The following is a 58,222-nucleotide window of genomic DNA, read 5'->3' as shown; positions in this document are numbered from 1 at the left end:
TCTATATGGTAAATATGTATATGTTATCAAGCACAATACTTATAACTTTTTTAACATTCCAACAGGTTATCAAACATAGTACGTATAACTTATTTAAACTTTTTAGAACAAAACATTCAGCTTTCTCGAAGATATTTTTCAGAAAAACAAACGAACCCTTATAGACAAGGGAAAGTATAAAATAATATTATTTATGTTTACCTTTGGTACAAGGTGAGCCATTAATCTTAACCAATTGATGTGAAGTTTGGTGGTTGAAATTATTCTTGATCAAACTCAAACTTCAAAAAAAAAATTTTCAAACTTTATGACACATCCAAGCTATCAAATTTCACATCGAATGGTTGTAAGTAATTGTGACTACTTTATATCAAATGAATATGATCTCATTGTATACAATCCCTATCTATAATACAAGAAAATCACAATTACTATTCACCAATTGAAATTGAATCCAACAACTTACTGGTGTGTCACAAAGCTCCAAAAGTTTTCCTTTGTATTTAAGCTCAGTCAATGACACATCTTTAATCACTCAATCTTACATCTAACGACTTTGGTGGTTGTAACCTCCTTGTACGAAAAATGAATGATTTCTATCGTACACTTTCCCTTATTTTAATATACAAGGTTATTTCTTAAAATGTCAAATGATGTTGATATACTATTTTGAAACTCTATAAAATATAGTTTGATACTAGAATATTTAATGCTCAAGAGGCATTTTTATGACAGTTCGAACATGTTGGGGATATACTGGAAGTTCCTCCTTGTATAAGCTAACGGCCCCAGTATGAAAGGCTTTCAGCTAAAGCAAAGAGAATTTAGTAACATTGATATAGAACATAATTGTTATCAAGATTATACTGGACTAGCAATCCGACCAGTTGGATTACCAATTGGTGGTTTGATCTAGAATAAAATTTGGCTTTAGTAAAAAACTAGTAAAAATCAGTGTTTAATTGGTCCAACTAGCATGTTTCGACCGGTTCAACCCACCAAATAAAATGGAAGACTTTTTTTCTATATGTTACATATTTTAAAACTATTATTTATATTTTTTAAAAAAAAAATCTTGAAAAAATAGTTCGATTAGTGATCAGACTAGTTTTAACTTAGACCATACTACCTTCAAAAAATGACGTTTTCTCTGTGGAACTAATACATTGCCTAAGCCTAAGCCTAATCTCGAAACCTCATGAAAAAGCCTTACGAGAAGAAAGCAAGTCTCCCATCGTATCCTCGTCCGAAAAATGCTTTGGAAATGAGAAATCTGACTCTGAAAATCAATTTCTACCCTTAAGAAATTTGTAGCTCAAAGATCTTGTGGATCCGTGAACAAAATGAACGGTCTAGTAATGTTTTACAATATACACCAATGGTTTAAAAAACGAATCGATGATCCGGATCGAGCTTCCAAAAAACCGATCCGGATCAGGAATCGGGTGAATCTGTCATAATAAAGCTTAAAAAAAATCCGAAAAAATTATTAAAATTCATTATAAATATTATTTTTTAAGAATTCAATAAGAAATGAGGGTACTCCATTAAGAATTTTCATGTTTTTGAATGAATATGCGAATATTGATATGTTCTTTCCCTGCATGAACCACCATTCAGCATTTAATTTACATCACACAAAAGGATAAACATATAATTATCATGGAATAAGTATATCAATATACATGAACTACAATAAAGCATAAAATTAGTAACATATGATCTAAAAATAAAATAATAGACGACGTTATTGTTTTTCTTGGTCACGCTGGTGGCATTGATTGAATTCGTTTAACAATTCATTGATTCGATCTAAAAACGAATCATCGATATTAACAGGCGTCTGACTATTTCCAAATCCCTGAGTGTTAGTGTTTTGTTGTGTTCCCAATCTAAAATCCCCGAAGATTGTCCATCCTTCATGCTCACCTGCACTGTCGTGCTCATCCCTACACTATTGCTGAATAATATGGCTGGGATAAAGTGGCTTCAAAATCATCATCTCTCTCATTTCCTCTTTGAATAATATGGATTTAAAAAAAAAAAAAACATATTTTCAAAAAATCGATCATGGATTAAAAATAAAAATCACAAATTTTCAAAAAATTCTATCGTGGATTACAAAAAAAAATTCGATCATGGATTAAAAAAAAAAATCACAAATTTTCAAAAAATTCTACCATGGATTACAAAAAAAATTCAATCATGGATTACAAAAAAAAAAACAAAAAAAAAAAACAAAAAATTCAATCGTGGATTGCAAAAAAAGAAAAAAACAATTCGATCATGGGTTACAAAAAATTCAATCATGGATTACAAAAAACTCTATCATGAGTTACAAAAAAAGCAAAAAACAAAAAATTCGATCATGGATTACAAAAAAAAATCAAACATTTCGATCATGGATTACAAAAAAAAAACAAACCTTTCGATCATGTATTACAAAACATTCAATCATGGATTACAAAAAATTCTATCATGGGTTACACTGTTCGGACTCGCCGATTCCGTACAGAGAATCGACGAGTCACTGTACAGAATCGTCCGATTCTCTCTAGAACCGGACGATTCCCGTTTTTTTCGCCGATTCGATCCGTCCATGGCGATTCCCGGTTCGACTCGGCGTTTTTTTAAACACTGATATTCACTATTTTTTGGGCTTAAAATTCTATTTTTCTTTTACAACCACAATGGTCAAGATGGAAATGATTGATTTGAAGGTTTTCAAACACTAGAAGTGCAATTTTCAATGAATTTTGAGGTGAAGCTTTACTTCTTTTTTATAGGGCTTTAGCCCAATCAAAACATCGGAAAAGCTGCATCTCATAACCATACTAAAAAACACAGTCCGAAACACATAAAAAATATATTCAAAAAGTAATTTAAAAATAATAAAGAACCAAACTACTATTCAAAAAGTAATTTAAAATTAATAAATAACCAAACTACCCCTAAAGCATTCCTATCTATTTTGCTAATTTTATTTATTACAAATTATCTTTAGAATATTTTTATAGATACATGATGGTAATAAATAAAGACAATTTGAGCTTCATCTAATGTATAAAAAAAAATACAATTAAAATGCACTATATGTTTTCAAAAAATAGGTCAGATATAAATTATGTAATATACATAACTACTTTGAATTTTCAAAAATAAAAAACGCATTTTATTTTTGGGGAACAATTTTGAACGACTTTAGATCTAAAAATAATATCGTTTTTAGATTGAAGAGAAACTGTTCAATTTAAATCGACGTAAGAACTTATAACCCCCTGTTACTTTTTCAAAATAGTCATCCAATGATTCTAAAATGGATTCCAAAATTATAGATTGAACAGGACCCCTAAGTAGCTCTTTTACCCAAGTATATAGTATGCTCCTATAGGGCACACAAACGATAACTCTCATTGAATTACATAAAAAAAGTGCGGGACCGGAATCTCTTTTGCTACGGCCAAAATCCAATCCCAACAAATGCGCCTAAATGCCCCACATTTTTCTAGCACCCAACATGACAAGAAATACCAAACTAGAATACAAAAAAAATAACATAAAAATGATTATGAAAAATGAAAAATGAACTTAGCAACACTTTAGGCCTTACTCTTCTTATGCGGCCTGGAACTGTGTGCCGACACCCCCCTATTCTCTCCCTTTTCTTTCTCTTTCAGTTTCGATTTCTTATCCACATTTTTTCGATTCGACTTGACGCTAAGAAGGCCACTCGAGGAGATCTTCCTTTCCCCCTTTAACAAAGCATCCTCAAAATCAGCCTCTCTATCCACAATGGCATACTGCTGCAGAAGTTCGGGTTTTAGCATGCCGCCTAGTTCAGATTCACCTTTCATTTTCTCCTGCAACCCACATGGTTGTAGCCCAACATCACATATAAATTCAGGCAATAAAGAAATGTCTGCTTTTGTTCATATATTAAAAAATACTTAAAAGAAAATAAAGAAAACAGATGGGATCATGAAATCAAATATGGAGAAAAAAAATACTCACGATGACTTCTCGGGCTGCTTCATCGATATCTTCGTCCAAGGATTTGCTGTGAGGGGTCATCACAACCTTGCGAGAAATAATGTTGGGCATGTTAGGTCCTGTATTCTTTGAGGAATGATAGAAGTAAAACATGAAGAAAAGGAACAGAATAGAAATGAAGTCTCAAGCTCAAAGATTACAATCTTTTGGGCTTCTCATATATTTTCTGTGAAAATGTGTACATAATATAAAGATTTCATTCGAAAGGTTATCATGATTACCTCTTTAAGACGAGGTAGAGTAGACTCAATCTCTTTGGCTGCAGCATTATGTAAATACTTGTGAATCTTCTTAATGACTTTATTGAACAATGACAGAATTTGCTGCTTTCCAAGCTGCTTCAGCTGACCCTGCAATTCAAAGAAGCCACAAAAAAATTTGATGGTTATAACCAAGGCAAGAGAAACTTTTGTCAATGTGCTAACAATTCGTCCACAATAATAGCTACAAATCAAATACAGTATGCTTCAAATTCATAATAATAGCTGCATATAATGCAAGTGTGAGTTAGATCCCCTAATTCATAATTAGCCCAAGAGATCCTGATTAGCCAAATCAGCCAATGTATAGTCTACCTAACTTGGTGCATTTAGCATTGGAAGAAGATGTAATCCGTGAAAAATCACCTGGAGATATGAAATATCTTGATGTTGCAAGCCCATGCAAAGTAACACTGCTGCCTGGCTGTAAGACAATGAAACTGGTATTCGCTCCTCGGAATACAAACGAGCAAGGATCGGAACAAGGTCAAGAATCTGAAATGAACAGGGAATGCCACTTTATGATGAAAAATTCCTCTCAATACAAGCTCTTAGAGTCGCATATCACACAATACTGCAGCAAATAGTACAAGTTTGTGTTTCTGCAGCAATATCTTACCAAATGATAATCTGCCAAATTGTTAGCATACGCATCTAGTCGCTCCATGTCATATGGGGTCAACATTGCCTTCATCCCCAAAATTCCACTTATTGAAGGTTCTTCTGAAGGCGCCTGCTCCCCGAAGTTGATCTTTGGGTCCAAAATGCTTATTAAGCAGAAAAAAGGTATCATAATAAGGTCATACCACAAAAACATCTAAAATCCAGGGGGAGGTGTGTGTGTGTGTGTGTGTGTGTGTGTGTGTGTGTGAGAGAGAGAGAGAGAGAGAGAGCGAGCTACTTCTTTTTCTTTTGGAAAAGGAAAGTTTTTTAGCAAGTTAGAAGGACCAACCTTAATGCAAGTGCAGAGTTGAGGGTCCGGAAGCTAGAACCCAAGAGCCGGGTGAACCTCCTCCGAAAATCTGGACAATGCAGAAATGGTATCCATCCTTTCAAAAATGAAAATAGTAAAATACCAAATAGATTGGTAGAGCAGTATCTGCACCACCAAAACTATCCCCACATGATTCCAATTCAAGCACTCATACCTTGATAGAATGGATCAAAGAAACCAGCCTTCCCAGATCCAGTCAATTCAACCTCATCATTATTTAGAGGCCTCAAAACCATGCATGTATGTTCACCAGTTATCGCACTCTGATAAATATCATGAAGATCAGTTAATGGAGTCTAACCTTTTCCAAATCATGGATGAGATGTTTTTGTGTGCGTGTGTGTATGTAATTCGAAAGCAGCACAGAACTATGATCGAGGTGGAGATCATAACTGGAATTTGGCCAATGTAGAAGGGCACAAACTTGTGTTTACTCCAGAAGTTATGAAGTTGTTGAGTGAGACCAAAAGAGACACTGATATAATGAAGTTTCTCAGAGCGACGTTCATCAAGTCGCATTAGTAGAGGTGGTAGATTGGCCCTGGGTTTTATGTTTTCTTCTAGCAAGGAAACCTGTTGAAAAACCAAGATATTAGAGGTGCATTATAGAACTTATTAACAATATTAGAGAGAGAAACAAACTAAAGATAGGAAAGCAGTTTCAATGGAGTAAATTTTAAAGCATAGCTGAGAAAGAAACCACAACTCTAGTATGGCCCATGTTTCTTTTTTCTATTTTTCTTTTATGAAGGGGCCCATGTGTCAAATATAAACAAAACCAGCAATGAAGCGCCTTACTTTTTCAGCAGCTTCTGTGATTTTAACAGGGGTCTTCTCCTCAACTTGTTCAGAGTCAATTTCAGCCATGTCAGCCATCTGTCCTTCATAGTACCTGCAATGCACATAGAGCGGAAACAACATCATCATTCCCTTTGATGTATTCAACTTAGAAGATTCAATTGAATTCAATTTTAGTGAGAGCGGAGGAAGTTTCAGAGGATTTGGGCAACTTCACAGTTCATAAAGTTGTCACATGATTAAAGAGACATACCTTATTAGAAGCTCCACTGCAGCTGATCCATATCCAGCCTTCAAAATTTATAAGACAATTGTGAATTTAGAGATAAAGGACAGATATAACTTTCAAGAGAACCCACAAATAATGCATGCCCGTAAGATATAGAGAAATACCCTTAAGACACTTGGATGCACAGCAATGCGAACAATTCTAGCACCTGAAAGACTTGGGAAAACTTTATCTTGAAACTGTTCAGAGACCTTCCATGGTATTTGGTCTCCGGAAGGTTGGTAGCCTTCGCTTAAACTTTTCATCACGGATGCTCGAGAAATCTGACCTTCAAGGCTTACCTGTAGATTGAAGGATTCAGTGTCATACAATGAGAAATGAATTACACAATACAAATGTATTGACTTCAAGCAAAGACAAAGTATAATAATATTATTATATGCATATCATGAAGGAACAGCCTAATCCAAAAGAGTACAGAACATGGTTGTTCACCATCAATATATTCGAGGCATAGTAAGAATATTCCACATCAGAGAATTTATCACATAATTATTTTCTTGAGATATACAAATGAAAGAATGATGTAGACAATCTCGACAAGAATAGTCAATGTTAACAAAAGCAAGTATCTTACCAAAGCAACTTAGTCTAAAATTCCGTCTCATATTAAACTAGATTATAGACTGCTTCCCTATACACATGGACCTGCACAAGACTCAGGAAATTTAGGTGCCACATTCGAACCCATCTTTGATCGCAGAAATCGTCTCTTTTTTTCGATATAAGATAAAGCTAAATCATCTATCCAAATCCTCACGCTATTCAGCCTCTCTTCACATTATTGCTCTTCCCCATTACCATGGCGAACCCGATGAGCACAGCAATAAAATTTGACAGATAAAATTGCACAGCTTCAGGGAGTATTTCAAAACGATAATGGGATCAGAGTCATTTCATATGCAGATCAGGGTATAGATCTCAGGTGCGGCCCTTCCCTGGGAGGGAAACTCTGTCAATGTGATATTCAGTGGTTTAAAACTAAAACCGGCTTTCCATGGAAGTTGCTTGATACTTTGTGAAATTCTAAAGTGACAAGGAAGACCTATGTCCAAGAAAGTGTCCCAGATATGGACTTGTGAACTAGGTACCTGACCAGCTAGAAAGTATCACGGTTATGCTTGACACCCCGACCAGGTGATAAGCTGGAGTTTGTTAACATCTCAAAGAGAACCCGATCAAGTCCACATGTATGTCCTCAATACAAATTTCCTTTTTCTTTTTTTCGTTTTTTTCGATTTTAGTTTAGTAGAGAGTATCATCAAATCAGAAGGCCTTCAGATCTGTAGTACTACTTGAACATAGCAGATGCAAGCTTTTGTGAAGCCAGTAAAAAATGCGGCAAATTTAGAGGTTCATGACATCAATTGGAGTTCTGAATATTAATATCCAACTAAATCTTAATAAATTTAAAATGCCATTAGTGGAACTTACTTTGATTAGCATGCAATAGCATATTAATGCAAGCAAGTAGCAAAATGAATACGTTAGTGGACTACACTTGCTACAAGTATAACTTCCAAGTTACAGATATATCACAGACAACAAAATAGAAAGATAAAGAAAAGAAAATCTAAAGCAAACCTGCTGCAAAGATCCCAACCTGAATGACACACAAGATATCAGGCAAGACATTTTTGGATTCATCAACAGGACCTGTACTTCAGCCAATTAGCCAATTATCGCAAAGTGAAGAAAATATGTCAACCAATAAAAGCTTCCCCCCCCCCCCCCCCCGTCCCCAATGCCGGGAAAAAAAAGGAAAAGAAAAAAAAAACAATCACAATTACCAAGCAACACAAAAAGGTGATGTGCTGGAGCGTCAGCCATTAGTTGTAAGTCATTTGGAGAATTCTTGTAGTGGGAAGCCACATAAAGAGCCATCATCCTCTGAAAGGAATAACTAATGTATCATCAAAATACCATATAGGGAAAGCATCCAAATTTTATAAAAGGAAGTATTCTATAATCCAATGAACTATAGAAAAACCACAGCACAAATGGTCACCACCATCCACAGAAATGTAGACAATGTTGTGTGTCACCATGAGGATCATGCAGTGCTCAGGTGGACTCAACATGCTCTCCATAACCATCCATTCCTTCTAGAGACGATGATGACGTGATGGACAATTATTTTTCTGGAGTCTACCAGTTCACAAAATCATCTCATATATAATCTCATCGTATAAATTCTACATCAATATTTTCAATTTACCTGCAAAAATGTCTCACTATCTTTGTGATAAGAAAACAGTGTGTCCCGGTTGACATAATACAACTCGCACTCATTCGGGTGTGGTAATCTAACAGAAGAAAAGTCAGAAGACAGACAGAAAAGAAACCAGATAGATGGGGAGAGAGAGAGAGAGAGAGAGAGAGAGAGAGAGAGAGAGAGAGAGAGAGAGAGAGAGGAAGAGAGGGAGAGAGTACAAGTAAAGCAGATACTATCAGTTTAGACTTCCAATCATCAGGTACAATATGCTAACCTGCCAGTGATATTGGGGATGAAATTTGTTGCGTCCAAGCAAAGCAAACCATGGAGCCAAGCCTCTATTGGATCCCCAGAAGAATACCTGATTGACTCGCTCAATTCTATCTTCCTGAAAGCTCTACCTAGAATATACAGGGAGACCGTTTGAGAAGACAATTAAAACATGAGGAACACAAACTTTGCTGAGCAAGAATGCTTACAGGAAAAACAAAAAATAATAATAACAATTTGAAGATAGAGAGGCATGAAGGAAGAGAGAGAAAACATGGAGATAGAATAATATAACGCATAGAAGAGTTAGCAGAGATACACATTGTGAAGTACAAAAATGTTCATAAAAGAAAGAGATTCCTATGGCTCTTAATTTGGTAGTTTCTAGAATCGTGTAGATTATGTTTGTGCTTGAGATTAGTCCCTGATTGCAACAAGTCATGACTTGCCGTTTTCTAAATTATTATTAGAAGTCATGATGACATTTGCAGCAGCAAGGATGATATGCACATATGTCAAGTTTTACCTATTGCCTTAATATTCAGATTTCTTCTTTTTTCAAATAAGTAAGCTTTCAGAAGTGTTTTCATTTTTCTCATAGGTAGGTGGGAGTGTTGTCATTAGTATGAGTACTTTAGAACTCAAATTTGCCAGGTGAACTGGCCACATCAGGGAAAACAGTCCAAGTAGGTACCCAACCGATTCTCCTTGGTGCAAATTGGTCAATTAAAAAAAACAAAACGAGAGAGAAAAATAACAAATAATATAAATTGCAGGAACCAGGGGAGCTGGGCGATCCAGGTTGCCTAGTTTCCACAGATTCGTCTGGTTTCCTGAGGGAACGAGATGATTTTGTTGAGAAGCTAGATGATACTGTGGGAAGCAGCCCGATTCCCAATTCAGAGAGGGAACCAGCGAGGTTCCCACCGATACCTGATCCGGATCGGCATTTTTTAGAACACTAGTTGATATACAGCTCAAAATGTGACTTCCTGTTGACTGTCTTTGCATATTGCTTATTTATTTGTTCTCTCTTGATGTGCAATAAGTTTAATTACTTACAAGAAAGAGATTCACTTCAAAATTAACCTATAAAGACAATTTGTAGATAGTAAAGCAGCTAATGATAAAAAAGACAAATGAACCCCCAAAACAGAAACAAGTCATTCCCTTCACCATAATACTCATATAGGGAAGAAAGATAGATAAGAAGGAAGCTCTCTACTAGAAATTGTCTGATCAACAAAGAGGATCTGAATATTAAAAAATATGGTACCATCTATATACCAATCAGGTGGAAAATGTGAAAGAGCACATTAGGATCACTATTTTATCATGGGTTGGATCAAGAATAGAATTTTGGGACATGCTGTGAAGGATTTTGAAACAAGCTGGAAGGAGATTAGCAGAACAGAATCGAAAAAAGATGTTTGATGATCCAACGAATGGTTTTCTACCCAAGAAGGTAGCCTGAAATTAAACTTTGATACAGGCCCATAGGGAAGCCATGGGCCTGCTGAAATTCTACACCAGTTAAAGACCACCAAAGCAATCTTAATGACCTAACCTGGAGTGCTGGCAGTTCAAATGAGGCGGATATGTGATCACTGCGCATCGGCTTATGGCTGCTAGAAACGAGAAGGGAAGAAAATACTCATAGAACTCCTTCAATGCTATTGCATGGGGCACTGGCAGGATTGGTGCAAACTGCAAAGTTAAGGGCGACCCACTCACATTCATGAGGACACAGAAATGAAGGTCTAGTCAAGTAGTGCTCAAATTTTTTAGGCTTTTGGTTAAGTGGATAGTATGTTTTAGGATGGACACTTAATTTTGATAACAATGAAAATCAGTTTAACAGTTTAAAAAAATAAAATAAAAATTCCACATATATACCATGCATCCATGAAAAGTAAGATGCTGTAAGATAACACTACAATGGCACTAAAGTACAGTAGAGGAACATACCAGAGACAGACCCACTTTCATTGTTCACTGCTGACTGGCTCTGTTCTTGCAATTGTTGGAAGAGCTTTAATGAAAGGGAACGGCCAGTACCTTCATAACTTCAGGTAGAAAATAGAGTATCAAAAGTGAAGATCCATACCAATCAAAGAGAATTTATGAAATGAGATTCAAACTGAGGCAATGCAGATAAACAATGTTTAAAGAAATGGATCAGTGACCCAGATCATCCATCAGGAAAACCAATCTGCGTCACCAAAAATTGTTATAAATGATTTTTTTGGATTTCCAAGAAAAAAATAGCTAATGCATTATGAATTTTCATTATCTTGCAAAAATACGTCGTTTCCAATTTGAATGTCTTATTGACCATTAAATATTTTAGGTTTTCAAACTCAAATCCCTATTGAAGATAACTTCCTCTTTAAACAATTGGATTTGGCAATTAAAACCGCTCTGCGCTTCTTGCCAAGGAACAATGGTGATTTATAAAAAAGGTCTCCCTGCCATTTTTCAATTTTATTGTTATTCTATTTTCAAGTAAATCAAGGAATGAGACACTTTCTTAATATTTGAATTTTAATTATACATTTTCATAATTAAAATATTTAAGCCACCGCAAAAGAAGGGGTTCGAAATTTTTTTCAATTACAAATGTATTTTATTAAATATACTTAATAGAGTGCTCATAGGGTTTCATAGAAGACCTTTTTTATTTTTTAAACAATAGAGTGCTCATAGAAAATTTTTTGAAGCCTCCCTTTTTATTTGTCCATAATGGGTTAGTTTAAAAACAATTCATACCAAAGAGAGGGTGTTGGATTTAATTTTCCTTGGAATATTTTAAAATTAAAAAAAAAGAAAAAAGAAAGATAAATCATGGGTGTTTAATATTCTTTCTTCATGGCATCCACTATCTAGGGTTCACGTAGTCCTCAATCTTCATATTTTGTAGTTATTTTTATTTTCAGTTCCTTTGGGTTTTTCTACGGCTTAGTTTTTGGGTTACTGAGTGGGTATACCAAAGAATTCTTATGAGACAAAAAAGACCAAAAAGGGAAGTCCCAAACGTGCGGCACGTTAAAGAGATTTTGGATAGCGAGAGAAACCTTAATTTTTTTCTCTTTTTTATGAGATGCTGAGAAAACTCAAGTTAATTTGAGTATATATTCTCATAATGATAACATTGATGAGATATTATATATATCTGGGTAACAATATAAGTATTCATTTGAAGAGATATTGGGATGAGAATATATTGAGAGAATGCCTCAATAATTAGAAGATACTGCATGTGTGGATGGTTAAAGAAAGAAACACAAATTACTCTTGGAGAAAATTGGGGGGTTGGTGTTGGGAACCAAGAAAAGCCCAATAATTTTCATTCATTGCTGCCATGCACAAAGAAAACCAAAGAGAGAGATGGAAATAAACAAAAAAAGAGAGATGGAACATACTAATCCCATATCAGGGATGTGGTAACAAAAGGGGGACCCCAAACCCTTTAAAAGGTGGAGTCTCGCATGAGAAAGAGGCACACAACACTTTTGCCACGTCGTGTAGTGGCGGCAAAGTAAATAACAAAAAACTACAAAAATAAAAAATTTAAAATAGCATTAAATAAAATATATATTGAAACTGCAGAACCGTTGAACTGGCCGGTTCCCTATATATTGGGGTAACCAACTAGATGCTCTAATTTCCTATCCGATTAGGTGATTCCAATACGGATCGGCATTTTTTTGAGACACAGCTAATAAATGACAAAGCTAATAAAGAAGCAACTACATACCCATTTACAGTAGAAGAAAGAAAAACCAGATAAGGACCAAGTAACGACTTCACAACCGGTAATGGGATGGCTGCAGCTTCATCAATAACCAAAAGCTCCACTTGAGAAAGCTTTTCATGATCTTGTGGCTGAATATACTGTGAAGCCATGAAATTTCAGATATAGTCACATTTTTATCCTTCTAATAATCGTGAATCTCATCGACTTTTCGTATGGTATAATACCAATCAATAGCAATTAAAAACATTAAAAGAAAAAAACAACAAAAAAAACTAATCCCACACCTGAATTGTTTGTCTATGTTGCTTGTAAATGTTTACTCGCACAATTGCTTTCTTGAAGTCAGGGTTTGTACTTTGAACCAAGTCATAATGTAAATGTTCCTGGAAATAACAGACACCAAAATGAGAAATACACAAATGTTTATTATTAAGAAAAGAGGAGAGTAAAATTTTAAACCACAGACTTTTGCCAACTATGTTGAAGAACAACTCAAACTTCTCCTATATTTTCAGAAAGAAACCAAGTCCGAGTTCACAGTCATCCAAACAACTAAGAAAGCCAGAAAGCATACACATGCAACCAATACATTAAGGCGCAAAATGAGTCGCAAAAATATATAAAACCATAGACAAAGTTCGAAACACGAAGTGTACAACTGATATAAATTAAAACAAACCTTGTAGTCTAATGCATCAAAACCATTGCACACAAATTGAAAAAGAGTCTTCAAGTTCTCTGGACTTGGTGCAGTCACAAAGATATTAGAATACCTGGCACAATAAAAAAAACGAAACATTCAGAAGATCACATAAAACATTTAAATATTATACAGCTTTTACAAAACATATGGATTAAGTATCCAACCCAGCAGCAATTGCTCCTGCAATTGCAAGACCCAAAGCAGCAGATTTCCCACGCCCACGAGCAGCTGTTAAAGCAACCGTGCTCCGAAGGGTCTTCTCTAATATTGCGTCAAGAAATGTTATCACAGCTTTTCCCTATTCAACATGAAATTGCATGAGTTATTTCTTAAGATAGTCGTATAAGATAGTCTTATAAACACAGTCACGGAGTCAACAAGCAAACGTGCATGGGTGCAAACATCTGCGTGACATTTTTTAGCACTCGGCAGCAAGCTCGAAAACTGGAAACCTTAAAGTTTAGGTTATGTAACCTTTGCTTTTTATAAGTAGTGATGATAAACAAAGAAGAGACATATTGTGCACCTGATCCAGAGTACGACACTTTCCAACTAATGGACCAACAGGAAAATCATCATGAAGCTGCTCCTTAAGGTTTTTCAGGTCCAAATCTCCTTCTGAGAGACCCTCAGAACCCTTCAAGAACAAAGAACAGACAATGTCAACGAATCTCAGAACCCACGTAAGGGGTAAAACTGAGTACCAAGAGGCACAATAGGAGGTATTTTGGAGAAAAGAGAATTCAAGCACATTCATAAAATTGATAATCGTGTTCTACTCTGATTCCATAGTTTTGGGTTTCAACCACACACTTTTTCGATACAGAAAAAGACAAAAGAAGGTAACAATGATGGCAGAACACTATAATGAAATATTGAAAGGCAAATTTCAATCTTGCATTCTATAGGCACCATTTTATTACGTTAAACATTAAAACGAAGAAGAAAGAACGTAGTGAAAGCTGATCCAATGATCTGCATCAAGTTGATCAAGCATACAATAGAATCTATGCAATTGATTGAAAGTCAATATATTGTCCTAACCGAAGTCTTCGGCTTTTTATTGATAATCACCCAGACGGAAGATGCAAGAGGCTTTTCTGTTCAGCTTTTTATGAATCACAATACATATTAATAAGTTGAGTACAAACAGATAACTTACCTCTTTTACTGACACTGGATTTATTGACCTTATGTGTGATGAGACCGGTAAAATATTCAACTCATCATCCATAACCACACATGCTTTGCATGAGGCAAGAGATAATAAGAAGCGCTCATTGAAGCGTGCCGTTGCTTCTGAATGAGATTCAGTACGAAATCTCTCATGAACATCCTGTAAATCATAATGATCATTATATATCATATCTCTCTCTCTCACTTCTTTTTTTTTGGGAAATGTAATTAAATGATCATTATCGAATACTTCTTTAGAGAGTCAATCCTAGAACAGTGAGCTTAGCAAAAAAGAAAAATAATAGAACAATGAACACCATTCCCTAATTAAAATGGTGTGGAATCAGTAAGACCACATTAGTACGAACCATAACCATGGTGTAGAGACTGCTGAGTGATTTAAGAGAACTGAGCAATAACACAATCAAGCCACCTCCTTCAACTGTTTCAATGGTTCTCGCAAGGAGATTTGGAGTCAATGCTTCAAAATCCTAAACAAACCATGCATTGCAAAAGAAAAAGAAATGAAGTTAGATCAAAGAACTGTCATATTGTTTTTGGGTGAGTAAAGAACTGTTTGAAAACCATTAAATCAAAATTCAGAGTGAGACTTAAATGGAAAACAGTTAATAAAGGCCAAATAAATTGAAAAATATAAAAAAGCAAAGACAAAATACCTGGAGAATGCACATCCCAAAGGTGTTCCCTAGTATATTTTCAGTCTCTGAGTAGTAGCAATACCGTATCTCGGTACTTGTGACAAAAAGGGAAAATGGGTCATCTTTCTCTGGATCCAATAGTCCCCTTTGCATCATCTTCTTCAATTGTTTCATCCGTTTTTTCTTATGACTAAAAAAACAATTTCCAAATGTCAGGAATTGGTTTAAATACTGAAACCTTAACTTTATTATCATATCCCAAGTAAACTTAAAAAAAAAAAAAAAAAAGGAGGACATTAGTCATGTAGAGTTGGAAACCCACAGCTGCATCAAACAATTACACGAATCAATAAAACATAAAATTCTAACAAATGAAACACCAAAATAGCATAAAAATCGAAACTTTAGAGCATTAACTATGTGCTAAATCACTAGGAACACAAAGTGATAAATGCATGTTAACTCATAAACATTAACCAAACAACAGGGGGGGGGGGGGGGGAGGAAGCAAAACCTAAATTAAACATATTATTATCAGCATGATAGTTTCTAAAGAATTCACTTCGTCCAACCAGCTTACAAGTTACAACAAAACTATCAAACACAAATGCAACTAAGTACAGAATGACGTCTAAAATTCCAAACTTTTCATAATCATCTTTTTTTATTATAATTTTGATGGCTTCTTCTCGTGAATTTTTAAAGAATTACAGAGAATAGAAAGAAACAATAAATTTTACTGGAATAGAAAATTACAGAAAATCAATACCTGCTAAGGAACAGCTCTTTCTTATAGCACCAGAGGACTTTAGGGCGAGACTTGACTACTGATTTTGCAAGAATATGATAAAGATTGACAATCTACAAAAAAATTCAAACAATGGGTAATATTAGAGAAAAAGTTAACTAAAAATTCAAATTTTCATTTCCAGCTATTCTTAAAATTCAGAATTTAGCGCCACAAAAAGCATGACAATCGAAACTAAATTGAATATAATTCAAAAAATAAACTGAAAAATGAAACAAAACAGAAAAAAGGGTTACCTGGTCTCTAGATTTATCTCCAACAATAACACACATGGATCGATGCCTGGACTTGACGCCATTCTCTATGAGAGTTCTTATCCGTTCATCAACCTTCTTCCTCATTTTCTCTCTCTTCTTCCTATCCTTCACCTAATTCCAAAGCCCTATGAAGAGAAAAGCCGATTACTTCTCAACCTCTAAAACACTGAAAACTTTCCAATTTCTTTTTCTCTCTCAACGTCAAAACCTTGGTTTCTCTCTCCTTTCTTGCTATTATTCACTAATTCCAAAACCCTAAATGGAAAAGCCGCTTTCTTCTTCTCTTTGTTTCCAAAACCCTGGAAATTTTCCAGTCATCTCCCTCCCTGCTTCTAAAACCCTAGAAAACAATTGAGCAGTTTCTCTGGCCCATGGCATTTTTGGAAAAGGCTTCACTTGCTCATTTCTTCTTGTTTAAAGACGATTTTATCCAAGTGAGTTCATATCACAAGGTTCGTGTGCAATGAGCTCAATGAAGTCTTCCACAATAATCTTACTAGATCAGAACCGTCCATTGTCGACATGGGAAGGTGAGGACTATAAGAAACTTCACTTACTGCACCCTGGTGCATTCTTATTTGGAAAAGATCTGTGGACCTGCGAGACTAAATGATAGCATTAGGTCTCTCATCTACTAGTAGGGATGGCTACATATCGGGTTGGGTCTGGATCCGGTCAGACCTCGACCCGAACCCAAACCCCATCAGATCCGAAGTCACCAAACCCAGACTCGGACCCATAAATATAATGTCGGACCTAGACCCAGACCCGAACCTAACCTAACCAAACCGATCATACCCAACTTTAGGCAATCACTGTAAATTCATATGATTAGAGCAATTAGAAACAGATCCCCAGACTTAAATGAATACTCACCCTACCCAAAACCCACATCCAAATACTATGAGCAAAAGACAGGAATAGATGGTCTATTGTTTCTTCACCAGCTTGCTTAACAGGTATACATTCACAATCACTGGAACCCATCAAAGAGAATCCAATGTCAAGTGCTTCCATATAATACTTGAAAAGGCTTGCATTTGTGGTTGATAAGTCATTTTCACATTTTTGTAACATTTGGAGGAGTTTGTCTTAACTTTATCATGATACAAATATGGGTAAAGAGAATTAATAAAAAACTCCCCATCTGATTGATTCCAGCTTCCAAACTGCATCATCATCTCTTTCTAGGCTATGACACACCATTCCCATTGCCTGTAACAATTAAGAGACCCAAGAGATGACCATCTAATCATTAAAGCTTTATTCATAGTTTTTCTTTTGACCACCTTCTCTTGTTTGGGTGCAAACCATATCCACATTAAATAAAAAAGATTCCTTCTTCTCCTCATGCCCACTCCAAAGAGATACTTTCACCGATTTCTCTAAAAATCTTAGGAAATTATTTTATATACAAAGAAAGGAATATTGTTTCATGTGGGTTGGACCGCATTTCTACATATGCGGTCCAAAAAGTGTAAAGCGTACATCTTAAAGATGGATGCAAGCTTATGTTCCATCTAAAAACAATGGAAACTGATGGTCCAATGTTTTCTTACTAGAATTAATATTTTTAATTCATTTTTATTTTTTTATATTTTTAATCTCCATGTTAGAGATTACATGTCTTTAAAAATTAAGTCTTAAAATCCATCTCAAAATATATTTATTAAGAAGCCCGCATTTCTACATATGCAGGTTTGGCCGCATAGAAACCGGATCCACAAATAAAAGACATCATAATAGGTTAGATAGATTGGACTTAAGCTAATAGATTAGATAGAATGGACGTATTCAGGGTAATCTTTCCTCCCAAGGACAAATGTTTGGCCTTCCTCGAGTCAATTTTAAAGTGAAATATTTAAATAGTGGGATCCCAAATTGATATTAGCATTTTACACTCATAAATTAAGAAGGGAAATGACCTTGTGAGACGCTCCCACATCCATGTGTGTAGGACCTCAAAGGATAACCATTAAATTTGGCACAGATATTTAGAAGAGTCAAGTCTCACACTCATGTGATAATTTTTTTAGAGATCTGTATCAAATTTAATGGTAATTCTTTAGAGTCTTACAAACATGGATGTGGAAGGGTCTCATAAAATCATTACTCAATTAAGAGTAATCAAGTACTTAAATGGAACTTTTTCGCTCCACCTAAAAAAAATTACAATAGTTGACAGCACTACGTCATGACATCCCACTCCCACCAACATAGTCTTTTCCACATGTACTTTGATACCTACGGGAAGTTCAATGCACCTCAAAAATATCCTTAAGTTTTCCATATGATTCATCTCTATGTTACAAAATATGAAAGTACCATATTGCAAATATTGCAAACATGAGATAATTGGTCCTCTTGAAAGTTTAAACAGCAAAAGAAGCCTCGTGCCTCCACCTTCTAATGGTGATCATGGATCCCCTTGCCTAACTCCCTTTGATGCTTGGAAGAATCCCTTCTTCCATTGATCAAAATAAAAAAACAAGCACTAGAATTACCTATTTTCACATTTGCTGAAAGGCTCTAACTTTCATAATCGCCACTAATCCACTTTATTATAAGCCTTTTTCAGCTCTAATTCATATTACGCCTTACCTATTTTCACATTTTTTGGAATGAACGAACACTTGAGCAATAAGTATACTATTTCTAATCAATCTCCATTGAATAAATGTTGATTACAGCCCAAAGACAACTAAAGGGAGACCTTCTCTCAATCTTCTTGCGATAATTTTGCAAAGGTTCGTTAGTAAGCTGATGGATCTGATATCATTGAGGCATGAAATAACTGACATCTCAAAAAACACTTCCACAATTAAAATAAGCGAGTTTATAAATAGGTTATTTATCTTTTGTACATGGAGGTCACAAGGTTGTAAGAGTATCATTAAATAGACACAGAGTTCCAAAACAAATATTCCCGGATTTTGTGACTCACCCCAAACCATCCAATTTGACATCTAATTTGTGTATCTCTCTTCCACTTCACAAATGTACTAGAACTTATAACCAATCTTCACCATCCAATGTGTAGGTTGGACAATATTATCTTAAAGGAGCATTGAGCATCATGTACTCAAGTATATGGGATTATATGCTATGAGATCATTTATTATTTATTTTTTATATGGAAGAGTCACAAACTTTTTTCAGCCAAATCTAACATATTATAATGTATCACAGCTTTTGAGAAATTTTATTTCGAACTTTGTGCTCAATTAGTGACACACCACTATTGATCCGTTTTCATATCCAACGGTTGACAATAACTGTGACTTTTTTGTATCAAAAGTAAATAATCTCATCATATACCTTTCTTAAACATACCTAGTTGCTTTTGTTGGATATAATGAAAATAGGTTATCAGAACGAAACGAGGGATATGCCACACTCCTGCTTAGATGGTTTCTCTGACATAATCGGAAACAATGGCTTCAGGTTCTGTAGCACTTTCCATGTCTATTAAGGGCTATACTACTTTGGAATTCACGCTTTTCAATGACTTCGAAAACAACATTAAAATATATTTAAAAGAAAAATTTTATATATTTAAAGGAAAAGGTTTATATAAAGTTGCAATCTTAAAATGTAGAATCAAATATGCACCCTAGGAAAAAATTGTTTTAGTATTGAAAACGTTCTAATTGTTCATCTTGATATCGAGATATATGAATATAAAAAAAAAAAAAAGATTTTGAGTCTTAGAAATATTGCATCTTACAATACATTATCTAGACTGTTTATTTTCAAGACTTTCATGTGTTTACATATTTATTTGATTTTAACTATTTTTAGAGTTTTAAATTTTATAATTAGATATGAAAATAGACTTTCAAATAATCCTAAGAATTTTTTATACCAAAATTAGATATCATGGTAAAATTTGAGTGTGCACGTTAATTATATTGTTTAACCACACCCATATTTAAATAGGGAAAAGCCATAGGTTCAATGGTACAATGGAAGCCGCGATTTTTGAAACTTATCGACGAGATGGCTATCGCAGAATATCATTACATTAAATAAAAATAACCAAAATGCCCATGAAAATTTCAAAATTTTAAGATATTTTTGTTATTTTAAAATTTCTTTGATATTTTTATAAATGTGAGAGAAATATCAACTTTCTAAATTTGAGCTCATTTGATGTATAAAAAAGACAATAAAATTAAAATGCAATACGCACTCTAAAACTTAGGACTCGAGTGTGAAATAAATTTTATAAAATACGTAGGACTACAAAATAAGCCCTTTTGTAAATTTCCTTGAATACTTTTCCCCTTTGTGGAACCAGTCCCCCTCCCTCAGAGCATTCTGAGTTCGTTCGTGTATAAAGAGATGTATTTACCCAAAAAGATTAAGAGATGCAGACTGACTATGATACATGCAACAAACGGTTGGTATGAAGGAAAATATAGTAGGTTCCATGACGATTAACCTTCCAACAAATGAGAATACAATGCAGACATTGGTTGTACAGTGAGACCCACTCCCTCCATCTCCATCCGACCCATTGAAGTCATGAGATTTTGTGGACCCCATGTATCACATTATACGAGTCATTCAAACAGAACTACCTTTAGGCAACATCCCGGCTTGTTTAAAAGGGGTCCAAAGAAACAAAACCATGATTGACAATTATAGATCTAAAAACAAAAACATATAATATTTTGACAGTAGCTCTACAAAGAGATCGAGCAAAAGAAAAGACAAGAACGTCTTTGGCTAGATCCCCATGATTTTTCATGGAATATTTTATCTTCAAAATTAGTCAAGAGGATATGGGTTCTTTCCCTTTTTAAGTTGTTCTCTATATTCTTGTCTAGAAAATTCAGCATCCTAGAGAAGAAAGATGATATCAGAATGTGTGCTTGCTCCCCTTGGCAAAATCTTTCTCAAGAGGTCTTATATTTGTCTATATAGACACAACATATGATATCCCCTTCAGCTAGAATCAGACAGCCCCGAATAACATGTTATAAGATAGACTAGTTTGGGGCTTAGAAATCCACTTTTTTAAGATTCATGATTGTCAAGGTCAAAATGGTCATTTCACAAATTTTACGGCGCCAAAGGAGTACATTCGATTCACAAATTTTACGGCACCCAAGTAGTACATTCGATTCACAAATTTTATGGTGCGCCGAAATGGTATATTCTCCGGCGAAATATGGCGTGCAACATTATAATGCCACTAAATTACTTACTCATTTCAACCACAAGTAGTGTACTAAGAAAGCCAACAGCCAACAACCTCATAAAAGATTAATCCCAGATCAAAATGTATAGAGAAAAATCCCTAAATCTCTGAAAGGTCATGAATATAACACTCTATATAGAAAGCCACTAGACACCATATGCAGCCTCTCCAATGCAAGGAAAGAAACTGAAAGGTCATATGAACATATCACTCTATATAGAAAGCCACTAGACACCATATGCAGCCTCTCCAATGCAAGGAAAGAAACTGAAGGGTCAGGGGATAACAACCCCAAGATATCAATGCAATAATAACCGGTGGCCCTGATCGAAAAAATTGGACCCTCGAAAAAACACCCACACACACTTAAGGGAAAAACTGTTGAATAAAGACCCAAATATCAATACCAATGTTTTGTTTTCTTCTATTTGGTTTGGTTGTCCTTTTGAATAGGGGCAGAATCCTGACTTATCATTCATTTAGTGAGAGAGAGGCAAGCTGATCCGTGTGGTCAGAAGGAGCAGCTGCTTGTGCCATCCTGAGAACTTCCAAGGCCTCACCGACCTTTGTCTTAAGGGCATCGGGCGACTCTATGAGGTGGAGGACCTCAGTTTGGTCCATTTCAAGGAGCATTCCAGTCACTTTTCCAGCATGGTCATGCTCCATGCGATCAACAAGAGGGAAGAGCTGTTCTCCAAGCATCTGTGAAAAATGTAGCAACATGTGAAAGTTAGCTAACTAGTTCTACATGTTCTAGCTTCTAGTTTTTTTTTGTGTGTGTGTGCACGTGTGTGTGTGTGTAAGAGAGAGAGATCCATTGATAGGAGTGGAGGTCAGTTGCATATGTCTTTTGGAATTCACAATAACGAATTCAGGTATGCAGCTAACAAAATAGGTGTGCACTATTGTTTGGTAACAAGGTCTCTAGAATGATAACAAATACAAGGTCTCTAGAATGATAACAAAATTCTAACAAGATGAAATGTCTAAAACCACCAATAAAAATTGAACATACAACTTACACAATGAATAAATTATGCTCAATGTTAAATAAGAGAGATGCAGGTAATCATAGGACTAGGTGAGCCTAAAGTCAGTTGGTAAAAATTAAGTTTGCACAGATGGAGTACCGCAGAATCAGCTGCAAAGAAAAGTGCAGAATTCTTTATCATCTAGTTTAAAAAACCATTAAGATGGTATTTCTACCATTTCTCTATAAGCATTGCTTGTTTCAGAAAGCGGCACAAAAAACGAGTAAATCTGTTCTTCATCATTGCAAGGTGAAACTTGATCCCATCAAAAAATTTCAAAAACATAAAAAATACACCTTCCAAAACACTATAATTACACCATAACTAAACACCTGCCCAGATAGTTCCATAGGAGATTACGAGAGAGCATCATCGCAACTTTCAACAACATTGTTAGAGAAACAATCAACCACTTCCATGAAAAGAGAAGGTGTAGAAAGGGCATACCACTCTTTGCTGCTCTGGTGTTGCAGAGGCCAAGGCAGAGGCAAGTGTTCCAATTGGAACTGGCTGAGGCCTTGGAGCTTCCATGGGTGACATAACCATGCCAGGAACGTCAAGCGGAAGAGGCAGCATAGGACTCATCAGACCCTGAGGCACCATAGTTGGGTCCAACCCGTTTCGTGCATTATTCATGTATCTGAAGCCTTGATTCGCATTACGCTGAATCATCTGAGAATCCACAATGCAAATTCATCGATCATCAAAATTCAATGAAATCGGCATTCACACAATAACCAATGATATAGAACGTTTCTTCTATTTGGATTTCTTTGGACCAGTTCACAGTGAAAATGGCATTCGGTGATATATCACTGTAGAAGGTCTCTTCTACAGTATTAGAAAGTTTCTTCTACAGAGTAGAGGGTTTCTTTTACAGTATAAGAAGTGATATAGAGTCTCCTCTACAGTATAAGGTTGGCACCTTATACTTCTATCATATAGATCGTTCCTTCTATTTGGATTTCTTTGGACCAGTTCACAGTGAAAATGGCATTTGGTGATGTCACTGTAGAAGGTCTCCTGTACAGTATTAGAAAGTTTCTTCTACAGAGTAGAGGGTTTCTTTTACAGTATAAGAAGTGATATATAATGTCACCTCTACAGTATAAGGTTGGCACCTTATACTTCTATGATATAGAAGTCCCATCTACTTGGTTTTATGGAAATTCCCTCCCCAGCCATTTGTTAATGGATGATGTAAGGCATTAGGTATTAAAGTTACGGCTAATACCCCACCTATTGAATCCAATCCAATGGCTGGGGAGGGAACTCTCATGGAACCAAATAAAATGGGCCTCCTACTCAATCACTGCCTTCAAAATTTTCAAACCAGACTCCTCTCTAGGGGAACTCTCGAATATGGAATTCATCCTGCTTTCGTAAGCCATTTCTAGGTGTTCCACAGTTTACACCTCTCCCCATCCACTGATCTAAGTTCTCAAAAGAAATGAAAAGGAAACACATCTCTAATTACTATAAATGCTTTAAAACTTTCCATGGAATGCGAAAAAAACTACCTCTCTGAACATGGTTGCAAAAATACATCTATCAATAGAACTCTAAAAAAATGGCATGCATTGATTTGCACCCAAAAGTATACACAAATGAAGAAACAAAACATAAAGAAAACAAAGAAAGGGATAAATGAACAGATCAGAACCAGTCACCAATAGAAGGGTGTCTTTCCCATACCTTCTTTGGCCAACCTATCACTTCCTCCATTGGAGCTTCAAAAACAAAAAATGACCCAAAAAGGAGCCTAAATAAGAATAAACAGCAAAGAGCTCATTCACTTACTTGCTGCTGCTGCTGCTGTTGCTGCAACTGGTGGGGAGCTCCCCCTCTCCTCACACCCATCCTTTGTCCAGGCTGCCCTTGCCTTTGAACGGGGTAAGGAACAACAAAGTTAGGCATTTGTGCAACCCCAGGTCTCATGCCTGGCAAGAGTGGTTGCTGATATCCGTAGCCAGCAGGCTGAGGCGGCATGAGACCAGGAGCCCCTTGGCCATAAAACAACTGTTGGGGGGTAAGCCTGGGGCCCGCAGGATGAAATGGGGACATATTAGCAGGCATCGCAGGTGGTACTCCCACTGCAGCTCTCATTTGAGCAAATTGTGCCTAATAAAAGCACAACCAAGATTTTCTAATTAGGAAAGTGACAAATAAATAAAGAGCACCTATGACCGCCCAACATTTTCATGGTAGGCCAGTGCCATCAAATATAAAAAGAATATTAGAAAATATATCAAACTTAAATTCATGTTGAGCACATAATATAAAAAGAATAATTCAAGAGTTTTACCTTTCCAATCCTAATAGCTAGTTTTACTTACAATATGCACATGAATCATTTTCATCAGGCAACCAATCTCAGATGTATAAAAGGTGTATCCTGGTTATTTCCAAACGAAAAAGTAAAATTTTCTCGAACTGCAGATACCTGCAATCTTGCCTTCCTCTCTTCCCTGCGCTGCGCGAGAGCGACATAGAGAGGCTTCCTTCCTATCATCTTTCCATTCATTTCCGCAACCTAACCATATTCACAAATGGGAGAATTTATCAACACACAGAACTTCAATTATGTTCCAGCAACTTTAAAGATAAACAGAGAAACTTGAATATGCAAATGGAGAAATGATCTTACTGCACGTGCAGCTTCATCAGGCGAAGAAAATGCAACAAAACCAGAACCCCTACTCTGTCCTTGTGAGTCTCTCATGATCTGTGAAAGGAAAAACACAAGGTACAATAACATATCACCCTTAGCTGAGAGGTGAAAGCAACAGTGATAGTTCAAACTTAGGCTTGTCTAGTTAAAATGTAACAGGAAAGGATGCTATAAGGGTACTATAATCCATTGATTGTTGTAACCATAGTCTATTGACCATAGTCTATTGGGGTCTCATCGCCATCCAATGAAATGATTGACGGTGAAGAGAAAGTCGGACACACCATTGGGGTAACATCCTGATCTGGTGTATCCCAATCTCCATCATCAACTATCATTTTATTGGACGTAATAGCCCCAAGAAGCAACATTTTCCTTTTAAAAAATCTACTATTATAGCATGTTTTCTAAAATAAGCTGCTTACTTTGCATGAAGTTATTACGCCAAATTCAGAAAAGAGCTCTTTGAGCTTTTCATCATCAAGTGAATCATCAAGGTTTTTCAGATATAGGTTAGCTGCTTGTAACTTCTCAAGTCTCCCATTTCTCTCTTGTTCGAATTTTGCCTTCAATTCTGCCTCCCTTTCAGATTTCTTTTGAGCCCTTCCAACGTACCATACTTTATCATCATTGTTGGTGGTTCCATTCAGTTTCTCAACTGCTGTAGCAGCATCATTGGGATTCTGGAAATTGATGAAACCAAAACCTTTGGAATTTCCACTTGCATCTCGCATAACAACAGCACTAGTGATGGGACCATAAGTACCAAAAACACTCTTAAGGTCCTCATCAGTGGTAGTCTCTGACAAATTCTTCACATATACATTAGTAAACTTTGGTGACCCAGTTGCTCGATCTCTTTCTTGGCGACGAACAAAGAGGCCAACATACACTTTCTTATCATTTACCAGCATTCCATTAAGTCTTTGAATGGCATTTTGCGCTGCTTCTTCCTGTTCGAACTGTACAAAACCATAACCTTTTGACTGACCAATATTGTCAGTGGCCACCTTGCAAGTAAGGACCTTTCCAAAGGAGGCAAAAATATCATACAATCCTTTGTTGTCAATTGATACATCCAAGTTTTTAATGAATACATTGGCAAATCCGCTTTTTCGGATACTGGGATCTCGATGAGAAAACATGATCCTTATTGGCTTTCCATTTATTTGGGTGAAGTTTAACATGTCAATGGCACGCTGAGCTGGAAAAATAGAGAGCAGAGGAAATATATTAATGCATTGACTGAAGCCAAGATTTAGACATTAAACCACGATATCTCATTTTGTATAGCCCAAAAGGAAATGTTCACAAAAGTATCAATTGCAAATGATCCAATGCAGTAATTTCTTTTCATGAAAAAAAAAATGTATGATCCAATGCACCAATACCTTGTGCCACTATAGAAAATAAAAAAGTATATTATGCCCTCTACGTAACCACAACTAAAACATTAAGGAACATGAAATCAATGCTCTGAATCCAAAATATAGCAACCACTGCATTCATACAATGGTTTAAATAAAATTCAAATTCAGTGGTTTTATAGTTGAGTGCAGTGAACTCACATGTTCATAAGAGAAATCAGTGTCATCTGGTTTAGTCATGAGAGAAGAAGATAATCATACGAGTCATGAAACAGATGAATGAATCCCACTGAGAGAAAGGAGTAATCGATCATAAATGTATGGGTCTTGTTTTGCATTGTCACCAAACAAGAGGGCACATTCATGACATGCTATATTCAGTATTCAATATCACTTAATTAGGAGGAGAGATTCCTCAAGATGAAGTAGATTTTCCTCCTGAATCCTTTCACACAATTCACTAGTCTAATACGTTAGACCTGGAGCTCAGAGTGAGGCCCTTCCAAATCAAAATGAGCCCCGCATGTGCACTGAGGAGATTGGGTTTCTAAGCTAACTAGAAATATACAGACCTGGATGGGAAATTATAAGCTCGATTATTTGTTCATTCTCTCTCTCTCTCTCTCTCTCTCTCTCTGTTTTTTAATCTCTCCTTTTATAACAATGTATAGGGTGTGCATGGAAGTTGTATTCAATAACGCAGGTTCTGGAGAGATAAAGTTCCAGCTCTTGATGTGCTGTTTCTGGAGTTTCAGAATTTAATAGAAACAGATGAGTGTTCAAGGATTTCACCATTGGAACTCCTTTGATGTTGAATGCTGATGGAAGTGAATTCTACTTCTTTTTTGCCGATTCCAAAACATAAAAAAAACCTAAGGTTAGAATGACTAAAGCCCTCTTAGTTTTTGAAAATATTTTAAACCGACAATGTAGAAGTATCAGCCAAATGGAATGAACAGGGGGATTCCGGACTTTATCCCTCCAGTGAAAATTAAAAAAGTCCACAGGTTGCCCACAAACTTTTGGACTCCAAAGCTCATAATAATGAACCACAAATAAAAATCATGATGATTGAGGTACTTACAATCTTAGTTTACTTGGTATGACACAATTCTTCTCTAGACCACATAAAAAGTTTGAAAAGCTTGCACTAGAGGAACCTACATCCCATTCTTTTTATTCTTGTGATAAAACCATTAAGTAGGTACAAAGCTGTAACAATTCATAAAAATTTATGCCCATGTGTCCCCCCGGATGGCATGTCTCCAATATCCCAATGACACTCTTATTTTGTCAATGCTCCTGTTTCTCAAGCTTTTTAGCTTTCGACTATCTTTCCAGTCCAGATGCTTCACAATTGTATAGGGCAGAAAGTAAATCTCAGCAAAAAAATAAATTACTGAGCATTTTGTGAAGAAAATCAAATAGATGAAGAGTTTAATGAAGTTGATATTTCCCTCAAAAGTCCTACATATCAAATAACTAAATGTCATTGGGAAAGGCCAGATTCGAAGATGGTAAAAATAGATAACTAAATGTACAGGCCATGCCCTTTGTGGTAGCAACTAGAATAAATCCAAGTTGGAAAATCTGCCACTTCTCACTATTATCTCTTACAAATCAGTCTCTCGTATAATGTCTCCACAATGTCAGCAATCCTTCATTGGTAGGGAGCTTCCTCATGGAACCATCTCATAATGTTCAGGGAGTTGTCCATCAACAATGGGGACTCTAAGAACTTAATGGTTACTGAAATGACAAATCAAGGTAAGCCCTAAAAATATACATCACAGAGCTACAAAAACATTGCCAATGGACTCCAAAAAGAGAGCAACAAGAACTAGCCTTTACTAAAAAACCTAGGACATGAATTTGGCAAAAGATGGTACTAAGAAAACCAAGCCTAAAACTGACCATGCACTCAAAGAAAGATCTAATCAGCAACTAATATCAACATACAAAGATTGAAAATGAAAAGTGACCATATATCCTGAAAAGGTTGTACCGATTGCTATGTAAATGGATAAACCCTAAATTTGCAAATGCTAGACAGGAAGGCCTGAAAAGTTTCATAAGGGGCATGGCTGGATATTAAATGTTCAACATGAAGCTAACTCACAATAATTCTAAATGAGTAAAAATAAAAAAAGGTCCTAAAATCTCATACAAAGGCAACATAAAATTGCAGCAAGATATTATGTATCTCAAGAAAATCCAAAACAGAAAACCTATATATTCATCCAAGAAATAATTAATAGACACTACAAGAAGCTAGACCAACACAAACCTTATTAAAATAACTCTCAGAAATAATAACCACAAAACCAGAATATGTTGAATAAGTTTCCAGGTATAAAATCAACACAAAGCCATGGTAAAAGATCAAAGGAAGCCTTCTCCCTAAAAATTCCTATAAGAATAACTAAAACCATTCACAAAATAAAACTTTAAAAAAAAAAAACAGAAACATAAACGCAAAGATCACATTCTCAAAGTAGAGAAACCAGAATATGTTGATTAACACAAAGCCATGGTAAAAGATCAAAGGAAGCCCTCTCTCTAAAAATTCCTATGAGAACAACTAAAAACCATTCACAGAATAATACTTAAAAAAAAACCGATAAAAAATAAACACAAACATTACACTCTCAAACTAGAGAAACTCCTAAGAATTTTTCACCACAAAATGGAATGGCCAAAAACTTGACCGGAAGTTGATCTCTCTCTAAACCCTAGAATTTGAGGATGCCATCATGACTCTAAAAACCATAGAAACTCATAAAACAAAATGAAATCATGTCTCTACAAAACCTTAAAGAACTCAAGCTTCATGAAAGACATTACAACAAATCCTCAAGTAGAAAACCTAGAGAATCTTGAAATAGGTCACTAATGAAGCAACATAAATTTTAACCAAAGATGCACCAAATAAAAAGACACATATATTCATCAAATATACCACTAAATATATATCGAGATTGCTTAATACAATGAAAGAAAACCATAGCAAGTCCCTGATCCAAAAAAAAAAAAAACGAAGCTATAACAAGTTGTGATAAAAAACCCAAGCCTCATTCTTATAAAAACACTATACAGAAAGCTATGATATATGATGCAAGGAAAGCAATAAGCAGTAGTGAACAAAACCCCTAGTTTCATGTAACAGGCAATAAACAGAACAGCAAAAATCATCTCTTATATCTACAACTTCATGTAATACAAAGAAAATAAAGCAATCTCTCTGTGTCCCTGTAGTAACTTAAAGCATACAAAACATTGATAAAGAAACATCTCTCTCTCCCAACAAAAAAACGTAAAGACAGTTGATAAAGAAACATCATACTCTCTCTAAAAAGCTACCTACTTCTCTCCAAGAGAAACCCCGAAGAAAAGAACACCTGATAATGATCATGATCCATTAAAGAAACAAACCAGAAAAAAAAGAAGAAGGGCCATACCTTCTTGCAGGCTTCCATAGTTTACATAGCCATAGCCAAGAGAGAAGCGCCTAACTATGTCCCTACAAACCCTAACAGAGACCACAGGAGCGATGCTGTTGAAGAGATCAAAGATCTGAGTCTCTGTAACAGAGGGATCGAGATCCCCAACATAGAGTGATGCGTTCGGGAACACAAGCACCTGTGGCTGCGGCGCTTGGGCCGCAGTCGCCATTATAGAAGAAGAGAGAGAACTTAGAGTTAGAGAGAAAATGTTAGAGAGAGAAAGAGCTCTAGAAAGAGAAGCGAGTTTTGGAGAAGTAGGTAAGATATGCGCAAACGGGAGCGGATTTATAGGAGATGATAACGGACGTGATCGCTGCGATTTTAGGATAGAGGTTTTCGGAGAGAGAGAGAGAGGAGAGAGATGGATTCAGACGGTGTCCATTATAGAGAGAGAGAGAGTAAACAAGGGGGAGGTTTTTAACTTGTAAGGAAAGGGAGGGGACTGACACGAAGGCCCGGGTGTTTCCCGTAATAAGAGGAGAGTAGAGAGAGGAGTTTTTAGAGAGAGAAAGGATGAGAGAGATTGTGGGGTAGAGAGAAAAGAGACACCGTTCTGTGACAGATCAAAGAGAGAAGAATGGCCCCCGGGGCAGAGAGAGAGAGAGAGAGAGATCGTCGTTGGGGTTTTAGAGAGAGGGGTCGGTTTTAGAGAGAGAGTGGGTGGAGAATACTAGAAATTGGGAAGGCGTTGTCTGGGCTTAGAGAGAGAAGTGGCGTGGTGGGGCAGGGGGACTAGAGATTTTAGAGAGAGAAAGAGAAGGGTTTCTGTAGAGAGAGAAAGAGAAAAAGGGTTTCTGTAGAGAGAGATGTTAGACCTAGAGAGAGAAAGGTGGCGTGGGAAGAGACAAGCCAAAAAGAGTGGCTTTCCACTTTGAGGTGGTTTACCACTCTCTCTCTACATCCGGTTTTGTAGGTCAGAAAGTGTGATTCCACTTTCTCTCTCTACAGCCGGTTCCTACGCGGGTGTTTGAGTTGCTCTAGAGAGAGAAAGTGGGGTTCGATGGAGGAGGGAAGAGTGGTTCCACTTTCTCGCTCTACCGCCCGGTCCCCGCGCGGGTGGTCAATTGAATAAAGGTTGCGAGCCAAAAAAAAAATCGAAAGGTATAATACTCCCGCGGGAGTAATACTTTCCATCTACTCTCTCTTGGCAGAATTTGTACTAGGAAATATTTTTTGAATATGGTTTGCATTAGGTTGCATGTACTCTTGAGAGTAATATGTAATTCTTTTATGGGTGGGGTCTAGACTCTAAACCATCAAACTAAAGCCTATCTTAAAATAGTGTCGACAAATGTGCTTTCAATATTATAAATATTTTTGATAGCTTAAGAATATATTTTTATCTTTATTTATAAAGTTTAAAACTTCAAAAATAGTGTAGATCGCAATTCTATGAAAATCTTAAAAATTGATGGTCCAAAAATATATTAAAAAATAAATTATTTTCAAAACATGAAATCTATTTTTTTCTCATGTCTATGCGTCTTGATGTCGAGATAATCAATTTGAAGATATTTGAACATCAAAACGACCTTTTTTAATAAAAAATTTGTGATAAGCTCCAATTTGATTGTTTAGAGCCTCGGCTCTATGTAAACTTTTTTTTTTCTTTTATTAATGCCTATTACAAAAATTAAAATAAATATTTATATATTTGTCTCTCTCTCTTACCCTTTTTCTCTCTCTAAACTTACCTTTCTCATTCATATTCCTAGACTAAAAACAAAAATGTGGTTGTTGATTTCTCTCTCTAATGAGGTGAATAGGTTTAGGCAATGCTTAGAGAGAGAAGAAAAAGGAAACTCCCCAAAAATATAAATGGGATTTGATGGTCTCTCTCTCTCTCTGGAAAAAGGGGATCTCTCTAAAAATGCAAATGGTTTTGTTGGTTTAGGGGAAAAGGGCATCTTTTTAAAAATATAACTATAGAAGCTTATTTTGACTTATGTAATAATCATTAATAAGGTCATGTTGTTATAAATTAAGTTGAAAAGTACCATAGGTCAATGAAAAAACAAAAAATTTTGAGGTAATGGGTGTGAGATTTTTCTAGTGGAAGGGGCATTATAGGATGAACGTTAAACCTTAGGGATTCATTAATTTTTCCTATCCTAAATTTTGGAGATGTAATCTCTTGAATCTAACAACCAACCTCAAAGAAATCAAAAATAAAAAAATTCTCACCAGCTAAATGTGTTAAAAGAGGCATCCAATATTGCATAAGAACCGTCCAACTCTTTAGACGGAAAGGTCTAGATGTTTAAGAACCTAAAATCCAATTTTTTAATTTTAAAAATGGTCATTTAGTGATACTTAGATGAATTCTAAAAATTTAAATAAATAAATAAAAACCTCCCAAGTAACTATTTTCCCAAGGGATTGATTCGGGGGAATGCTATATGCTCTTAAAAAACAAAAAACAGAAGCCTGTTTAGAATTATCAAAATAATCAATTGAACAGTTCTCCTATGTCTTTGGAATTAATTTCAAATTACTCGTTATTGAGTTGAAATAGTTGCAAATAATATTAGGATTATTTTAATTTTTTATTATTATTTAATTTATCTTTTCAAGAATAAGAGAGGAGGTACGCGGGGATATTAGTGGGCATTGAGTTTGTGTCTAAGTTGATATTTATGGATTTGGGTTAATTAGTTACTGATTGATTTGGGTTGGTTAGTTTGGAATACAAATATGTAAGGTTAAATTAGAGGAGGTAGTTTAGGAATATAAATAACATAAGGTTACGTTTTGAGAGAGTTTATCCTTATCAACAATAATCAAAGTTGGGGAGAATTTTGCGCAAAATGTGGGATAGAAACGAGCCTAATTTTTTGCAGGTGAATTAAAGAGAGAGAAGATAGGGAAAACTTAGCACGTAATTTTAAGAGCGAGAAAATATGGAAGAAGAGATAAAATAGGAAAAGTATAGAGAGAGTTTTTTTTGTTAATGTTTATCTTATTTTTTTAGTCTATTTAAATGGCGATTTCCCTTTATTGTAAAAAAAATGGATGAGTTAATAAAATTTGGTATCATAAAGAGATTTTTTGGGTGGATTCCCTCTCAGACCTTGATGGTATATTTTCTCAACCTTGGGGTGAATTCTCGTGTTGCAGACACTTAGAGATGGTATATTCTCTCAAACTTTTCCTTTTATTTTTATGGTGTTATTTTTTTTTAGAGAGGATATATTCTCCCAAACTTTTCCTTTTATTTTTATGGTGTTATTATTTCTTTACATAAAAACTGCATTAATTCGTATTAGAGCAAATTAGGCCCAGAGTTTACATTGCCACCAAAAGCGAATCAAGCTAATCCTGCTAATCAGATGACATTCAAGTTATGTCCAGAGTTTACAATGCCACCAAAAGCAAATCAAGCTAATCATGTTAATCCTGCTCATATGGATGATCGTTGGGGGCAAACTATAAAAATTTTGATTAAAGCCCTAGAGGACATTTTCAATTTATTTTTATGGTGTTATTATTTCTTTGCATCAAAGTTGCATTACTTATTTATTAAAAGAATTTACGCACATGCCTCTAGATATCTTATTGTTTTTTCTTATTTCTTTTTTTTCTTGTCTCTCATTTTTCCTAAAACATCCTTACTTCGACTTTAATGTTTGAAGTGACGACGATTGTGAATCAAAGTCATGAATTTTTTGTTTTTTTATTCTAACTTTTGGCCTTCAAGTTTTAAAGAGAATATCAGATTTGCCTTCAGTCATTGAAGATTTGAAATTAAAACTTTTAAAAGACTTTGGACTCTCAAGGTCAACAATTTCATTACCAGATCTAAAGTCAAGAATTTCAAGGTCATTCACAACCGAAAATAGGGGTGTTTCGGAACAAAGTGAAAAAATAGAGAAAAAATGTGTATAAATATAATATATAAAATTTTAGGGACTATAATAACGAATATCTAGGAGAGTTTCATCATAAATTTCTTTATAGATTTCGGATTTATATGGATATTTGGGAAACGGTAAAATAAAATTTCATGCGGTTCATTTTTCCTTTTTCCTTTTTGTATTTTGGAAGTGAAATATATATTTTTTGTTATGTTAACTCATTGCATTCCAATGTTTAAACAAAGGCAGTATATATTTAAATATTTTATTTTTGACATAAGAATACAAGCATCTCTATTTAAAATATAAAATCTGACAATATAGGGTGTATTATAATATCTGAAAATATTCACTCAAGACTAAAGCAAGTTACACATACTCCATTTTTTCATTGTTGAAAGCTATTGTTACGTAAAATCTCTCACCTCTATCCTACTGGAAAGAAGATTGAGGATAAAAACTTCCCTTTCTCTTTGTTCACATAAACAACCACCTCCATTGTCGCCGCCGCCGCCATTGCCACCGCGACCACCACCACCAAAATCAAACATCTTTCAAATAATCATCATCCCACGGCCAAAAACACCTCTCAAAAGTCTTTCTACCAACTCCCAACCAATCGGCAAGCTACCTCTACTATTGAAGATCTTCACCTTGCCAAAGTTTAGGAACCACATGACCCTTCTTCTATGTGGTTGGATCAAACAATTTGAGCTTCCTCCACACAAAACTACACAAATATGGAATCAAATAATGCTACATTAATTTGAAATTGATTCAAAATTGGTTCAATTAATGTTTACTTTTATTTTCTAGAGACTCTGACATATGTTGTCCTTCCCAATATTTAAAAACCTCTATTGATAAGGTGAACTGACCATCTGAGTCAGGGAATTTTCAATCTAGAACATCAATAGGGCCCAAGGAATTGGCCAAAAAATAAAAAATAGAGAAAAATTTGAAAAGTAATTTTAAAAAGTGGAGGCAGATTGGCTGGTTCTTTGATAGAACCCTGAAAAAACCGGCCTGATCCCAATATATTGAAAGAATTAGAATTGTCCCACTAAAAACTTTTCCAATTTAGGTGATTCCAATCCGAATTGGCCTTTTTTAAAACATTGATCATTCCCTACCTACTTCACCACAACGTAAAGGAAATGAACATTGAATTTGATCTCTATAAAGACCCCTAATGATGTAGATAAAAATTTCACTCCAATTATTGCATTTCAGAATGTGAATAAAAATTTATGATTTGATTTGGTAATAGAGGGAAGCCACCCACCCCTAATGAAGGTTTGGTTTAAAACCAAGATCCATAGCATTCTTACAATTAAAAAATAAAAGGACAAAAAGAAAAAATCCCTTATGAAGCTCTAGTAAGATCAACTCAATACAATACTAGTAAGATGCACCTGAGTCTCATTAAAATGTTGTACATGATATTGATTCAAATACTATAATAAATAATACAATGAGGGAATAAATTTGACTCTCTTTGTTATGCTATGGGATTAAATATTTGACATTTATTTCACAAAATGAGTACATTGTTTATGTGCTATTTTAAAATAACATATAGTTTATGTTACTTCTTAATTTTAAATTTCAATTTATAGATATATTTCTAATATCAACTATAGTTTTAAAGAATTTTAGTTTTAAAAGTATAAAATTTGCATCCATTAAAATATAAATGTTAGAAAAATAACAATCATTTGGCACTTTATTTTGGATTGGTCAATGCCAAGCAAGATGCCTTTTCCGTTACATGCTTTATTTATTTGTGATTAAGCCTCCCATGTACAATAAGAGTATTATTTTTAGTTTCATACTTTGAATGTGAACAAGCCTTCACAAGTTCCCTCACATATATACATGTTTTTGTTATTTTAAATATCATTTCAAATTCAATTTTAAAAATTTAGTGTTCAAGATCTATAATTTAACTTGGATAAGAGTTCGTTATAATATTTTTCCCTTTAAAATTACAACATTTTAAGAGAATTCTAGCTTTAGAGCTTCCCGTAATTTCAATAAAATTTATAATTTAAAACATTGGAGGAGAATAATATTAATTACTTACCTCTTTCTCTCATCAACTCCTATTCTCTAATGTAGAGGAATCTAGAATCAAGGGAAAGAAATCAAAAGTACATAAGAATATTCAAACTTTCAAGTTTATTATAGTAAGGTAAATAGGCATTTTCAAACTTTAGTCCAACCCTTTCAAGCTTCCTCTATTCTGGAAGGTCAAAAAATAAATAAGTGAATAAAAGATAGGTTAAAAAATAAATGAGTAAATAAAAGATGGGAGGGGAAAAAGAGAAACAATCGCAAATTCTAAATTTCCAAGCATCATCTTTTTTGAAACTTTGAAAAAGAAGAAAACAAGTAATCCTGAGGAAAATGAAGAAAAAAAAGGGAAAAGAGAAAGGGGATAAAAGATTAAGAGTACAAAGAAGGAAAAATAGAAACGACTAATTCAGATATGGTATTTCAAGTTTCCTCTTTACAAATATTTCTTCTAATAATGCATGAATGTGAATGTGAGTTGTAATTTACTCCTCTCTTTCAGGCTTCACAAATATATCTTTTGCTAATATGGATATGTGGGTCGTAATTTATCTTTTATATGGATCCACCCTTAAGAAAAATCGTGAACCCTTACCTTTTTTTTACCACCCTTTTCTTCTCGCATATGTTTGAACTATCAGCTTTTTTTAAAATAATATCGATGAGACTTACAACTTTCCTCTCTTTAAGCCTTAAATTGTCCCTTCTTTAATGTACGTTACTAATGCGGTTGTAATGTATATATATGAATGTAAGTTAATAGAAAATATTAACCATTATCTTTTTCTTTTTAACTTTTTGGTTTTGCACATGTTTGAACAATCTTTTTATATGACACCAATCGCCCATTACTTATATGAGTTTATCTCCCCTACTAATTATTTTTATAAATTTCTCTAGAGATAGGGTCCCTTTTATTCTATTTGAATGTCCCTTCTATTTTAATTGAAAAGTACATATCCTACAATCTCTTTAGAAATAAGGTGCCATCTTATTCTTGTGAAATACATCCGTCAACCTGGCTTAATAATGTAGTATAGATAAGAACTTCCATAAATACCAATACAAGATATAAAGCTTTCTCTCTACCTTTCCCTTGATTTCATCATGGTTATTGTTAATATTTATCTAGAAGTAGGGAGAATTGTGGCTTTTGGATGAAAGGAAAAAGGAGCGCCTTTTTTTAGGGAACATGGAAAAAGCTATATGATCTCTATGAGGAAATAAGAAATAGGTAATTCCAATCCCTTTTGGACCTTATTATGCCTTATAGGACTACAAGAAATGTGATCTCATAAGGAGAGGTGGTTTTCCCATGGGTTTTCTATTCTATCTGGTTTTAACTTCTCGTGATAAAAAGTCATGTGGTGTGCCTAGGGTTCTTTTCCTAGTGGCAGTGTATCTATAGAAAAGGGAGATTAATTGAAGGTGTTGTTTGGTTGGGAGATTGGGCCTAGAAGAAAAATTGGCAAATATTTTGTGGATGGATTTTTAGACATATATTTGTTGTAACTGAAAATTGTAATTCTCATTAATTGTAAATTTTTGCTTGAGGTGGTGGATGTAACCCCTTTTTGGTAAACCACACAAAATTGTGGATTTCTAATGGCTGAGTTTGTTAAGGCAACTGCTTTGGGGCAAATCGCGTCAATCTTTGCTTTATTTCTATTATTTTTTGTTTCACCGCCTATTTCATTACTTTTTTTATATATGTTAATGATAATAATAGAGGGCTAGATGTTATGTCGAGGTATCAACTATTTCACAATTTATTGACATGTACATGATCTTGGGTGGGATCCCGATATTTGGGTCCCGAGTTTAGCAATTGAGGGATTCTTACGAACCCAACGATTGATATGGCGCAAAATGCTTGCGTTGGTCTAGGCTCTCTGTTTTTAGTGGAGAAAAAAACATGATCGAGTAAGTTTTATACATACTTTAAGGTGAAGAAATATAGAGGCAAAATGTTAGGATTTTATTTGGTAAGAGGGAATAAATCAAAAAATTCATAAAATGGAGAGCAACAAGGCAAATATGGTAACTTTGTGATCACTATAATTAGTTTTGATGATAATCAAAATCGTCACTCATATATTTCTTTTAAAAACTATAATTATTTTGCATTCATCTAGTTTCTACTTATAGAGAAAGAAAATCTTGTGGAGTGTTTACATTATGCAAAAGAAAAGAGAGTGTGTGATGTGGAGCTTTAAAGATTCTCTTCCTGGTAATGATGTAGCGATATAAAAGAGCGAGATTCATTGGCAATGTTGTTTGTTTGGTAGATCGAATTTAGCAAGAAAACTTTTGCGGATATCTATAGAGTGTTATATCTATTATAATTGAAAACTATAACACTTATTTATATAGGATTTTGATTTGTTGGGCACATCGACTTAACCCATTTAGGGTAAATGATGTAAATATTGCCTTATTGTGGTATGCTTTTGCTTTTACTTAATTTCTAACACTCATTTTATTTTTACATTCGCTTATTTTTGCATTTAACAGACTATGTACACGATTTTAGGTGAGTTCTAGATATTTAGGGTCCCTAACTCCAGAGGGATTCCTAAATAACCTACAGTTTTTTCATTGATTATTATAGTAATCGATATATGAGAAAACATTAGTGCAAATATTTATAACGATTTACGAGGGATTAATTTGCACACTTTTGCTTTCATGTCTACACCTATGTTCTTTGCCATTCGTACCCAAAATATGGTTTAAGTATCGAATGTGACAACCTACAAGTTTCTATTCATTTGGATGGGTGATTAGAGCAAAAATAATGCTAGTTAAATGGTATTGTAAATCCTCTCATCGATTAGAGTAAAAATATGCCAAAAAAAGCATTTCCAAGTTTTTGGCTTGAGCTCGACTGGTTATAAGTTGTGCCTTTAACAGTGTTGCATCTCAAGTTCCATTCCTATTTTTAATTATTATTTACATTTAATTTTTTTAAATTTTTTATTATATATATAGGAAATAGCTTATGTGAGTCAATGGGCTCACAAGAAAAAATGAACCCAATGGCCCAGATTGAATCTGGACGATCTAACGATCACTGATGCTCGATAGTGTTTGAATTTTAATTTTTTTTTCTACAAATCAAAATCACTTGAAATTTTAGATTTGTGTTGATAAAAAAAATGTCAATATTCGAAAAATATTAAAAAAATATATTTTATATGAAAAATGACCAAAATACCCCCATAAATTTTAGAAGGTATTTTGGTTATTTTAAAATTGATGGATTATTTTTTTATATATTTTTATTAGGTGCGGCTTGATGATAAGAATAATCACTTAAAATTTCAAGTAATTTGGATTTGTAGAAAAAAAAATTAAAATTCAAATATTCTCGACCGTCAAATCTGTCCAGATTCAATATGGACCATTGGGTTTATACTATTATGTGAGCTAGTAAGCTCACCCTATGAAGTAAACAGAAAGAGCAAGAAACACAATCTGAATATGATAAAATTGATTAAACAATTCATATTTATTGAAATTGATAAGAACATTTAGTCTTGGTGGTTAGAGCACAAAGGGCCACCAACATAATGACATGCTCTGAAATGAAAGCGTCTTCTTAAACAGAACCAAGATGCTGAGAAGCCTTGGTTAGCTTGTTGCCTGATGCACCCATATGCCCAGCATCTACACCCTTAGCCTGTAAAGAAAAAAAATGTTAGGATTTTACTAAAGTGGTGGAGAGAGAGAGAGAGAGAGAGAGAGAGAGAGAGAGAGAGAGAACCCCTAAAGAAAAAGCAAGCAATATAATGACTCACCTTAGATAGAGGATCGGTAGGAACTGGGGGTCCATAGTGAAGAAATGAACGTTTGATAGGAGCTGGGGGTGCATAGTGTAGAAATGAACGTTTGATAGGAACTGGGGGTGCATAGTGTAGAAATGAACGTTTGATAGGAGCTGGGGGTGCATAGTGTAGAAATGAACCTTTGTTAGGAGCTGGGGGTGCATAGTGTAGAAATGATGGTCCTCTCCGAAGAAGAGGAGGAGGATTAACAGGTCTAGAAGGTGCAGAAGGGGGAACTACCCTTATCACGGCTTCAGAGGCCACCACAAAAGCAAGGAGGACAAGGCATAACAAGCTCAAAAAAGATTTCATGGCTCTCTAAGGTGGAAGATACACTAGAGCAGTATATGGAGAGTAAGAGTACATTTGTATTTATAGTGAAATAGAGAATTCTCTCTTCCCTTCTTTTTGGCTAAATACATTGGTTAGGTTAAATAAAGAGGTAGTTGTTCATTTTTGCCTAATGCATCCCCTCAGTGCACTAAAATGACTCAAAGGCAGCATGCTAAATTATTTAGTATAGAAAATTGAAACTATCTTAGGTAAATCTTAATGTCGTAGCTATCCACTTTGTGGATTATTAGAAACTGGGTTGTAAAAGTTATATAGAGTAAATCTTAATGTTGTGGTTATTTACTTTGTGCACTAAAAATATTAGAAACTCAATGCTAGATTGCTTGTTATAAAAATTATCTATGGTAAATCTTAATGTTGTCATGGCCCCTTTAGTGCACTAAATGAGTAAGGAAAATCATGCTATATTTGCATAGAACAGTGCATTTGCGATATACAGTAATCTGCCTTACATTTCACCTTAACCTGTCCCTCCTCACTTTTTAACAAACTTCAAGACAAATTATTACTTACAGAAAAATCAAGAAGGTGGTGGCAACATTCCAGTACATTCTCGAAGTATTGACCACAGTGAAGTACATCTTTGTTAAGGTCGACTATGCAAGAGATCTCTATCGGATTGTTAGAGAGAATTGTGTTTCCAAATATTTACAAAATAAGGGTTAAAATTTTTTGATTTATTTATTTTCTTTTCTACTATACTAAAAATATGTTTTAAAATAAGCTAAGGCTTTGTGTAAAGACTTAGAAAGACCCATATGAAGAGAGGGACAAGTGGCTATTGAGAGGCAACACTTGTCATTTCTCTCACTACATGTGTCTCTCTATTTTTCCCTTTTGTAGCTATATTTATGGAAATGGTTTTAGGAGATTGGAGCACCAAGCACAAGCTCTCTTTCTCTTCTTAAAACCTCTTTCTCTCTCTTGTACTTCCTTGTGAACTGGGTGCAAAGGATGTACCTCTCATCTTTGTGGATGTACGTCTCATCTTTGTGAGAACCCTTAAGTGTCGCATGTCAATTCCAGTACTGTGTTGTATCTCGAAGAAGCTTTCTCTTTCTAGATTATTTGTTACTAATTGTTTTGCAAGAAACTTGTATATTATTTTGTGTTATATATTGTTGAAAAACTCATTTTCAACTACATTCTCTCTCTAGAAAGGCTATCAACTATACTTGCAAATTCATACGAATTTGGTGAGTTTATTCAAACTTTTTTTTCACCTTTTGCATCTAAAAATACTATAAGAAGGTTCAAAAATATTGTATGAGCAAGGTACGAGCATTATCTTATATTGTTAGAATGATTTATGATAGGTTTTTGATGGGTACATGCTTGCTAGAAATTTTATTGGGATTGCTTAGAAGAGTTTATCAATAGTTGTAATTGATTTTTGGTTGAGATTTTTTAGTGGATTACAAAGTTAGTGATATTTGTACATCCTCTTGAGTTCTAAAGAATTTATAGCAACTTTTTGTGGGTATTTTGATAGGAATTGCATGTCATATGTTTGTGGATATTTATGATTGAATTCAAAACCCAACTTGCATGTTGATATAGCTCTATTTACTTCTGAAAATCTTAAAGATCCACTGTATTTGGGCCAACACAGATTGATGCCGTCTAAATCATTCTTGATCTCTAGCTCATGATTGCTCTCTACCTGAACGAGTACAGCAATGTCAAGCATAATGAGATTAGTCACTGATTCATTCTGCTAACTACAACAAAATGCAAAATGCAATCAATTAATCCTAACAGGAGATGCTTATCTAAGAGTATCAAGAATTCAAGATAAACAAGCATTCTTAGCTTGTTACTCAATCATGATCAGCTCGCGTTGGCGAAAATTCCATGGTACATGGATCCAGTTGGGTGAAATGTACACAATAACATTAAAAGGTCTGACTCTCAGCATAAACAATACATCACAATCATCACTTCGTCCCAGCCTCTTGCTAGATTTGTGTTATAATAGATAATTGTCTAGTTTGTTGAGTCATGTTAAGGATCTAGTTCCATGATAAACAATCACCTTCAAATTTCTGCCCATGTACAATAAATGCCATCATTCGAGTTTCACTCGAAGTATCCTTAAAAAGAAAATACCAATTTCACTCCCTGAGTAGCCTTTAACAATGCTCATTTGGTGAACAAGTTTAAGGACATAAAGTCACAAAAATCTGTCCAAGACTAGAAATCTGAAGAGTATAAAGTAAGAATAAACTGGCTAAAGCTAATAAATGAGACAACTACAAGTTTTCTTTCTACTGCCATTTACTAACTGCAAATGATCAATTATTACATTCATTTATAGTAAACTGTCCCTAATACCACAGTAATAAATATAACAAACTCTTAGATTGAAAAGTATATTCACTTGTTACATAATTCATTGTAACAATGGATTAATTTAGGGAAAAGTTTATATAACGATGCAAGCTTATAATGTAGAGCTACGGATGCACCTCAAAAATCCATCGGAAAATGTAGTTTTCATGTTGAAAAACTCTTTGATTGATCATCTCGATATCGAGATGTATGACCGTAGAAAATAAAAAGATTTTAAGTCTCAGAAATAGTGCATTTTACAACATATTATCTACACCGTTCATTTTCAAGATTTTCATATGTTTATAGATCTACTTGATTTTAACCATTTTTGAAATTTAAAATTTTATAATTAGATATAAAAATAGATTTTGAGATAATCCTAAGAACATTTTACATCAAAATTATATACCATGATAAATTTTGAAGGTGCACCTTACCTCACCTACGGATGCGTTCGTATGCAAACTGCACCTATTAATTTATGGAGAGGTACATAATGAGACCATTTACTTTTGGTACAAAGTGGTCACAATTAATCTTTACCAGTAAATGTGAAGTTGGGTGGATGCATTTATTCCATTGATCAAAGTCAAAGTTCAAAAAAACTATGAAATTTCCCAACGGATGGTTATAGATAATTGTGACCTCCTTATAAATGACCTCATCATATATAATCCTATTAGATATGTGTTTTAGGGGAAGAGAATTAGCTTCAGTAGGTGTGGCAATGGACACAAACCCAATCCGACCTGGGGTTCGACTATGGGTTAAAAATTTGAACCCAAACACTATTGGGTATGGGAAATAGCATTATTTAATATATAATATTTAAATAAATATAATTATATATTTTTAACTATAATATTTAATATATATATATGAGTCGGGTCCAATCAGGCTACCCATGCCCAACTTGACCCGTTGCCTCCCATAGGCTTCAGACGTTCAATCTCAGATATTTTGCCAAAATGTATACTAAGGAAAATTTGAAAGAAAGACTCAACTCCAAATAAACAAACCAAAGATCACACAAATTATGCCTAAATGTATACTACGGGAAATTTAAAAGAAATATACAACTCCAAAGATCACAAAAAAAAAATGTATACTAAGGGAAATTTGAAAGAAAGATGCAACTCCAAATAAACAAACCACGTATCACACTAGGGAATAAACTCACTCAAGAGTATATGAAAATCAATTGCTTTTTACATTAAAAATGGGTTCAAGAAGAGTTCCAAGAGCTCATAAGCAACTCATTTATATCCAATCTTTATACAAAGAGAAAATCAGCTTTGTAATTTGACAAAAATATCTCTAAAACTTTTCAGAAGTATTTTGGTTAATTTATTTTTTATGAATTATTGTTTTTGATATTGTTATTAGATTCTACTATTTTTAAAGAATAGACGCTAAGTTATGACCATTAAATTGGTCCAGATTCAATATGAGCGCTTGGGCTTGCACTATTCCATCATTTGGTGGGCTGAGATGATTTTTTTGAAGGTCTTTTCTTGAAATCTTTTGTTTCTGGAATACTTTTTCTAAATCAATTTCATGAAAATTTCCTACCTTATTATTGGGTATGAAATCCCGTGGCTTTTGGATTGAAAACATCATCTCATGAAGTTCACCCTGAAAAGGAGGTTATCCAAAAAATGGGTAGATAAAACGATTAGGTCTTTCCTCTTTGGCACATAAGTATCCCCTATCAATCTAACGGCCTTGGTTGTACCCAAAAAGATGCCTTATTCCTTTAAATATTCAAAGTTTAAATACTTCCCGAAAAGAAATCAAAGTTTAAATACTTTCCAAAAATTATTCAAAGTTTAAATACTTTCCAGAAAGCACTCATGCTTTTGGAAAGTTTCTGATTTTCTATTTTTTGTTAACATTAGGAATTCTGATTTTCTATTCAATCTCAAGGTCATCTTTCTGTTTCGAGCGTATATTTTCAACAGAAGTCTTTCTGAAACAGGGAAGTTTCGCTTTCTGCCAAAACTTTGTCAAACTAGAATTAAATCCTTTTAAAATTCCTAGATGAATTTTAGAAAGCTTTCTCACAGTCTCAAGAACTTTGTAGCACTTGCCATTAATAGCTTTGAAGCTCAAATCATCAAGCTTGAGAGTCCACTGCAAATTTAGCAAGCTAGAACATAAAGCCATGTGGTGATCCTTCAAAAAAAACAGAAAAAATCCCATCTCCCTAGTTAATATTGCATATAATTTACCCTCTGCCTTTATATGACATGGACTAATACTTTATTCAAGATTTCCTAACTCTCTGTGATCATTAAATCACAGTTTAATGGTTACTCATCACAACTTGTAGCTCGTGGTAAACTTGTAACTAGTCTGCAAATCCCATTCAAATCTCACAATCATCACTAATACATTCCCTTTAGCATAAGAATGCCTACCTCAAGTCAGACTCCATTTTGATTATGATTGGATCGAAAATGCAAGTTCACCATGAGAGGCACCAACCTCCAGATGTCTTGAATTCAAAACTGGTTATAACTAATCTTAGCCCCTGTCAAGACTTGAACTCATTTGAAGTTTTGAACCCATTTGGTCCAACTTTGGACAGTTCACTATGGGAGGCCATATGCGGCCTGTACAACTCGCAGTGAACTTGAGTTTACATCCGAATTTCATGATCCATTGTGACACAAGTTCAAACGTCCCTTACAAGCTTGCTACCAAACTTGGTCCAGGTTAGCTGGTTCGCCAAGGAGGTGTTATACCCAACCCTACATCTCGTGGTGAACATGCCACAAACCTTGATTTCAATTCCAATTCTCAGATATATGCCCATATTTCATGCTTTCAAGGGTATTGCAAAAGTTCTATGCTCATAATTTGTTGCATGTCTCACAAAGCACCCCAAGACACTGAAGTTCACCTCAAAGGTCCGAGGGTGTGCTTTCCTAAAATATTGTCTTCAAACTTTTAGGTTCGAAGCCATAGTTTACAAAAAAAAAGAAGCTTCGAACCATGAGGGTCCAAAATCAAAGCATTGAAATAACTTTGAACCTTGCAGGTTTGAAGTTGAGTTCATTAGTAAAAAAAACTACCCTAAGAATTTGAAATCATACTATTATATATGATTACGGATCTTCAAGATATGAAATCAAGACAATTTGTGAAAAATAAAACTCAGAAAAGGGATAAGAATGTAAAATTAAGCCTTTTGGGGGGATTTCTTAAGTAACGATAATTAAGGGGGATATTAGTGTAAATTTTTCAAAAGAGAAAGGAGGCTTTCTTTAGAGAAGCAATAAAAAATCCTAATAATCTCTTTATAAGGGATCAAACGGAGGTAATACATATTCCCTTTAGGGTTACCCCATCACATGACATGGAGGAATGATTGGCTTTTATAATTAGAGGGATCAAACTGAGGTAATACATATTCCCTTTAGGGTTACCCCATCACATGACATGGGAATGATTGGCTTTTATAATTAGAGGTGAGGAATGGGACCTCTAAGAGAGAGAGAGGGAGGAATGGGCCTCGAAGAAAGTAAGAGAGAGAAAATAGATCTCTTGTTGTGAGAAGCATAACCCTTAAGATAGAGAGGTGATCTTCTCATGAGTTTTAAGAGGGAGAGAAAAGAAAGACCTCTTGCGAGAGGTGCATAGCCTCCAGGGGAGAGAGGTGGTTTTCCCATGAGTTTTGGGTTTTTCCAATTTTTACTTCCAGATAAAGAAGTCAGGTGGTGCTCTTCAAGATTCTCCTCCCGGTAGTGGTGGGAAAAATGAGATTTATCAATGGTGTTATCAAAGACAGGATATTGGATTTAGAAGAGAACATTGGCAACAATTTTGTATATGTTAAAAAAAAAGGGTTGTGCTTTAAAAAATTATTGTGAACTTCAATGATAAGATTTTGACTCGCTGAGACTATGGATGTAGCTCCTTTAGGGTGAATGGACTTGTTTAATTGCGGTATACTTTTATTTCATTCTATATTGCCCACACTCATTTTCTTATTACATTCACTTACTCTATATTTAGCCAAGTATGTCTATAATTTTAGGTGGAATCCTGGTATTTGAGGTTTTTATTGAGGTTTCTACTGGTGTAATCTCAAGCCATCTCTGATGAAATATCCAAGGAAGAGATTGAGAGTTAACAATAGCAATAAGAGGTTTGGAATCACTCTCAATCCATAATTTTTCAATCTGTTTGGTACGAGCAAACTTAGCAGCTCTGAAAAATGTAAAAAGTTTAACATAGAAATTAGTGGCATGTCCCAAGTAACTAGCAAAAGAGCCACAAGAGTGACCAGTCCAATCTCTGACAATTCCGCCAAAACTTGGATTGCCTTTAGCAGCTCCATCTAGATTGATTTTATACCACCCATAAGATGGTAGGGACCAAGCACATTCCATTATCTTTGGAACTTTAGGAAAAGAATAATAAATTTCAGGATGATCAAGAATTTTCTATTCAAGAGGATTAGAGCACATGCATTTTAGAACAAAGCCGACATCTCTGATAGAGAACTTAATTGCAGCAATGATTTGAGATAGGGCGGATTTCCTCCCATCATAAAATTCAGCATTCCTTTCCCGCCATACGGAATGAAGAGCTATCAGTAAAATGCATTTCCAAAGGGAACCAATTGGACTAGGTAACTTTGGTTTTTTCCATCCTTCCACGAGTTCCTGAAAATCAGAAAAAAGGAAAGGAGTAATGCCAAAGAGAGCAAATATATTATTCCAAATGTCAACAACAAAATTACAGGATATAAATACGTGCTGCAAGTCTTCAGAATGATGCAAGCATAGCTGGCATCTCGACGCCAAGGATACTCCTTTCTTAAGTATTTGTTCATCAGTGGGCAACCTATTTTTAAAAACTCTCCATGCCAGAATTGAAATTCTAGGGGAGAGACATGAATTCCAAATGATGGAATACCAAGTAACATCCTCAATTCGCATTCTACAACAATTCCATGCCGATTTCAGTGAAAATGATCCTTTTAAGGAAAGCTTTCACATCAAAATATCATCTATCTTGTGCTTTGGTAATTGGATTGCAGCTGCAGCAGTTAAAAAATCCTTCAAATTCATTGAATTAACAGTTGGAAGATTCTAAGCTGGAGAGTCTTTTGAGTCACCCGAGATAAAATCTCCCACTCTAACTGAAAGCTTCTGAAAAATATGAGGATTCAGAGTTGATTGCTCCATAAAAGAAGTATCACCGACTCAGGTGTCCCTCTAGAAATATATACATGTTCCATTGCCAACAAACCATTTGATTCTTTTGGAAAAGGAATCCCATACTCTCTTAATTCCGGGTCATATTGAAGATGCAATGGTATAACCTTTTGGAATACCGTATTTAGAAAAATATTTGGCTTTCATAAAGAATCCAAATAGAGTACTGCCCATTTTGATTTCCCAGCAAAGTTTCATAATCACAGCTTTATTCGTGTCTCTCATTTTTCGAAAACTAAGCCCTCTTTCTTTGAATGGTTTACAAACTTCATCTCATTTCACCACAATGGATTTAGCTGTCAGGATCTCCAGACCATATAAAATTGCGAGTCCATTGTTCCACTTCTTTGACAGCACTAGCTGGCCAGGATAGTTGATTATTCAACAAGAGAAAATTACAATGATCCATATAAAATTGCGACCATATAAAATTGCGAGTCCATTGTTCCACTTCTTCGACAGCACTAGCAGGCCAGGATAGTTGATTATTCAACAAGAGAAAATTACAATGATCTACAAATGGAAAAAGTTTGGTACAAATAATTACTAGGGTTTGTTATATGCATTCTTGATCCTATGTCTATGCCTTTGTGCTAATCAGGTGCAAATCTTGGGTTAAAGCGACAAACTTGAGAGCCTATAAGATTCAATCCATTATGGGTTATTAGGAGCAAACCCATGCCAAGAGACTAGGAATCTCATTTTAACTTATCTTTTGTTATCGACATTCTTTATCCTATATCTATGCCTCTGTGCTAATCAGGTGCAAATCTTGGGTTAAAGTAACAAATGTGAGAGGCTATAATCAATTATGGATTATTAGGAACAAACCCATGCCAAGAAACTAGGAATATCATTTTAAATTTTGTTCCTTTTTTCTTTGTATTTATATGTAGAATTAAAAATTACTCTCTCTCTCTCTCTCAAAAGAGAGAGCATCCAAATAGGATAAAAGTGATGAATCAACTCACATTTATTGAGGTTTGTAAGATAAAAACTACAAACTGTGTCCAAAAAAAGATAAATACTACAAAACCCAAACTATAGGCTTCGTCGCTGTAGCACAAAGGGCACAATTGGCTTTGAAATTTTAGATAACGTGACAATCTATAATTTCAGTCCATTTATTGTAGCAAATAAGATCTTCCTAAAAGGAACCACCAAGATGCCTGCGAGCTTTAGTTAGCTTGGCCTCTGATGCAGACTCATGTCCATTGTTTGCTCCGACAGACTACAAAAGAAAAGGAAAATAGTTGGGCTTTGTTATAAGTCGTGCACAGGCCAATGGTCGGGCTAGTCCTAATGCCCATAGACCTGCCCCAGGCCCAGCCGGCCCAAAAACAAAGAGAAAAATAAAATAAAAAATTACAAAAACAGTACGCTGGGATGGGCCTGGGCCGGGTTGAAATTGCACTAGCGAACACGAGAACTCGCTACAGGTGAATGAATGGTCAGAGTTGACAAAATGGATGGAGCTTTTGAGAGATAATTAATAAGGAGGAAGACTGTGATGACTACGCCAAGAAGGGCGAGAAGGGGGAACTCGGCTTTTCATGGCTTCAGAGGGGACCATCAAAACAAGAAAGACAAGGCATAACAAGCTCAAAGAGGATTTCATGGTTTTCTTACTCTATCTACATTTCTTCAGTCAATATACAGTAAGAGCCCACCATATGTATTTATTATGAAATGGGGGTCTTCTTCTCTTCTCTTACTTGCTTAATACATTGGCTTTAGGTTTGATTTCGTTTCCATTTTCTTTCTCACTGAATTGGGATTCATTTTCTTCCTAAATAAATTGGATTCTGGTTATGTAAACATTTTATTGTAAATTTTATTGCCTTTTTTGAGGGTTAATATTGCAAATCTTATTGTTGTCATGGAAAGATATGGAGAGAGACCCTAAACATACGCTCCCAAAATATGGAGAGGTAGATCAAAGCCACAAGAAAGCCATTCATGACGGAGAGACAGAGAAGTCTTCTGGTGATACTTGGGGATTATATACAATGAGACCATTTTTCTCTGGCTATAACCATCCGATATAAAATTTGATAGCTTGGGAATGTGACAAAGTTTGAGAAAGCTTCTTTCTAACTTTGAACTTGGTTAATAAAATAAATGCAACTACCAAATTTCACATGCAATGGTCAAACTTAATTGTGACCATTATCTACCAAAGGTAAGAAAAAAACAAAGATGATAAAACGTAAAAATAGGTATTAATGGCCAAAACACATTCTAATCTTTGTCAAAATGAAAAAAAAAAAAAATTAAAAACTCATTACAAACAAATCCATTATTTTTTAAAATTTTATGTAAATATTTTTTAATTTCTTTTAAAATACCCGACTGGATTCCCACAAAACTCAGAAAGAGAGAGAGAGTGAGATGCATGTGCATGTGTGCGAGAGAGAGAAATGGCGAAGTACTCCCCAAAGAAAAAGTGGTCAATGTGAAAACCCACCTCAGATGAAAGATGAGCCAGAGTCGAGGGTGAGGATTGTGCCTCTGTGAGATGAACAGGAGGAGGCAAAGAAGGGCCAGAAGGAGGAACTGGGATGTTCTTTGGGGCCGTGGAGGTGGCCACCAAAGCAAGAAAGACAAGCCATGACAAGCTCAAACAGGACTTCATGCTTCTTCAAGGAGTAGTAAATAAATTTACATAAAAGTAAGGGTTCACCACATGCATTTATATTGCAATGGGGATCTTCTCTTACCTTTCTTGCTCGCTAAATACATTGGGAAGGATTAATTTGGGGCCAAGCCCGTTGTGAATTCAAATAAGTTCATCTTCCACCCAAGGTCTCATTTTAGCTGAACTTATCCCCTTATTCACGGCATGCTTTCTCTATTGATATGGAAATTAAACATTGATGTTCTTATTGTTGCTATCCAAAGATATGGGTAGATAATATATAGACTTAAAGATGCAAAATAATTATGCTGATGTGGAGGAGATGTATCCACCATGAAAGGGGTAATTTGATCATTTTAAATTTTTAAAAATATTTTTTTAATAATTTTATATGATGCCCGGTGTGTCAAGTATATACACTCAAATTTCATAGCGATCTAATAAAAAAAAATTAAAAAAAAATGACGATGTGTATTTCTTCAATGTTTTCAACCATTTTTAGTTGTCTTTCTGAAAAGCTCTTTTCACTTTATTCAGTAGGGTAGTGCCTTTAAACTATAGGCACTACCTTACTAATGAAAAAAAAAAAATTAAAAAAAATTGGGTTGATTAAGGGCAATTTTGGAACAAATAAAAACAAGTGGGTTGACCGACCTTCTTTATAATTTATGCATGAATCACAATCCAACTGTGACAAAATTGATGAATCAACTCATTTTTATTGAAACTGTTAAGATTAACAACTCTAACCCCAAACTCATGGCTTGGTGTTTAGAGCACAAACGGCCATCAGCAAAAGGACATGCTTTGATATCCAGATATCGTCTCAAACGAAACCAAGATGCTTTAGGTAACTTCGTCTTCTTCGAGCGAGAATTGGTTGGTTGCAGAGTTATGCACGCTGAAGCCTGGACCCATTTGCTTATTAGAGATGGATGAAGGCGTTCTATTGAGGGGTATTCAATGTTGTTACTTGGGGTAAAGACTCTTCTAAGGCCCCATGGAACTAAGGCATATTGTAGGTGAGCATTATTACTTTCTGGTGGATAGGGAGATGCACTTCCTTCAAGGATAGCGATTGTGCTGCTGATTTGGTAGCTAAACAAACACAATTCATGCTCCTTGATGGATCGTTATATGTGTTTTGTTCCTTTCCTCACTCCTTTTTGTGTTTTTGTGTTTTTTTTTAATTTTTATTTTATTTTATTGTGCATCTCTTCCTATATTTAAGGGTGGTAAAGCTCTGTGGCTAGGCCGGGGCAGCCTAGGCCCTGGCTCAGCCCTTGTCCCTATTAGGCTGGCCCAAGCCCAACCCTAGCTGGGCCCTGACCATGATAGAATTGGGCCGGTCTAAAAAATAAATAAGGAAAATATAATTAAAAAGACAAGTATAAAAGATGGCCAGGCCAAACTGGACAAGCATTGGCCCTAGCCCGGCCCTCAGGCCACAATTGTCGCCCAGGCCCTACTTTTTGAAAGTATTTTCTATTTGATCTCTTGCCACGAGCAACATGCAAAAAATGCAGATGTATAATATAGATAAAATAATGAATCCATTCTTATGAATCCTTAAATCGTTAGCTAGTGCCTATGTAAATAGCAAACTCCATAATTTATAAGGAAACTCAAACTTTTTCGCAGGACATTAGTGTTGGGTTTATGTGGTCTTTAAAGGCCTTATGAGTGCTTATAAAATGAAAAGATATAGTGGAACATGAACTTAGTCGGAAACGATGTTCGCAGATACCGAACTATGATTGACAATGTAGGCCAGTCAGTTGGGAAAAACCCATGTTACCTAGGCATGAAGAACAAACCGATGAGGGTTTATGAGTTAGCCCTTGATGAGGTCGGAGCATATATCCAGATGAGTGAGCCGAGGGACTGTGTGACCCTTATGTGTGATGGTAGCCTACTGAGACGGGGGCTAAAACCTCATCCATGTTCCATCACACGGCATGCATATTGATAGATCGTTTGAGAAAGTCAGATATCTACCTTTGGGTGAAGCTTATGCAAGTGCGAGAAATACCCCTATGCGCCATAGAGCTGTGGTCGTATCAGGTTGTGGTGACCTTGACTCGTCTCTAGAGGAGGACCTGTAATCCACATACTGGGATTGTGACCCCTTGATTTATCGACCTGACTTTGGTGACTCGCTAATGAGCTCTTGCTTGGACTGTGGGTCATGAGAAACACTGGGTCGGTTCGATAAAGTTAGTGTGGTCGGTAGTCCACAGTTGAAGGTAGAGTACTCCATTATTACAGATTGAATTCCTAAAACCATATGGATCATTTTCCCATCATATTAATTTAATTGTTTTCATTTTATTATTGAAATGATTATAGTTTTATTATTTGAATTTTTATGAATCTCTCAATATTTTATTTGTGATTTTTTGACTTATAAAAATACAGTTATTGTTCTTACAAAATTATAAAAATTCAAATATATATTTTAAATTATTTTATTCAATTTTAAAAATAATATTTTTTTATAATATTCCATGGGAGCCCATAGTGCACATGGGCCCACCATGTGGCATGTGGGTAGGGCCCACATGTGCCACAAAAGGGTGGCACGCCCCACCCTCTTTGGATTCTCTTGTTTGCTTTTAAGATAATGTTAGTTTGATTTGTGGCATATGATCAAATCTTGGAAGGGATATATTGACCATGGCTTTATCTATTTGTAGCAAGTTTGTTTTAAAGAGATATGGTCAATTTGAATTGATATGGATATTACCTTATTTATATTTGGGAGTATTTATCTATTTGATATTATTTGACATATCCTTAAAGAATATGTCACATAGATCGTGCAATTTTATAGAATTCATGATATTTATTTTATTTAAATATACTGATGGGAAAATGGTTTAAGGAAATAGGGATAATGGTCCACGCACCTTCCATAATGTTTATTCCCATCTATGGAATGGATGGCTCAGATCTCTGACCCCACAAGTCACCCTTTATTGACAGTATATGTTCAATCTCACAAGAAGAGGTAAGCCAAGGAAATCCCTAAGAAACCCTAATCTTGTTTAAGCCCATAAAAAAGCGATTGTCTCTATCCAAAATCTTTACACCTGATCTTTCTATCTCTCTCTTAAGAAAGTTTATCTCTCTGATGTTTGTTCTCTCTCTTCTACATTGTTAAAAAACCTAAAAGTTTAGGTTATGGAGTTCTTCTCTCCTATATCTCAAGTATGGATTTATGGCTAAGGGCTTTAGAGTTTAACAAAAGGAGAATTTATCTCTCTCAAACTATGCTGCTGAGAGAATTTACCTAGGGTTTGAGTTTGTGATCAAAGGGGTTCATGTTCCAGTGGTGTGGTTTGGGCGAAATTTGTTTTCCTTGTTCGATATTGAAGCCAGACTGTTGATCCCGCGCCATCGGATGGTGGTGACTCGGTGCGGGGTATAATAAGCTCGGTTTAGGTAATATCCGACACTCTTTATTTTGTTTCTTACAATCTTATCGTTTATTCTCAAGTATAGTGCATAGTTGTTTCAATGACATCAAGTTGTTAAGATCTTGGTTTTATTGTTATGCTGATTTTGGTTTTATTGTTATGCTGATTATATTTTGAAATTTATCTTATTATAATAAAGACCACATGTAAGTGATCTTTTGCCAAAAAAAAGGGGTGAAGAAAAAAAAAAATGTATTCCCCGGTAAAAAATCATATAGGTCTTTCTTTTAATTGGTTTCCAATCGAAGAGGGAGCTCAAATTTGCCATATGAGGAAATTAATTTCAAATAAAATTTACTATATGAGGAGTTAAATTTCAAATACTTAGCTCTGATAAATAATAGAGAAAGCTTCCTTGGGTCATCAATTTTTCTTAGCAAAAAAAAAGAAGTTAATTTCAAACGGAAGATAGAGAAAAGGAGTTTTTTTGAGAGAAAACATAGGACTCCAAGTTCAAAATCATAAAATGAGTAATCACTATGCAAGAGAACAGAACATGTAAGAATCATAATCCTAACCAAAAGGTATGACCTAAATCTCAGACTGATCATATGAAAAGGAAAACAAAAACCCAATGAGAATTATATTTGGTATGTAGAAAAACTCCTTTGTATGATTTGGTGTGGGAATTTTTTCATATCAAATGACTGTGATTTGGTGTGGAAATTTTTTCATATCAAATGACTGCAAATTGGAGTGACAAAATGTGTTGGGACAAACTAGTGTGAACAGACTCCCAAACTCGTTTTATGAGGCGTGACAATACTCTCACAAAAATATTTTTATGCATACCAAACATGGCTTAATACCATAAACCAATTGTACCATATAATCAAGTACAAAATTAATAACAGATTTATTTAATTAATAATCTTAGAAAGATAACTTTGGGATGAGAACATAGCCCATGACAGGCATCCATTGAGGAAGAAAAAATGTTCCAAACCTCAAACAAAAAGAAAGAGATTATGTGAGTTTATCTGATAACTGACATAAAAATTATATGATAAACATTTATAGAGAAATATTTCAGGTTTTTGCTATATTAAATATTTCAGTTTTTTCGCTATATCAAATGCCGAAAAGCCAAATTCAGATAACAAGAAGTTAAACTGGGATACTAAGTGAAATCGAGCTAAAATGATAGTTGGGATTGCAGTTTTAATGGAATATCAGGAGTCCTAGACAGCCGCCTTGGAAAATTGGTTCCCTCATTTGGTAATCCATCTAGTTCATCACGTAGTTCAGAGATTAGAGATTAAAATGTCTATTGAATGAGACTTTTTGGTCATAACCCGTCCATGATATTAGTTATAAAATGATTATTTAGATCTGAAAGTCATAACTTGACTATAAAATTGATAAATCAACTCATTTTTATTAAAATTGCCAGGTAAAACTCTAAAATCAAAACTATAGGCTTTTAAGTTGGATCACACAAAGCCACCAACTCACACACAAAGTCAGGCTTTGAAATTCTAGAAAGCATGACATATATTGTGGTTTCGTTCTATTTAGGGGTGAATGTTACACTCTTTTTGTTCCTATAACAACATTTTAAGATTGAATTGGACTGTCTAATTCTATAGTGGATCCCAGAATTTCAAATCCAGATAATTTGTATAGGAAGTCTTGTGCCCAATCAGGCAAATGAACAGTATTCACCCGCGGGACCAAGCTATACGTTCACAGCAATAAAGCTCTTCGCCATCTAATAAAATAATACTTTGGGGGCTTTTCTTTTGTGTTCCTTTTCAATCTATTACCCTCTTTCTTGAAAAACACAAAGGGAATTAGAGGCTACAGGATTTTACTATTCCCACCATGTCATCTGTGGGGATAGCAAAACCACCATGAGTGGAGACAGTAATCCCTCCAAAGTATCATTTTTAAAAGGGTGCGGTTTGTATGGAGCCTAAGCTCTAAACCATCAAATTAGAGTCTACCTTCAAATAATGTCGATAAATGTGGTTTCACTATTGAAAATCTTTGTGATAGCCTTAAAATATATTTTCATCTTTATTTATAAAGTAAAGCTTTGAAAATAGCGCAGATCGATAGATCTATGAAAGTCTTGAAAATTGAGAGTTAAAAAATGCATTACAAAATACCCTATTTCCAAAACTTGAAATCTATTTTTTTTTCATGTCTATGCATTTTGATGTCGAGATGATCAATTTGAGGATATTTGGGTACAAAAACAACCTATTCTAGTGAAATTTTTGAGGTAGGGTCAAATTTGATTGTTTAGAGCCTTGTCTCTATATTTTTAATAGATTACTTGATATTTCTCCAAAAATCATGAAACAAATTACGGCCAGTGTAAAGTGACACTTGATGGATAATATTAGGCGAAAGGTGAAAAATCTATTATACGCTTGACATGTAATCTTTATAAATATTTAACGTGCGTTTCTCCCCTCTCTCTTAAATCCTAATAACTGATTTGCATAATATGCTCACTGCATTTTGCATAAATGCTCCCTCTCTTTTTCTCATATGTACTTTTTTTTTTTAAGATTCCTTACTCTCTTATCTAGACTTTTTCCATTCTCTCACTTTAGCATATTCATCGTCCTTAGCATATCTAATCAATGAGACTTTTACCATTCTCCCTCTCTCTTTAATTTATATATTTTTCTTAGCTTTTTTTTTTTTTTTTTTTAAGCCCCCTTACTCTACTTTTTATATTCTCTCTCCTTAGCATATCTATTCTCTTTACCATATCTAACCGATAAGACTTTTTCCATTCTCCCTCTCTCCTTAGTATATCAATTCTCCTAAGCATATCTAATCAATGAAAAATTATACAATACAATTATAATAAAAAATTCCGCCCAGCATAAGCTCAATTGAAATAAGCTAGCTCTTTAGTTTCCTCCAATACCTCAAAATTTTCTACTGTAATTACCAAACCTTCTAGTTTACTAATCAAACTTCTTTCCATTTTTTAAATTGTATCATAAATATTTTTATTTTGGTATCATAAATTTATTGTTTATTTGAAATTATATAGATAGACATTTGAAAGGCTTCTATAAAAAATAAATAAAAATAAGCCTTCTCACAATAAAAACATGTTATTCCAATCATATTATTCCAATAACTTATCATATTAAAACCAAAGTCTAGTCATGTTAGAAGACATGCGATTCCACGTAAGTGTCAAAGGCATGCAAAATAATAAGAAATTATGTGAAGATGACTTCAGAATGGTACAAGTTATAATTAGAAAATCTTTTTGGAATGATGATCATGTTATTATTAAAAAATCTATTTGGAATGGTGTGATGATGACTCTAATTTTGCATTTCAATGGAATTTTGTGACAAAAAATAAAGAAATGATAGTTTATAGGCAAGTGGTGGTAAAATGTTGGTAATGTATTTCCCATATTTCATCCAGACATAGCCAAACAATACCCATGTATTTCTCAAGTTGCATCTAAATACTATCCAAACAGTAACAATCCATTTGCAGGTAATGTATTATGCAGTAATATATTTTCAGGTATCCAAACGGCCCCTTATGGTGAATACTTCAGTATTTGTTTTCTACCTACAAATAAGGTGGCCCATAAATATAAAAAAGGAAAAATAAAGGAAATTAGTAATTCCCAAAGATTTTTTTTTAATAATGTTGCTTTTAATACGAATAAAGAACACTTTTTACTCATGAACATTTATGTATCAGGGTTGTCCTTGTTGCTAATATATATAAGGTGGCTCGTACATTTGAAAAGACCAAGTGACAAAAGAAAGAAAAACGATCAAGGAAGGGAGAAAGGGTGGAGAAAGAGAGAGGGGAAAAAAGGGATCTAGGCTATCAAGTAGGTTGAAGTCGTCATAATATGGCGTCGTGAGTATCATTTTTATTATGATAAAAGATTCTTTCTTTGTTAAACTATTGAAAAAAATACTATCTACTAAATTTATTAGGGTGTTCTGGTCAGACGATGTAGCCCCTTTATACGAGGTTGAGGTATCAAACTACAACATGTACATTATTGAGAATTGGGGTGGGGCACGGATGGTTAGAAATGCAAATGCCTCAACATAATGTCCTGCCCTCTATTCCCTCATAACTGAGAGAGAGACAGAGAGAAATGTATGCGTTAGTATGTGTATATGTGTGTGAGAGGGAAAGGGGAAGTACTCCCTAAAGAAAAACTGAAATACTGAACATGTGAAAACTCACCTTAGGGGAATGATTAGCTAGAGTTGAGGGCATAGGGTGTGAGGATGGTGTCTTTGTGAGATAACGAGGAGGATTAGTAGGTGTAGAAGGGCCAGAAGGGGGAATTGGAGACCTCCTACTTTCTCTCCATATCTGATATGACTCAAGGAGTCCCATTTCTAGGGTATCAAACGAGCACTTACAAGACCCCTCTCTCATCAATAGCTTTCTTATGGCTTTGA

General features: G+C 34.8%; 2 protein-coding genes across 3 annotated transcripts; both read right to left on the bottom strand.

Annotated features, from left to right (window-relative positions):
- Nucleotides 1-3,375: 3,375 nt before the first annotated feature.
- On the bottom strand, nucleotides 3,376-16,566 carry LOC18431995 (GNAT acetyltransferase (DUF699)). Of its 2 annotated transcripts, none has more exons than XR_016056428.1 (26): nucleotides 16,216-16,566; nucleotides 15,941-16,032; nucleotides 15,190-15,361; nucleotides 14,881-15,003; nucleotides 14,499-14,672; nucleotides 13,863-13,973; nucleotides 13,501-13,634; nucleotides 13,313-13,406; nucleotides 12,918-13,016; nucleotides 12,634-12,770; nucleotides 10,845-10,942; nucleotides 8,881-9,007; nucleotides 8,610-8,697; nucleotides 8,182-8,281; nucleotides 7,976-8,047; nucleotides 6,496-6,672; nucleotides 6,356-6,393; nucleotides 6,103-6,196; nucleotides 5,698-5,877; nucleotides 5,459-5,567; nucleotides 5,263-5,332; nucleotides 4,930-5,077; nucleotides 4,677-4,805; nucleotides 4,272-4,400; nucleotides 4,012-4,077; nucleotides 3,376-3,860 (listed from the first exon to the last, which is right to left on the bottom strand). XR_016056428.1 is itself a non-coding variant. In XM_006842106.4 (26 exons), exons 1-26 carry the CDS (start codon nucleotides 16,318-16,320, stop codon nucleotides 3,600-3,602), a joined length of 3,108 nt encoding a protein of 1,035 aa, XP_006842169.1. In that variant the 5' UTR covers nucleotides 16,321-16,566; the 3' UTR covers nucleotides 3,376-3,599. The 2 variants fall into 2 exon arrangements, 1 of the variants encoding a protein (XP_006842169.1); XM_006842106.4 differs by having other exon boundaries at nucleotides 7,995-8,047.
- Nucleotides 16,567-21,470: 4,904 nt separating this feature from the next.
- Nucleotides 21,471-31,052, bottom strand: PAB5 (poly(A)-binding protein 5). Its single transcript, XM_006842107.4, has 7 exons — nucleotides 29,970-31,052; nucleotides 25,570-26,348; nucleotides 25,121-25,198; nucleotides 24,917-25,006; nucleotides 24,274-24,594; nucleotides 22,921-23,145; nucleotides 21,471-22,144 (listed from the first exon to the last, which is right to left on the bottom strand). The coding sequence occupies exons 1-7, from the start codon at nucleotides 30,181-30,183 to the stop codon at nucleotides 21,914-21,916; spliced, it is 1,938 nt and encodes a 645-aa protein (XP_006842170.3). The 5' UTR covers nucleotides 30,184-31,052; the 3' UTR covers nucleotides 21,471-21,913.
- Between the last annotated feature and the right edge of the window lie 27,170 nt (nucleotides 31,053-58,222).

This window comes from Amborella trichopoda, chromosome 5 (assembly GCF_054954075.1).
Source record: "Amborella trichopoda isolate Santa Cruz 75 chromosome 5, AtrichopodaSantaCruz75HAP2 v2.0, whole genome shotgun sequence".
Lineage (NCBI taxonomy): Eukaryota > Viridiplantae > Streptophyta > Magnoliopsida > Amborellales > Amborellaceae > Amborella > Amborella trichopoda.
Note: the sequence above shows the minus strand (reverse complement) of the source record. Positions and strands in the feature narration are given on the sequence as shown.

Excerpts from the sequence above, each read along its gene's own strand:
- LOC18431995 (XM_006842106.4), bottom strand. The coding sequence starts at position 16,320 with ATGAGGAAGAAGGTTGATGAACGGATAAGAACTCTCATAGAGAATGGC. Across the intron at positions 5,878-6,102 it reads TCACAGAAGCTGCTGAAAAA|GTTTCCTTGCTAGAAGAAAA; the intron begins GTAAGGCGCTTC and ends GTTTTTCAACAG. Across the intron at positions 5,568-5,697 it reads TCTACATTGGCCAAATTCCA|AGTGCGATAACTGGTGAACA; the intron begins GTTATGATCTCC and ends GATATTTATCAG.
- PAB5 (XM_006842107.4), bottom strand. The coding sequence starts at position 30,183 with ATGGCGACTGCGGCCCAAGCGCCGCAGCCACAGGTGCTTGTGTTCCCG. Across the intron at positions 25,199-25,569 it reads GCGTAATAACTTCATGCAAA|ATCATGAGAGACTCACAAGG; the intron begins GTAAGCAGCTTA and ends TTCCTTTCACAG. Across the intron at positions 22,145-22,920 it reads CACCAGAGCAGCAAAGAGTG|ATGCTTGGAGAACAGCTCTT; the intron begins GTATGCCCTTTC and ends CATTTTTCACAG.